At 35.5% G+C, this 72,089-nt stretch overlaps 2 protein-coding genes and 1 long non-coding RNA gene across 4 annotated transcripts; 2 read left to right on the top strand and 1 right to left on the bottom strand.

Moving 5' to 3' along the window:
* Positions 1-33,922: 33,922 nt before the first annotated feature.
* On the top strand, positions 33,923-36,733 carry LOC111906927 (heptahelical transmembrane protein 2). The gene is made up of 4 exons (XM_023902714.3): positions 33,923-34,293; positions 34,430-34,528; positions 34,613-34,694; positions 35,893-36,733. Exons 1-4 carry the CDS (start codon positions 34,052-34,054, stop codon positions 36,583-36,585), a joined length of 1,116 nt encoding a protein of 371 aa, XP_023758482.1. The 5' UTR covers positions 33,923-34,051; the 3' UTR covers positions 36,586-36,733.
* A 151-nt stretch (positions 36,734-36,884) lies between these two features.
* LOC111906925 (protein REDUCED CHLOROPLAST COVERAGE 2) lies at positions 36,885-46,102 on the bottom strand. Its single transcript, XM_023902713.3, has 20 exons — positions 45,539-46,102; positions 44,514-44,575; positions 44,304-44,396; positions 43,457-43,529; positions 43,051-43,377; positions 42,904-42,968; positions 42,663-42,794; positions 42,540-42,581; positions 41,920-42,447; positions 41,666-41,823; positions 41,141-41,582; positions 40,884-41,048; positions 40,295-40,789; positions 40,104-40,208; positions 39,862-39,995; positions 39,592-39,775; positions 39,362-39,493; positions 39,170-39,282; positions 39,008-39,092; positions 36,885-38,929 (listed from the first exon to the last, which is right to left on the bottom strand). The coding sequence occupies exons 1-20, from the start codon at positions 45,606-45,608 to the stop codon at positions 37,232-37,234; spliced, it is 5,103 nt and encodes a 1,700-aa protein (XP_023758481.1). The 5' UTR covers positions 45,609-46,102; the 3' UTR covers positions 36,885-37,231.
* Positions 46,103-46,524: 422 nt separating this feature from the next.
* Positions 46,525-47,998, top strand: LOC122195311 (uncharacterized). Of its 2 annotated transcripts, none has more exons than XR_006185590.2 (2): positions 46,525-47,550; positions 47,750-47,998. It is a non-coding gene; the product is annotated as an uncharacterized LOC122195311 (long non-coding RNA). The 2 variants fall into 2 exon arrangements; XR_006185589.2 differs by having other exon boundaries at positions 47,627-47,998.
* The last annotated feature ends 24,091 nt before the right edge of the window (positions 47,999-72,089 follow it).

The following is a 72,089-nucleotide window of genomic DNA, read 5'->3' as shown; positions in this document are numbered from 1 at the left end:
GAGAGTTCCTCTGCGGAGAGGCTAGTAGAGTTGTATATGAGAGAGGTGGTATCGCAGCATGGAGTACCGATCTCGATTGTATCAGATCGAGATGTGCGTTTCACTTTCAGGTTCTGGAAGAAATTCCATGAGGAGTTGGGTACGAGGCTGCATTTTAGTACCGCATACCACCCACAGACGGATGGACAGAGTGAGCGGACGATTCAGACGCTCGAGGACATGCTTCGGGCGTGTGTTTTGGATTTTGAAGGGAGTTGGGATACGTATTTAACTTTGGCTGAGTTTTCTTATAACAACAGCCACCATTCGAGCATTGGTATGCCTCCCTTCGAGTTATTATATGGAAGGAGGTGTCGGACTCCCATTTGTTGGGGTGAGGTAGGGCAATGTGTGTTGGGTAGCACCGAGATAGTGCTTCAGACGACTGAACCGATACAGCAGGTTAGGCAGAGGTTGCTGACGGCTCAAAGCCGCCAGAAGAGTTATGCTGATAGGCGACGTTTCGAGCTTGAGTTCCAAGTAGTAGATTACGTTCTCCTGAAGGTATCTCCTTGGAAAGGAGTGATCCGATTCAGGAAGAGGGGCAAGCTGGGGCCCCGATATATTGGTCCATTTAGGGTAATCGCGAGAATAGGCAGGGTAGCATACCGGTTGGAGCTACCTGCGGAGTTGGGCCAGATTCATGATACCTTCCATGTGTCTCAGTTGAGAAAATGTATAGCCGACGAGTCGGCAGTGGTGCCATTAGAGGATATTCAGGTGGATGTGAGCCTGAATTATTTCGAGAGACCAGTTGCGATAGTGGATCGGAGGATTAAGGGTTTGAGGAACAAGGAGGTACCACTAGTTCAGGTTCAGTGGCAGCATTGGAGAGGGTCCGAGCTGACTTGGGAGCCAGAGACAGAGATGCGGGAGCAGCATCCTGAATTGTTCGCGGCGTGAGACTTCAGGTATACCTTGTGAACCTTCTTCTTTGAGTAATTGTCATATTCAGCCCTTGATAAGAAGATGCCTGGTTGACAGGTACGCGGGGCGTACTGGGGTGTACGCTCAGCGTACTTGTCCACATTCTGATCATGAAGGATTGTCAGGTACACAGGGCATACCAATGTGTATGCGGGGCGTACCCGGCCCAGAAAAGGAACCCTAATCCTTTGAGCCTCCCTATTTAAAGAACCTTATGGCCCTTTGTTGGCCACCTTTCTCCAGAGCCTTATCTTCTCAAAACCCTAGATCTCGTTTACATAGCAAGGAAGTGCCTTGGAGAGCTTGTTGGTGTGTTCTTAGCCATTGGAGTAAAGTGAAAGCTTTGGAAGAGGAAGAGTTAGAGCTCAAGCTTGTAGATCCGAATTTAGCAGTGGGAAAAGCTCCAGTTTGAGGTATAAAGCTTCATGCTTTCCATCTTTTCTGTTTGTTTCATAAGAAGGATGTTTTAGGGTTTTATCCCCCAAGTTTATGGCTTTATGAGTTGTTGAGTTCTTGGAAGCCGAGATCTTTCCCATGCTAACTCATTTAGGGTTGATATGTGATAAAAATCCAATCTTGGTTGTCAAAAGTTGTTCATGCATGAGCTATGGACCTTTAAAGGTTGGAAATGGAGTGGGTTGGGTGTTGGTGACTTCCATAGCCATGCAAAGGCTTAAAGTCACCGACTTTACGGATTAAGTCGTATTAGAGAATTCAGATCTAGAATTTGGACGCAAGTTTTAACTGATTAAGACCCAAAAATCAAAGAAGACTGAAACTGGGAGTTACGCCGGGCGTCATCCCAGTACGCGGAGCGTAGGGGTTGCGTTCCCCCATTTCTGTGGGGTTGTCGGGTACGCCCAGCGTACATGTTTGCTATGCGCAGCATAACCCGGAGAGGGTTGACTTTTGTTGACTTTTAGGGTTTGGTCAATATTTGGGTTGTTGAGCCATGAGAGGGGTATAATGGTCTTTTACCCTTCTGAGAGTGCCAAGAGAGAGTTTAGTCTATCCTTTGAGAGTGGTATTGATTAGGGTGTTTATTCCATGTGATTAGGCGGAGGCTAGACCAGATTTTACCGAGTCAGAGATTTACCGAGACACCCGGGGTGAGTCTTCTCACTATACTTTGCCTTGAGTGGTAATTAGATCCATGTGATGTAGTTATTGTATGTTATCTATGTGATGTGTTACACTGCATTATTTCTATGTGATTTATGATGTGTGTATATCAGAGTTAGGACCGGAAGGTCCACAGAGCTAGGACCAGAGGGTCCACAGAGTTAGGGCCCAAGGGCCCACAAAGTTATAGCCTCGAATGGCTAATATGTGTTATATGTGGTATTTTGGGGAACTCACTAAGCATTTATGCTTACAGTGTTTTGTGTTATGTGTTCCAGGTACTAGTGACGATCGCGGGAAGGCGCTGGCATGATCCGTACACACACGCGGAGTTTTATATGTTCTTTTGATCTTGGGATATGTTTTATGAATTGAGATGTGATACATTGAGATTCTTATAATAATTATGAATGGAAATGTGTTTTGGAAATGTGAAAAACTGTTTAAATTTTTACAGTGTTACAGATATTCCTAACAATGATTCGAACCAAATTAATTTGCCTCTCTCTCCTTACAACAAGTACTACACAAAGTTCACCCCTCTCAACCCTGAAGAGGATCCACAATTGATCATCTGGATTGAACGTGAAAGATTAAAGACCTTTTACTCCAAGAATGCACTTCCCCAAAAATAAGTGTGGTCTAGAAAAAGGATAACCAAGATCTCATGGTTTGGAAGGAAGATCGTAACCAAGTTCGAACTTAATTATGTGCTGTTCCGATACCACATCTTCTAGAACAAACAAACTCAAAGCACTATCTCTAACGCTGACTTTCCTGCAATCAACCCAAATGACATCTTGACCATTGTTGCCTATCTCTAGAGTCATCAAGTTGACAATCTCATCATGGGAGCTTACCACGTTGCTTTAAGCTTCCTAAAAGACTATGTTGCTGAATTTTGTCGGTGCGACTATGAACTGGCACATTTGTTTGGAACCAAAAATTACTTGGCCAAAATTGACTTTGTTCTACCGGAAGCTGAGTTATTGGATGAAAGGACAATCGATGAGTCGTTACTAGGGTTTTTCTATAAGCAAAAGAAGACAAACAAGAAGGACTTCTTCCGAGTCCTTAACAAACATCTAGTTCCAACCAAATCTATTCAGAAATTCGTCAGTCGTGCATCCAAGTCCGATGCACCTAAACATGTCAAGGCAAAGTTTATGAGTCAATTGCAATGGTACATTGAGGTCAGAGATTGGTTGTACAGAGCATATGTTTTCATCAAGGAAGAAGCCAACTAAGTTGACATGATTGCTAAGTTCACTTAAGGGGGATTGTTGGAACCTGAAAGTGAACCTCTAGCAATCACACAAAGAAGATCTGAAGTCAGTCTCATGTCCGAAATGCATTGGAGGTACGAAATAGTGTTATGGTGTGAAGTGAAGATTGAAGTAAAAGGTGAAGATGTTCCGAAATGAAGAATGAGTCTGAAACAGTCTATCCGTCTACGTATTAATTGTTCTTGTCTTTTCTATGATGTAACGTTACTTAGGACTTACTCTTTTTGTTTATTTGGACAATCAGGAAATCAGAAGTACTGACATTGTCTGGTCCTTTGTATGTTTTCTAGGTTGTAATGTGTTCCTCCTTTTTCTATATATGGAGTGTTTAATGATATGAACAAACGACGCATTGTTTCTCAAAAGATAGTTATATTTGAATTTACTTTACTTGTATCTTTCTCTCAAATCAAAACTCTCTCAAACATTCTACTTGTTCATTTATTGTCTTTAGTTTGATTATACTCATTACTCTATATTTAATACTTGAAGTACTTTGTTGATTCTCATCTTCAGTCTCGACTGGTCTTACCAGACTTGACTGGAACAGTTAATCAGAAGCAGACATTGATCTTACGCATTAACTCAAGGTTTGAGTTTTCGAGCCTTGTCCCTGCACAATCAGATCCTTGTTCTCACACTGCCAAACCTAACCCCCAAGGTAAATGATAAGCAAAATGACCAAAATTCCCCAAAGTGTGCAGTTACTCGGGTACCCTCGCAAGTTTGTGCGACTAAGACCCTCACCCTCGCAAATGGTGTTGAAACACTATTGACTTTTTTTCTCCACTACTCCAGCCACTACTTAAGATTCCCTTGGTCCCCTCCACAACTCACATGATTCAAATTTGGCCAATCATTTTTAAGCTTCAAATGGATAGCCTATACCCAATAACAAGATTCCATAACATATCTTCATAAGCCCACTTCATCCAAGTCTTCAACATTTTTAACCTAATTCTTCTTTGATGGGTCTGGGAAGCCTAATAATACCTCGAAAGTCCACCAAGCCCATCTCCAAGCCAAAATGCAACCGCATCGAGACTCCAAAAGCCTGCAAAACACATCATGCAAAATAGAAAGTACCTTATACGATCCAAAATAAAAAGGAATAGAATGTACTATGCAATAATAATAAAAAGGGCTAAAAATGAAAAATAAACTACAAAAAAAAGGAAATAAAATAAACTATCAGTGACTCCCTGACTACGCATACGGATCATGTGCTTCCAGTAGTACGGACCCATACTACCTTCCACACCTACTCGTATTTGCCTCAAGGGGTCGTCACAGACCACCTGATCACAAGATCTGACATTTAGGATACGCATACATCTTATACATATTCTCTCAACAATGGCTCATCCTTCCCCGTGTTGGCCTACTACAATTCGTACTCACTCATTGAACTTCCACCAACCCTGCAGCCGCTCGTGCATGTTAATCATACATAACGTTGAATTCCATAGACAGTCAAAAACTTGATTCTACCCTAAGCCCACAAACAGAAGAGGAACATAAAATAAGGCTAAATCAAACATTCTTAAGCTATGAAATATTAGTTATATACAACTACGGTGCACACACTAAGCAACCACAGTAATGATGCAATTCCTGAAGATTCCTAGCCTACCAACTAGTATGCATTCTATCATATCATTTATAAAAAAAAATGTAGGTATCTTGGGGAATGCCTTCTATCCCCGGCTGGTCATACACATTACATCCTTCCTTGGTTATTTTTGAAAAATAATTTTGAAAACTTTTATAGATCCTTAGTTTGAGTCTGGATTCACATGAATGTTCATACAATTCCCTCAAACCAAGGCTCTGATACCAACTTGTAACATCCTAAAAATCATGATAAAAATTTTATTTTTCATTTAGAATAAACCATTATTTTCATAAAACCCAAGTCATAAAACGTAAGTGTTAAATACAAAACATCCCCAAAACCAGAGTGTCCAAAACATGGGGAAATTACAAATTGCAGGGAATGTGTACGATTAATCCTTCTCCTTTCCCCGATCATCTAAATTACCTAAAACAAATAAATCCACAACTGTAAGCCCAAGCTTAGGGAGTTTACCTAAAACACCCAACACATCAGAAATGCAATTACAATGCATGCATATAGGGTTTGTTAACCCATGGCCTCAACCCACCCAACCTAGATTTTTTGACATAAATTCTCAATCCAACCATCTTGGTTTGTTGACATACATTCACAACCCAACCATTCGGGTTTGTTGGTCCACCGCACGAAGCAGTACCTCAACCCAACCATCTAGGTTTGTTGGCTTCCCACCTCAACTCAACCCCCAAATATGTAGAAATATGCAATAAGAATTTATCATATAATTATCCTACATCAAGTACAAAGCACAATAATGGGCCGGCCTTGGTGCCGTCGACCTATAGGCATAGTGAGAAAACTCAACTCAAAACCAAGAAGATCGCCGAAAAGAGCACAACTCCGAATATCGACTTTACAGTTAACCAATATAACAAATGAAGGACTAAACCTCAAGCTACAACTCAAATACTACCCAAATTATCCCAAATAACCTAAAGTCAAACTTGGTCAAAGACAACGGTCAACAGTCAAAGTCAATGTTCATGACTGGACCGGACCGAGTACGCCCTGTGTGCTCCAAATCTATGCCCAACGTAGAAGGTGGCTTGGCTCTTACGGGATACTTCAGGGAAACACGATGCATACCCTTAGGTATGCCATGCGTACTCAATCCAAAAAAATCCTTTTATTAAGGACTTATCCCCTTAAGACCTTTCACCCAATACTCATATCTAACCCCAAAATAGCATCCTAATTCACAAAGTTTCCAACTTTATGATTTCGCATGGCTAGAAAGTGTTCAAATCCAAAACTCTAACGTATCACAATATTCTAATCCCCATAACTCATGCATGTATGGAAAGAAAGGATCAAGATTACATTTTTATGACTTCATGCACTCCAAAACGTCTAAAAAGGCTACTCGTAAGGTGTGGAGTAGCTCATACTCAACTAGACCAAGATTATGGGACTAAAATGCACAAAACCCCTAGAACTAACAAGATTTAGCAAAGTATTCATCAAGTTCTGAAATTTATACCTCTTGGAGGATGCTAAGGAGAAAAAAACTAATTTAATGCCTAAAATAATGAGGGATTTCAAGAATTGACTATCGATAATTGAAGTTATTTAATTTAAGTGACTAGTATAAACCAAAACAATAAATTCAACCAATTTGAATCAAACAAAACATGAACCATAAAACCACAAGTTGTTTTTAGCACCATCCCGAAAAATTAACTACATCATAGATAAAGTATGAACTAGAAATCGAAAATTAACGAAACATGGCTATAAACGTTCATAAGTGTAAATAGAAAAACTAATGTTGATTCGACTTACAAACCATAAAACAAATGATTCTTGAAGTTTGATAATCCTAAAAATTGCCATCCAAATGATTCTTGAAGTATGATAATTCCAAAAACCCCCTTCTTTTCTCTTTGAAAATTGAACATACTCGGAATAATGTCAATGCCACTTTTAAGAAATTGGAAAAACTACCCAAAAATATATATCGAGATTTATATGACCAATGTTAATTTGTCTTGAAAAACAAGATGAGTAATTCCAGAAGTATATTGCCTCATTTTGCAATCCAACATAAGTTTCTTGCTATTTTTAACATCACCTCTAGACATACCGTCCGGGTAAATTTAGCCTGAAAACCACGACCCATATGTTTCTTCATAGAACATTGCTACTTTTTTGTTGGGTATACCTTCTTCCTCCCTCTCACTTTTTCAACGTCACGTCATCATCATGTAATTTTTCCTTCACCCTCTTTACCAATCCTTATTTCTTTAATATATTTTTTTATAATTATATATATATATATATATATATATATATATATATATATATATATGATTTAATAATAAATTTAAACATTAAAAATGAAAAAAAAATGATGCAGCGAATTCATACGGTGTGGGGTGTTCACTGCACCACCTCTCACCTAAAGTGTGTGGTGTTCCCTCACCTTTCACTGTCACATTACATCCACGGCATGGTGCGATGGAGGTATACCCACTACCCTTAGTAGAAAATAGCAACAATACCAACATGTTTAATAAAATTCTAACTCACATTCCAGGCATATGACACATATCCCAGCATAGTGAAACAAAAAAATAACACAAAGGAATGAAATCCAATTAAAATGTGTAGCACATAGCATGTCAAGAAAGAATGTATAACAACATAAGCAATTTCAATTAACTATATAAAGTAATACAGCAATACAAATGGACGAGCTCACAATTTTCACTCAATCACTGGTGTTTAATAGGGAATGTGGATATGGTTGATTATTTGACCACATGTGTATTTGCCATAAGTTTGCCAAAGTTCTCAAACTTGACAACAGTTACATACAAAACACCAAACATAAAGGATTTAGTTGGTCGTAACGTAGGCATAGGCTAAGATAGGATTAATTCGGGATAGATAGGATGATAATGATCTTTCAAATTTAAAAGAACAAAAACAAAATTACAACTCAAACTAGAATAGAACTTAAACATTAACTTTATACACAAACGCTAACAAGATTAATAACTTACATTTTTATATTAAACGTACAAGTTAAAGACAAACATCACATAATCATTAATTTGTTTTATTATATTTGTAATAACCTTAGGCCAGAGGGAGTATCCCGACCACATAATGCGGTGGAGTGAGGTGACACTTTCATCGGTGTGGTGAGTGTGAAGGGTTGCACCTTGTGGTTTTCCACTTTTCCTTTTCCATTTTTTCTTTTCTAATTTTAGCACTTGTACAATACAATATCTTAATGTTTTGAGGAAGTAAGAAGTGATCATTTCCAGTGTTTTAACGAGTGAGGGGAAAGTTAGATGGCAAAAAAATAAAATTTAAAGGGTGAAATGTGGGTACAACTTCCATACTTACTGAATTTTCAGGACTTTTACCCGCAATTAATTGTTCTATTTCTGTTTTTTGACCAAACAACTAAACATTTTCTATTCTAAGCAAATATGGACAATTTACAAAGATAAACAAAAGATAAGATTAACATAAAAACCCACATAAAACTAAAAAAGTGAAAACAAAGTATATAAAAAAACACATAAATAGAAACTATATAAATGAAAATACTCTTAATATTAGAAGATAAGGCAAGACAAAGTGTTTGGGATTGGCTACTTTGATGAGGGTTATAAGAAAGGAAAGGATAAGGCTCAAAGAGCTTTCACAAAGGGTACTTGATGTCATCCACGTGTAGGCTAAGGATAAATTGGTGTTAATAAAAAGAGACACCTGAAAGATTTTAGATTGTCTTAATACCAAATTATTAACTTTGAAAGGGAACAACAGAAAATTTTAGAAAACTAACCTAAGGTCGACCAATCTCTCAAGAAAAAAAAGTGAAGACATTGTATAAAATATGTATATTCTGGATGAGGCTCAAAATCTCATAGGGTAAATCGTCCAAAATTCTAAATGTAAGTCGTTACTTGCTAGAATTAAAAGATCCTTAAATGAATATGCCTACTATTTGATCGACTAAAAGTTCTAAAGTATAGTGAAGAGAATTCAATTGATTTCAATATGTTAAACTCACGAATATACAACAACATATATACAGAAGAAGAGTTGTTGAATGAGAGATATTCCCTCCTATTCAAATGCTAAGACTGTTTTGACTAAAAGACTAAATCAACATACAATTATTATAGTTCTAAAATATACACGTGTTATTACCCCCCGGCAAGCTCAAGACCGGGACGAACTTGAAGCTTAGGTCTTAGAAATTGCATACGTGCTTTTCCCAGTGCTTTAGTGAAGACGCCCACTAGTTGATCGGCGGATGAAACTTGAGAAATTTTGAGTTGTCCAGTTTCCACTTGTTCACGAATAAAGTGGAAATCTAAAGCTATGTGTTTTGAAGGAGTGCTTATCACTGGATTCTTTGTCATGAAGATTGCTCCTACATTATCACATAGGAGTAATGGTGGAGGTGTGATAGGAACTTGAAGATCAGCAACCAATTGTTTGAAACAAAGAAGTTCAGCAGTTGTATACGCTAGTGACCGGTACTCCACTTCAATACTAGAACGTGCCACCACCATTTGCTTGTGTGAAGTCCAACTGATGAGATTAGTTCCATGAAAGATAGCATAGCCATATTGAGAACGACCATCATCGAGATCAGAATTCCACCCAAAGTCAGAAAAAGCATGTAATCCTTTGGCATTCGTAGCTTTGAAATGTAGGTAATAATGTTTGTTGCCATTTAGGTAACGGAGAATACTTTTGACAGCTTGCCAATGGCAAAATGTTTTAGAATGCATATATTGACAGACACGGTTTACGGATTAGGAAATGTCAGGTCTTGTGATGGTGGCATATTGCAAGGAACCCATAATCTGTTTGTAAAGCTTTGGATTCGAGAATGGATCACCCTCTTTGATGAGAAGAGTGTTTGGATCAGAAGGTGTGGTAACTGGAGACGACAATGACATGTTGCTTCTATTTAGAATGTCTGTAATATAGGACTCCTGAGATAACATCAGTCCGGACTTGGTTTTCTGAATTTGAAAGCTAAGAAAGTAATGTAAATCACCCATGTCTTTCAGGGAGAACATAGAGTGAAGATGACCAATAAAGTTTGAAAGAATAAAGTCATTTGTTCATGTTACTATCAGATCATCAACATATACTAGAACATAGATGGTGACTGTTGGTGTAGCATGAACAAAGAGAGAGGTGTCAGATTGACAAGCACGAAAACCATTGGTGACAAGATAGGCTTTTAATTTTGTGAACCAAGCTCTGGGTGCCTGTTTGAGGCCATATAATGCCTTATGCAACTTACAGACATGATTGGGATGCGTTGGATCTTCAAATCCTTTTGGTTGTTTCATATGCACCACTTCAGATAAATCAGCATTGAGGAATGCATTATTGATGTCCAATTGGAATATTCTCCACCCCTTAGAAAGAGCAATAGACAGTACTAACCAAATTGTTGTGGGTTTGATTACTAGAATAAAGGTGTCAAAGTAATCAATACCTGCCTCTTGACTAATCCCTGATCCACTAATCTCGCCTTATGTCTTTCGATTGTGACATCCAATCTTTTCATTAGCCTGTAAATCCACTTACAACCAACAATGTTAGAGTTAGTGGGGCATGGAACAAGTGACCAGGTGTTGTTGTTGAGTAGTGCATCATATTCAACCTTCATGACATCTTGCTAACACTTGGATTTGTTTGTTTGAGAGAAAGTACTCGGCTCAATATTAACAGGTTGTGATGTGCTGGAAAGAAGAGCTTTTCGTTTGAATGAGTTTGTGCGAGCCCTGGTTACCATGGGATGCTGAGTGGTGTCAAATGGACGAAAAATTGAGGTTGTTGCATCAGTACGAGCTCTGGAAGAAACAGGAGAATGTTGATAAGTGGAACTGTTGGAGGCGGAGATGACTTGTGTTAGGGTAGATGGCAAGTTAGGTTGTGGAGTGGGATTTGGACTGTTTAGAGTTGGATCGGGTCCAGTGGGTGAAAATGGCATGGTTGGGCCAGGTTCAATTGGGCCAACAGGTACAGAAGGCGTCGATGGGTTGATATTGGCTAAAACCTGGGGAAGATTTTCAGCTTGTTGAGAGTTATTGTGTGAGACTGGAGAGGCCGAATGAGTGTAAGGGAATTTGCCTTCGTCAAATGCAACATGTCTAGAAATATAGATTTTGGAAGTTTGTTGATGAAAACAAATGTAGCCCTTGTGTGAGGCACTGTATCCCAAGAAAATGCATGGTTTGACCTAAAGTCGATTTTGTGGGAGTTGTATGGACGAATATAGGGTAGCATAGACATCCAAATTTTTTAAGAAAATCATAGTCGGGAATTTTGTGGTAAAGTTTTTGGTATGGAGACTCAAATGTAAGGAGTGGTGTTATGGTTCTATTATGCAGATAAGTTGTGGTTTTCAAAGCATGTTCCCAAAATAAGTTTGGAGAGAAGATTGGGCTAATAATGTGAGTTCCTTTTCAACTATGATTCGATTGTGTCTTTCAATTGCCCCGTTTTGTTCTTGTATGTGAGGACAGGACACACATGTATGATACCATGAGTTTTAAGAAAGGTGGAAACGTTCCTATACTCACCTCCCCAAACGGTTTGCATGCTCTTAATATCACACTCAAATTGAGTTTTAATCATGGTAAGAAACTCAACAAATGTTTGATATACTTGTGATTTGTGTGATAAAAAATAGACCCATACAAATATCTAACTTTTCACTATGCGGGAACGTTACATAAATACGGGGAATTAAAACATTAGAAGGACCATGCGTTGAGATCGGCAATTATGGACATTATAGACGTGAATAAATAAAGAAATGGAATATGAATAATAATGCAAATGATCATAAATTAGTCTAAGTGGAGGGACTAACGTTGATAGTTATATTATTATTTTTTTTGTCTACTACACAATAATATACTTAGACAAATCATTATATTATTTGTTTGTCATTTAAAACAAGCTAATTGTATGTTTGTATTTAAACTTATGATGTGTGGCCTCTAAACCGGAACCAGACACTTTTTGGATCTCAGGAAAAAAAACATAGCATATTATACGTAAACGCTTAGAGAAAGCATAACATAAAACTTAGAAAAATATATCATATTATATTTATTTGATCTTTCTGGTAAAACATACATTGTATGTTGGGAACAATTTTTACGGGTGCTTATAAAATGGATCGGAGATTGTGAGGATTTGGCCATTTGGGCTTATGGAAAGGAAAACTAAAACTTATAGCCTAATGACAAACATTTAATCAAACACCTAAATCCATAATCAAAAATTATATCAATAAAAAAAAGTATTTCTGAAACATTCGGAGGATGCTTGGGATTTTATTTAAAATATATATATTGATTTATTCTTTTTTGAAAAGTCAATAAATTTTTTAAAATAATAATAATAATAAATAAAAAGGTATTTGATATGAGAATGATTTTTAAAATAACTTCCATTACCCTTAAAAATGATATTTCAATAAATTAGAATTTCTAATTTTCAAAACTTTTTATAACTTACCAAAAAACACATATACCTTTAAAACATATAGTATAAGTTAATTCAAACATTTTTTAAAAAATTTATTTTCTCATCACCATAAGTTAATAAAACATTTTTCCTAAAAGTTTTTTTTTTTGAGATATAAAATGAAATCCCAAACACATTTCAAATTCATAGAAAATTTAGCAATAAAACTTTTGGTGAAAACAATCCTCCTTAATAAATAAAAATAATTTTTAATGAAAAACAATCATCTTTTAGGGCGTGTTCGGTACGGAGCGTTTTGGAGCGTTTGAGAGCTTCTAGCTTCTAGCGTTTGACAAAACGTTTCGTTTAAAACAAAAAATCCCGTTTGGCACTACAAGTTTCTAATGTTTAGTTTAATCAAAACGCTCCAAATCCAAATGCTACTTTATGTAGCGTTTAACAAAACGCTACAAGCTACCCGCTACCTGCTACAAGTTACCAGCTACCAGCTAGTTTTGTCGAACACGCCCTTAATGTATTATACAACATGACTTTTTCTTATTATTTTCATTTTATTTTTTCCACGTGTCATTTTATGGTTTTTTTCATTGTATTAAATTCTACATAATATTTAAATATAATAATAAATGCATATTAATTTCATTAATCGATTTTCCTTCTAATTTTAAAATTATTAAATTAAAGTCTCATTAGCTTTCTTTATTAATTTATCCAAATTATTTGTTTAAATTTAAAAGAATATAATCACTTTAATTTATATAATTCAATATTTTCTTATTTTTTTATAAATTCAAACTTCAAATGTATAGAATTTCATATTTAATTTTTCTTTTAAATAAACACATTAATACATGGGCCTCACACCTAATTGTTATAATTAAATAATAATATCATGGGTACAATACTTGATTATAAGTAGATTATAAGAATTATGTTTTATAACCAATAATTAAACCATTCAAGATGGTGTAACGATGATCACTTTCATTTAAACACTTTAAAAAATAATTGCCCCAAATTTAATACCCACATATACTTTAAAATAAATAAATAACACAATTAAACCAGAATATCTCAATGCTTTAATTTTTCATGGAACTTACTATTTTGGACTGAAATATAATTAATTACTACCGTGGCCAAAGATTATTGGGTTTTTACATGAATGATTTGTACTAAAAAAAAACTTCTAACATGAACTCAGTCGGGAGACCATATTTTATATAAAGTTTATAAATATACATGAAATATACATGAATCGATACCATGACATGAGGCTAAATCCCTCATCAAACAAACAAATCCTATAAGCATAAGCAATCCATTGAGTAATGCTCACCGTGACAAAGACAACTAACACAAAATTTTGAAGCAATTCACTTTGTCTTAAAAATTAAGCATTCACTAGCCTCTCCTTGTAAAATATTACAACTTTCTTTCTGTTTTAATCCTTTAAAGAGTAAATTTGCAAATTTGTCTTTGTGGTTTAATATTTGTATGGATAGAGTCTAAAACCTTTCCAATTTGTTTCAAACGTCCAAAATTAATATCTTTTATGGTATAGGTCTTTGCCAAATTTAAAATGACTAATTTTCCCTACTAATATATATGTTAGATCAATTTTCTATTTATTTTAATGTTTTAATAGTTTAAAATTAAAAAAGGGTTTTTAATTATTTATTAAAAAATATAAATTGGAAAAAAATAGAATTGTAAAATTTGATTAGTGGAGAGACTAACGGTAACAAAATGGTAAACTAATTAGATTAGTTGAACTAATCGCATACCTTAGATAAATTGAACTAAAAAATGACTCTAACATGAACTCAATACGTAAACCACATTTTATATAAAGTTCATAAACATTTATGAAATATGCAAGATTCAATAACATGAGTGAGGCTAAATTCCCACATCAAATAGACAAATTCCATAAGAATAAGCAATCCATTGAGTAATGTTCACCTCGACGAAGACAACTCACACAAAAGTAATTTCCTTTTGTCTTAAAATTAAGCAATTATTAGTCCTTCCGTGTGAAAGATTACAACATTCTTCCGGTTTTAATTATTTTAAGAGTAAATATGACTTCTAAACATGAAGCGTAAAATCATGCAATTAACTATAAATCAGACCAATTTACATGATCATGAAAAATATATATTTAAGTACTTTAGTAAAGGGAAATTAACAATGTAGCACAAAAAAGTTTTAGTTTCACGGATTGGTCACTCAAGTTATTTTTTACGCAATTAGTCGTTTAACTTTCAAATTACCTTTCAGTTACGCATTTATCCTCAATTTTAAAGGTCTATCCAGTTATGACGTTTCGTTGGCAAGGCTGACTTGGAAGCTTCATCCCTCGTGTATGACAAGACATCAGGGGCTTATTAATTAAAACCCTTAATCGACACTTAAGCAATCCATTGAGTAATGCTCACCTCGACGAAGACAACTCACACAAAATTTTGAAGTAATTTCCTTTGTCTTAAAATTAAGCAATTACTAGTCCTTCCGTGTGAAATATTACAACGTTCTTTCGGTTTTAATTATTTAAAGAGTAAATATGACTTCTAAACATGAAGCGTAAAATTATATAATTAACTATAAATCAGACCAATTTACATGATCATGAAAAGTATAAATTTAAGCACTTTAGTAAAGGGAAATTAACACTGTAGCACAACAAAGATTTGGTTTCGTCCCAGATTTGTCACTCAAGTTATTTTTTACGCAATTAGTCCCTCAAATTTCAAATTACTTATCAGTTACGCATTTATCCTTAATTTTAAAGGTATATCCGATTACGGCGCTTCGTTGGAAATGCTGACTTGGAAGCTTCATCCCTCGTGTATGACACGGCATCAGGGGCTTATTAATTGAAACCCTTAATCTACACATCCTTCGCCTTTAGAATGTGATGAAAGTTAGCTTGGATTTTGGCAACTGTCATGTACGATTTTAATTTAAGATGTTTAGGTTGTCTGAAATCTTGATCAGTGATGTTTAGTGACTTGAAATGTTTGAACTGTGATGTTTTGAGCTGAAATTTGTTAAATGTCTTTGATGTTTGATTTTTAATGTTCGATTTGAGATGTTTGATTATTATTTTCTTTTTGACTTTGATAGATGACTCAAAGGAAGAAATGTAGATGTTTGGCTAGAACCAGGATACTACAAGGAGAAGTTGTATGAGATGAAGCAAGAATTGGAGTCCTTGGAGGGTTTTCTTGTCCAGCCCATGAACAGCAAAAGAGTTGCTCAACTGGAAAGGTTTGTGGCTAAGCATCAAGCTACGATTGCAAGGTTGAAGAGGTGCTTGATGTGGATTGTGTTGCTTTGTATCTGCTTGTTTGTAGGTTGGTTTGGTGTGTCATAAAATTATGGAAGTGATGACATAACTTTTAAGTCTTTTGTATGGTGGATGTAAAAATTCCAACCAAGATGCATGTCTTTTGTATGGTTGATGTATAATTTCAACCAATATGCATGTCTTTGTTAGATTATGGTAGTGGGGTCAATGTAAGCTTTTGAATTATTCATTCCAAGTTCATTGTAGTGTTTTGGTCCTAGAAATCAGCTTGTAAAATACTTTTTTATGTAAGTTAATGGAATATGTAGTAGGAAAGTGTAATTATAAATTTCTTGCCCTTATTATAATGACTAGCGTTGTATTATTTTTCCTTATTTTATTTGTGAAAGTGTGTATCAGTACATGGAATATGCAGGAGTGGACCACTATGTTTCCTTTTAATATGCAGAAATTGAGTAACTTTTAAACAATTGGGACAACATTGTTTTGGTGCATGTACATCATGCACAAATATTGTTCATGTACCATATTACTCATTCGTGAGCATGCATGCAATAATTTAGCCAATCAACTATCTAACTTGATAAATTCATTGGATCTACATTAAAACAACTTTCATAGAAACAAATTATAACACTTGAATCCTGGTGAGTTTCTCTTTTGCCCTTGTATTATTTAAATTGTCTATTTTAGTCCTTGAGTTGTATGTGGGGCGTACCACAAGATACACTTAGCGTAAAAGCTGTAATGCGAGTACACGGGGCATGCCAAGTAGTGCGCTTATAGAACTCATGCAAAGGCTTGATCGGGGATCCATAGGTGTACGATGGCGTACAGAAGTGTATGCGGGGCGTACGTAATGACTTTTAAAAACCCTAATTTCCAGGGTTGACCACTATATAATCATCCTTGTGGACATGAAACCCTCATTTACTCAGCCTCCTTTGTCCTTCTGGCCCTATACTCGAAACCCTAACTCCATAGTTGAGTTTTCTTGAGCATAGAAGGTCTTTTGGATGTATTTTTGTTGTTTTGAAGAAAGAAGATCATCTTGAAGCTTCATTGGAAGGGTGGGAGCTTGTAGATCTGGGATATCATCATCATTTGGCACTCATTTGAGGTATAAAGCTCTGAACTTGTTATGTTATAGCTTAGATCTAGTTCTAGCTTGGTTTTGATTAACTTTTGGTCCCATGAGTGAGTTTTGGTGGCTTGATGCAATACCAGAAGTTATGAGTTTCCCCTCTTACTGTTTTTGAGGTTTTTAAGTCTTGAAATTAGCATAATTTGGGTTGTATCTCACCCACGCATGAGTTTGAGTTCATTTCATGGAAGTAGAATGTTATATATTTCGATTTTGGGCTCATTTGGGGCATGCAAAGTCACCAAGTCAATGACTTTATGGTTCTAGATACTCTTTAGGACTTAGATTTGTGTTTTGGACTGTTGAACTTAAGCATTAAGAGCTTAATGGAAAAGTTGGTTTAATGAAGGAGTACTATGGGTAAACAAGTCAGTACGCGCAGTGTACAAGACTTGAAGTGTGTACGCTTAGCATACAGCTGAGTACGCCCTGTGTACTTGGTTTGTTTGGGTTTCGCATCTTTTGGTCCTTGGTTGGGCCACTTCTTTGGACCTTTTTACTTTGGGCCTTATTGGGCCATCTGAAATCAAGCTTGTAGACTAAGGAAATTATTAGGCTTTAGGGTAAGGCCCATATGGGGGTTTGGGCCCAATTTGGAAAATTGGGCCATATGTGGGCCTTGGAGAAACAATTGGTTTTGGGCCTTTTGGTTTGTGGATTTGGGCCTTGGTCTTCGATCAAATTAGGTCAGGGTTAAAATGGTCATTTTACTCCAAGTATGGATTATTGGATATAGAATGGAACCTAAGTGTTAATTGGGTGTTATTTTGTACTAATAGCCCGGGGAGTCATCAGGGCAGCAGCTAGGGATTTCGTTCAGTGAGATTCAGTATTCGAGGTGAGTTTTCTCACTGGGTTTATTGGGTCTAAGGCACCAATCCTGGCCCTTATTGATTATGCTAGGATGTTAGGTGTCTGCATAACCCTTGCATGTATTGTGTGCTACTATGTATAACAGGCGGGGCTCGATGTCAAGCGAGGCCCGATGAATGGAACATATGCTAGTGTTTATGATCATTATATGTGTTAGCATGACTATATGATATATATTGTATATGTGTAGCAGGCAAGGCCCAGTGACACGCGATGACTAGAATAACAGATCTGTAAACCAAGTGGGGCTCAATGTCAGGCAAGGCCCGCTGTCGGGCGAGGCCCGATGACTAGAACATGTGCTAGTGTTATGATCATTATATGTGTTTTCATGACTATGTGATATATATTGTATATGGGTATAGGGCGAGGCACAGTGACAAGCGAGGCCTGAGAATAACATATATGTAAACCAGGCAGGGCCCAATGTTGGGCAGAGGCCCAGTATATGATTTATTATGTATGGTATGGGGTAGTTTGGGGAAGTCACTAAGATTTGTGCTTACGGTTTTCATTTTATGTTTCAGGTACTTCCAGTTCCAAGGGGAAGAGATAGGGATGATTGCATTGCATACACCATAAGGATTCGGCACTTGATATTCACTCGAATTTTATGATATTTGATACACTTGTTTTATTTGGGATGTATGCATGATGTTATAATACTGTTTTACTTAAATTAAAAATGAAATTTTTGGATCATGTTTTTGGGATTTTACACAAATTGAAATATTCCAATTTATGCAACGTACTTTCTTATATGATAAACACCATTTCCCTACAATAAAACAACTTTCATACAAACATTCCAATTTAAACAACCAAGTTTCTTATATTTAGACAAATAAGTTTCTTAAATGAAAAACAACCAAGTTTCCTAAAAGACAACCAACTATTACAACATTACCAAACACTATGATACTCTACAATAACAGGTTTTTCCCTTGAATTCCCAGGATCACCAACATTACCAACTCTTTTACCCAACTTCAGCTTCAAGATTCTCTCTAACTTTCTTTTCCTCATCCTCTTCAACAAGACTGAAATGTGTGGTACTATTGGGACCTTTAGAACTTGTCCATTTTCAACATCCTCTTCAATTGACTCTTTAACTTGTACTTCCTCTATTGCCTCTTCAACTTACACTTCCTCTATTGCCTCTTCAACTGGAACATCATCAAACAATTCCTCTAAATCCACCTTAGCCTGAATCTGTGTTGCCTATATTTGAGTAACTTCCACCTCTAATGGGGTGATTTGTATTTCTTCTTTGTGTTATCCTTCAACCTGTATAGCATGGAAAAATATTGGTATGTGATGAATGAAATTCAAAAAAAACAATTAAAGAGGTTTTAGTGTATTGCATCTACTTCCTGGTTCGCATTAAAATTTTGTTTCCTTTTCTTCTTAACATTTAGTTTTTTGGGTCTTCCAACTGAACAAGTTGCTTTATTGTGACCTGGTTGCTTGCAAACACTGCACTTAACTGATGGGTTTTAGCTATAAGAACATCCTATGTGCTCATACAAACCCTAATGCTTGGATCTAGGTTTCTCTATTGTACATGCAAGTTATCCAAGACTATAAACCCTAGATCTAGCATATGATAATCAATATAACATATAAATTAGGGTTTATATCATACCTTGATTGTTATGTAGCAATAACAATCTCAAATCCTCCTTGTAATGACTTTAGAAAGCTTAGAGTCACAAATGTCACTCCTCTAATGGTTCACAAACACCAAAGGCGAGAGAATGAATAGAAGAAGAGAAGAAACACCCAAAAACGTGTAGAAACCCTAAGGATTCAGTTGCCCACGTTTTTGGTGCCCAAGGGGTCCTTAAATAGTGAGGCTATTAGGGTTGTCTAACAAGGAAACCCTAATTTGGATGCTTAAGCCCTAAGCAACCCATGGACTCCTTCCTTAACAAGCCTTGGACGATTTCTAATGGGTTTCCCCATAGAATTCGTCCAACCTTATATTATAAGGTAATCCATGGCCCAATTGCAATTATCTTATAATTACAATTCCAGTCCCCTAAGTTTAATTAATCTCTTTTAGCCACAAACTTAATTCTTATTAATTCTTGACTAATATTAATTAAACAAAATGATTTCTCCTTTAATATATTATTCTCATAATATATTAATAAATCATATTTAATCCTTTCTCTCCATAATTCATCCTATCATGTTGCTTTGGTGAAGGCAACCCAAAAGGACCATGCACCATCGGGTCAAGTACATACCAAAATACTTATGGACTTAGACACTAATCCAACATTAACCCCCTTTCCACTTTTGGAAACCTTCTTTGTGCCATTATTATTAGTTGAATTCTTTCTCTTCTTTGTCTATGTTCTACCATTGTTTTCTATGGCATCTCTTTTTCTTTTCACAGTTGGTCTTCCAGGCATTCTTCTATTCACAAGGGGTAAAGGTGGTGTGTATTCAGTTTCTAGGCACATGATACATCCATTCATCCCTGCAATTCTATACATATATGATTTCATGTAGGTATTGCTACGAAACATCTTGTCCACATATTCCTCTACATTCCTATTAAGATACATTACACTAGAAACAGAATAGACACAATTATATCCATTGAGTTGTCATAACCTACATGGGCAAGTTCTATTCTCTAGATCAACCATATATGCATCTCCAATTCCTCTTACCTCAAACTAATTCAAGCCACTTGTTAGTATAGTGTAATGCCTCTGCTGAATCTTTAATTAATTGAGTAGCTCTCTTATTTCTGGGCATACTTGATTTCCCCATGCTTGTCCTTTTAACTTTAACTTGTATAATCTTTCCATCATATACAATCTTAATTCCGGTAACATTGTGATAATATGCTTTTTCTATCATCAACTATGAGGGCATTAAAACTTTCAAACATACCATTTTCTACAGCAGCACAACATAATCTAGTTTGGTGAAATGCTAATGACCAAGTCTTTGGGTCTTTCTCCATCATGTACTTATGAGCATCTAGATTTAACATCTCAGGCTCTTATTGGATTAGGTGACTAAGTCAATAACTAAATTGGAATATACTTGAATTAAAAGCAAAGTCCTTTTGGGTTGACCTCAAACCTAGTAATTGACTAGGATGAATTTTAGAGAGAGAGAAACTGATTTATTCATTTATTATATGATTAATAAATAACAATAAATGATTTATTAATATATTATGAGAATAATATATTAATTAGAAATAGTATTATTTAATTAAGAATTAAGAAAAAATTAATTAGAATTAATTTGGGATTAATTAGATTAATTAAAAGTGCAAAGGCCTAAGTTGTAATTGTTTAATAGTTGAGCAAAAGGGATTCTAGAACCTTCCCAAGGTGGTGGATGCTTTTGGGATGTATTTTAGGGTTTCTAGAATATCCTTTAAAGATAATTACCTAATTTGAAATAATAGTATTATATTCAAAATAGAGTTTCTAGGGTTTCCTAGTGCAACTATATATAGGTCCTTACACCCTTCGTATTCCGGCCACTCATTCCTTTAGAAGGATAGCAGAAAATCATCCCCTATCTTTTCTCTCTTCAAGTTTCCTTAGTTGCTAGGGTTTGGGTGTAAACCATCAAAGGCACGAGATTTCTGATGTTTGCTTCCAAGAGCTTTTGAAAAAGGATTTCACTGATTATTTACAAGAATAATCAAAAGGTATGTAAACCCTAACTTATTTTTCATTTTCGAAAATACTAGGGTTTCCATAGGGTTGCTTGATGTTCATAGATTATAGCATTTAATAGTGAAAACATAGATCCAATTAGGTTGCATGTGAACTTAAGAGTTAAGTTATTTTCCGCCACATGATTTTTGTAACCTATAAAACCTGTCAGTGGTATCAGAGCCCAATGTTTTTGGTGGTTTTCGATGCCAACAAAATTAATAACCCTAAATGTTCTACACTAAAACCGTGTATAGTGGTAAAGGGATCGTATCCACGGAGATTGGTTCAATTTAAATCTCTATGTAAATCACTTGTTCAAGTACTTGTAAAACAAGAGTAAAAGTAAAATGAGGGGGGGTTAAATCTTTTTGATTGTTTGTGAAAATTAAAACTAAGCTAGAATGTAAATATGACAAGTAAAAAAAATAGATGATTTCATTAAGTTCACTAAAGTAAAGTTGGTTGATTTTGGAATACATCACATGGATGACATAGTTGACTTATCATTAGACTAAATGGAACAACACTTGTGAATTAATTTAACTTGGCTATAGCAATTCATAAGCACAAATTACCTCAACTTTTCTTTGTTATTAAAATGGTTAGAGGAGCTCTTAACACATTTTCTTAATTAAAGTCACAAAATCAATTCAGCATATAATCTTGTGAAAATCAATTAGCTTTAAGTTTTAAGAGTTACCAAGTCCAAAAGATAATCAAATGCTTGCATTATCATTATGGAGGAAACATTTTCATGGTTTAAATGAAATGAAAACAAACATAGGAACCATTTGTTGCTTACTAATTTGAAGGTCCATTACTTAAACAAGAAACTAGTCAACAAAATAAGTATTCATTCATCCAAGCACATGATCAAAGATAAACAAACACAATAAGATATTTGGCTAGAAAACATTTCCATAAATTTCAAACACAAGATAGCATTAAGTCTTCAAAACAATCAATCATCCATAGGTTAAACCCTAATCAACCAAACAGAGTCTAGGCAAGCATGGCTAAAATGAAAGAAATACAAAGTAGTTTAGAGGTGCCAAACATATTTCAAGATGCAAGGATGAAAGAAAAATACTCCAATCTTCAAATTCTTCAAAACCCTTCTGAGAGCAAAAAGGGGTCGTTCTTCAATGTGTTTTTTTCTTGCACCCTTCAAAATCTCCAGTAAAAAGTGTTAAAATTCCGGATCCAAAAGTTGGCCAAAAGCACCCCATCAACTTTCCCGAAATAGAGGTTCATAGCAAAAACTCGGATTCTTCACAACACGATCCACGCAGACCGTTTGTAGATCCACGCGGCCCGCGTGGGTCTCGCTGAATGGGCTTCTTAGCCCATTTAATTAGCATACTAGCTCACTCTTCTCATCAATGATTCAGCCCATTTGTGCAAGTTCTTTAGAGCCCAATTATGCCTTCCAAAGTCGTCAAAGATGCTCCAATGCTCCTTTAATCTTCTATAGCTCGAATTCTCTTCACCTCATCATCATTCTCGTCCAAAAATTAAGTCTGACTCACTTTCTTGTTCATGTTGACACAAAGCCAAATCGCACCACTTCAATTCCACAAGCAAACAGCAAACCTCCAAAGGTCTCGCACTCCTTCCATACCTCCATGTCGAATAGTCTTCAGTAAATTCTACAATTAAGCTCAAAAGACTAGAAAGCACCCGATGAAGGAGAAAAATAACAAAAAGAGAAAATATGCATGAAGATTAACTAAAATGAGATGGCATTAACTAAAGTAATAAAATGAAGCTATCAGTTTTCAATTGAATATGTATAATAGTTGAATAGATCTAATTAGGGTTTATAGAATTTAAACCCTAAAGGATGGTATTGTCGACTTGGGCAAGGGTTCTTGAAAGCCCAGCATCGTCCCTAAGTTTCGAAATTTTGGTAAGGTTGTTAAGGTTTCTTTATTTGATAATTATTGTTTTAATTGGATAAAGCAGAATAATTAAAATTGGATAAACCTTGTACCCTTAATTTTTGAAAATCAAGTAGGGTAAGTATTAGGATTAAATTCAAATTATTTAATTAATAGTTTAACAGTAAATAATTATTTAACCCTTCTATGATTTAAATTAATTTAATAATTAATTAAAATATAAAGATTAAATCATAATTGGTTTATTTTTAAATTAAATTAATTTTTATATTAATTTCAAATTTTTAAAATTAAACCTAGTATTTAAGAAAAGTTTTAAAATACACCATATATGTATACTATTAAGAGTTCAATATATTATATGTATAAGAAAAGTCAGTCAAATCGCTAGTACACTTCATTCACGAAACCATACTATAAATAGGGTATAAGGAATCTGCCTATAAAATGGTCGTTGAATGGTGTCCACTCTCACCAACCGCTCTCATGTGTGGTAGAGGGTCGTTAGCCGAACGGATTTGATAAGACATAATCTCATTAATAAGTATAATGATATAAAGTAACTAAACTATTTTTTAAATCTCATGCATAGTTACTTTAGGAAAAATATGAAAAGTATGCTAATCCATGAAATTGCACATTATGCTTTATATGTAGTTAGTGGAGCGTGTATGATTAACTGGCACACTAATAGTGACTATAAAGAATAGTAATGGGCATCTCGGAAATTTTCATTGTTAATGGAGCGTGTGTGGTTAATCGACACATTAATTAGAGATGATAAATGACATCGAGGTTGTCACGCATATTTGCATGGTTATTCGCATCTTATTTGTGATCCTCAGCATCCCAGTCACAAATAGAATAGCATAACTTGAGATAAACATGTCATTGGTAAGATTCAATGAATCCCAAAAAATCTAGGAAATTCATTCTGATTGAAATTGGTAAATTACCTTTACCTATGGTATACATGCTTCTACAACTTAATAATAAGGGTGTCCGATATGATGTTGGTACCTCACGTGCGGTAGAGGTATATTGTTAATTATTTCACTCTCCTACAATTTTTGTTTAACTTTATGTTATACCCGCTATTGCATCGTTTGTAATTAAATAATATGGAATTGCACAGTCACTTGTCATAGATGGTGTTGGTACTACACAAAACAATGACTTATGGGACCATACGTATGGGTTGGGTACACCTATATAGCCACTAAATGACGAACCTGAGCAGATGTCTGCATATAATGACTCGTCAGATATAAAAATGATTCCTCGGGAAGAGTACAAAAACGACCTTAACACCTCTTAGGCATTCTCATCGAGAAAAACATGTATCAACACGGTATAAGTCCTCATGGATATAGATGAGAAAGAAAGGTAGTGCACGCCAACATCCATCACCATTGGACGGTTTTTTAGACCCTACAATTCATACTCTATTGTAACATCCCAAAAATACAGGCCAAAATTTTCATTTTTAAATACGTCATTATAAAACCAACAGTGTAATAAAACATTTGTAATATCATGTCATGTCAAAACCAAAGTAGAAATAATCAAACATGTTATCGTGAAACAATATCAGAGTGTAATCCCAAAGATCTCATGTGCGGAAAACCATAGTGTGATGTGCTGCGATCAAGCCGGCTCCTTTCCTTTAAACACGAAGTACCTGAAACCAAAACTGAAAACCGTAAGCACGAAGCTTAGTGAGTTCCCCCATCATACCACATACCATATAATCACATAACATACATATATTGTCAGGCATATCTGGGTGCCCGACCTACCCCTTCGGTCCTCTCGACCGGATACTGGCTAGCATATCTGGGTGCTGGCCTCCCCTTCGGTCCTCTCGACCGGATACTGGCTAGCATATCTGGGTGCTGGCCTCCCCTTCGGTCCTCTCGACCGGATACTGTCTAGCATATCTGGGTGCTAGCCTCCCCTTCGGTCCTCTCGAACGGATACTGGGGACTATTTCACCCCCTACTACTACCACATAACACATATCACATAATCTATCTAGCATCGTTGGGCATGACTACCCCTTTGGCCCTATCGACCGGTAATCTGGGGACTATCTCCCCTACTGTCACTAGCACATAGCATCATATCATACTAGCACATAACATATCAGGTAGTAGCAAACCTAGATGAATATCACAGAGACAATCATCTAATCATACAACTCCTACTGATGGGCCGACATTGTGGCCGTAGACCCACCACTACTGGAAGGTAACTCACCTCACTTTGCTTAAGTCCCGAAGACACAATCCCACACTTGCTGAAGTCCTGCAGACTCGACCCCAGCTGCTAGCTGACAGATTCCCAAACTGTCAACACCAAAATAACACCCAATTAATAATTGGGTCCCAATACATAACCATAAGTACATTCTTTGGGTAATTACTACATTACCCCTAGCTTGGCTTATTCAAGCCCAAGGCCCAATCCGTAGGCCCAAAGTCAACTAGGAATCAAAGCCCAACACATGGCCCAATTTTCCAAATTGGGCCATAGGCCTATACATGGTCTCATTCTAAGGCCCAACATCATATAATCATTAAGGCCCAAACTATGGCCCAATTTTCCAAATTGGGCCCAAGTCCCTTACATGGGCCTTACTCTAGGCCCATTAAATTACTCTAGACCATTTGCTTGATCTTGGATAGCCCATTTAATAATCCAATCATCAAGGCCCGATAGAAAGGCCCAACAATAAACCCAAGTGAAATTAGGGTTTCACATAAAATGATGACTAGGGTTAAGTTTCCTACTTAACCCATTAAGGACTTAATCCATTAAGTCCAATATTGCTTAGATTAATTTCCGCCAATGATTATTATTTAATACTCCAAGTTATTAATAAGTCATGTGTGTCTCGATTAATTACCCAAAATTAGGGTTTTGATGGCATTAGGGTTTTTCCAAACCCTAATTAGGGTTTCCAACCCAAATACTAGCCCATTTATTAATTTGTTGGGCTTTTAGATCAATTAGGGCTTTATTGGGCCTATTAAGCCCATTAGGATTTTATTGGGTCCATTAGAGTCCATTAGGGTCTCCTTAAGCCCATTGATCACATATTTGGGCTTTTTATGTCCATTAAGCCTCATTGGGCCCATTAGGGTTTTAGTCCCTTGTCCAAACATCCCCAAATTAGCAATCCCAACACAACTAAGCACACCGCCACCCGACACGACGGCCGGTGGCGGCAGGAGGCGGCAGCCACCACCATACGGTGGTGGTTTGACTTTTCCTTTTAATTATTTTGTGTGATGGTTACAGTTTACAATGCTAACTCTCAAAATAAACACACACAGCCACCCTATGGGGGCCGGTGGTGGCTCTTCCCACAATTTCCGGCCAAAAAGTTACACACTACAATCGGAACACACACACCCACACGATCTTGCTTGCAAAGTGAATCCAACACCCACCTGTGGTGGGGGCGACGGCAGCAGCACCCTAACGGTAGTAGTAGCGTGACAGCGACGGTGGTAGGAAGCATATCGCGATAACAGCCACACCACATGAATCTGAAACATCAACTTCCTTGAACCCACGTGAGACACAAATTCGGCCACCTCTCGGGTGGCAAACGGTGACTGGAGCAGGAACGCGTTGCACAGGCGGCGGCGGCGGACCTATGACAACGTAACAGAAGAAGAACGAGGAAGGAAAGGGAGTCACGACTCCGACTGGTGAACGGAAACAGCAACAACTCACGTCCCCCAACTGCCCACGGCCCCGACGACCAAGGAGCAGTCTTCGTCGGCAAAGGAAGGAATGCATCGGCGGCGTTTTCTGGTGGTTCTTGGCGGAGGAATGGATATGGCGTTCTCGCCAACGGAATGTAACAACGGCGATTCACAGCCTCAACGTCAGCGATGCAGCAGCGGAGATGGTGGCGACTGGAGGTGAAGGAGCGGGAGTGGCGGCCGGTGGTTAGGGGATATAAGGTGGAGAGATGGCGGTTGTTGAGAGCCGCTAGAGTTAGGGTTAATACCGGGGGTGACGGGTTTATATATCCCGATTCCCCAAACTTGTCTCCATAATGGCAAGTTCAGCCCCTCCTTTCCATTTCCTTTAAAAATGTGATCCAATATTTACACTTTCAACCCAATCCATGGAGATCCCTTACAATTTATGTCCCATAAATTATCAAACAGCCCCCAATATCTTAATTATGACATAATCAGCCCTTCCACCTCATTTCCTTTTAAATTAAATTCAATTAATTACCACGGAGCCCCTGTCTTCATAAATATTTATAAAATGAGTCCCAAACTCATGCTTTTAACCCCCGACTTCTAAAAATGTGGCAATTAACTCCCCGAACCCAGCACCCTACATATATAATTATTTATTTTAGGCTACCATTCGCCCATTAATTTATTTATTTAACTAATAAATAAACGGGTGTTACATCTATATAAACAACGGGATGCTCCGTTGTTCTTAGGGCACCATTTTCTCACTGTTATATTGACGATTGAGTTTTGGACATGCTTATATAGGGATAATCACTTGGGTTGGTTGGAATGTGATGTAAGTTATATACGTATGTGATCATTACGTAGCACATATTTAGTAACAATACTAACTTTATTGTATATGTGTGTTGATTGGAAACAAATCATGATCTGGATCTCATTGTAGCATAGACCATATGATGTTCGCTGAACATTTATGCTGCCAGCTTTCAGTACAAATGCATATAACTGGAGCAACATGGTTGATGGATCCATTTATCCAGCTTGGTCTGAGTGTGATGAGGTATACTTGTGTTTAAATTACATCACCTAATTAATAGTCATTTATAAGAAAATGTTATTTGATGATTAGATGATTCTAACCTTTTGTACAGTTTTACATCGTTATCATTATATCGAGTGTCCATTGGTTTTGGGGTGTTTTGGATTTCAAGATATTCAAAATGACTATATACAATAGTCATTGGATGAACGACTATTTTTTAGAAGATGAATCTTGGTTTATAACTATGTGAGCCCGTATCTACAAACTCCTAGTGGGTATCAAGTCTTGGAGTACGAAACCCAATGCTTTAAAACCCGATTTGGATCGACCGATCGAACCGGTTGGATCGGTAACCGGGGAAGGGAGAGGTCAATTAGTACCATTTTATGTCTATTTATGAACTAGAACGAACCGGCTGGTTTTACAAAAAAACCGGTTGAACCGGTTAAAGTGGAATAAAAGCACATGAAAATTAAGCATTTTACATAATAAACTTTGATGATCTTTTTCACATCTATTTAGATTTCTCTGAATAAAAACACATGATAAATGTTATGAAGTTTTTTTATGCGTTTGTATAAATCTAAAACTATACTTTGTTTCGGTATTATAGTTTTTTTATATATACGTGAATTGATATAAAACTGATGGTTACGTGTTTTTTAATGTATTTGAATTGATCTATAACTTGTTTTTATGTGTTTTTTAATATTTGAACTTGTGGACGTCAAATTCATGATTTATGTATGTATGTGTAGGAAAGTATGAAAAAATGATGAAAATTACAGAAATCGGTTTACCCGGCGGTCAAACCGTTTAAACCGGGAACCAATCACCATACCGATACAACTAAAAAATCAGTTTTAAGAACATTGACCAAACCCGCTGATGTAATCCACATTGGCAGTTTCAAAATCACATTTGTAAACAACATAGAAGTACCACAACAATCTGACAGTAAACAGGATTGTGGGGTTTCAGAGACATTATTTTACAAATTTTATAAAATAGTGATTATTTTTTCTTAATTATTCATTTATAAGAGTTATTACTCCATTCCTTTTATATATTGATCATTTCTTTTAGGGGAAATGACTTAAAAAGGTAACAAAGTTTTCAAAATGTTCAAAAAATACAATTGTTTTTTTAGTACAAAAAATATCATTAAAGTATATTTTTTATAGACGGAATACCAATGAAGTATACATGTGTTCAAATAAAACCTTGTTGTAACATTCATAAAATTCAAGCCAATTTAAAACTTTTTCAGACATTCAAAAACTAGTATTTATTACAAAATGTTTTCAAAATAGTTTCATATCAGAGTATCCCAGAAATCAAATCATAAAAATGTGAGGAGGTGCACGATCACGCCTTCGTCTTCCCGCGATCATCCGAAGTACTTGAAACAAAATCCAAAACTTTAAGCTCGAATCTTAGTGAGTTCCCCCAAAATACCCGCACAACAAATAACACACATATAATAACAGCATACTATAGGCACAATCAACCATAGGGTTGGAATGCCCCAGTCCCTCAACCATCGGGTTGGAATGCCAACATACTATGGGTCCAATCATCATCGGGATTGTATACCCTCGGCCCACAACCATCGGGTTGGAATGCTCAAACACTATGAGTCTAATCATCCTTGGGATGGAATGCACTTGGCCCACGACCATAGGGTTGGAATGCCCTGGTCTATTGGCTCCCGCACAAAGCAGATAAGCCTCAACCATCAATCAATCATGTGCATATCATCAGATAATCACATAACAGTCTACAGATAGATAAACTGGTCTACAGATCACTACGCATAGCAACATCCTATCTACCAGGATACCGATCTAACTAATCATAACCACATAGAATATCCTATCTACGAGGATACCGATCTAACAGATCACACTAACAACAAAGTTGGATACAATCCAAAAGGGTCGACCTTGGTGCCTTTGACCCTTGAGTATAGTGAGGAAAATTCACCACACAATGTCGATCGGAACTGAAATATCAAACTCCCGAAACACGGCTCCAAACACCAACACCTACAACCACCAATGATCCACTTCCATTAATACCCAAATTACCAAATTACCCTCATAATTCAAACTGGTCAACTCTTGGTCAAAGTCAAAGTCAATGGTCAAGGTCAACAGTCCATGTTGACCCAACTCGTCGGGTACAACCACTGACTCGTCGAGTTCTTTCAGAACTCAAGGGATCGTGAAAACCCCCAGTTGACTTGTCGAGTTTCCAGACAACTCGTCGAGTCCATGCAGTGTCCAAAATGTCGGGAAAACCCTAACCAACTCGTCGAGTCACCTCATAAACTCGTCAAGTTCATGTAGAATTCAAAAAGCGGGAAAAACCGTCTTACATCGTCGAGTTGGCTATCCAACTCGTCGAGTTCCTTCATCCATTTCTCATTCAGAGTTTTTAAGATACCCTAAAGCTCCAAATTGTAGATTTAGCCTCCTTGGGCATAGTAACCACGTAAAGTTGCAAACTTTACGTGCATGCAAGGCCTTAAATGCCAAAACCAAACTAAGGAAGAGGTTTAAGTCAAAGAGAAGGGCCAAAGTTTAATAAATTCGATAACTTTATGACTATGAGGGCTTAGAGGATTCCAGATTTGAAGATACAACTTTAGATCATGCTCAATACCCGAAATGACCCACAAATATGCTAAAAATGGCCTTAACCCCTTGAATGAGGAGATCTAACACTAGAATGATCGAGGTAACAACTTGTTACCTTTAAATGGAAGCCAAGACGAAGTAGGTACTGGATCTATAAGCTTCTCCTTGATCTAAGCTCTTGAGTCTTCAAGTTTCTTCCACAAAAACCACCTTCCAAGCTTTTACACATAGAAAATTAGGAGTAATACACGATTAGGGTTTTCTGAGGTCAAAGGGGGAGATAAGAGAGGCAGAGGGTGGCTAATGACCCTTTAAATAGGGTGCAAAACCTTGGAAATTAGGGTTTCATATTACAACTCCAACTCGTCGAGTTGGGTCCTCCAACTCGTAGAGTAGGTCCTAAAGTTCACACGACTTTAATCTTCTCTACACGACGAGTTGGGGCATCCAACTCGTCGAGTAGGTCTAAAAACATAAATATAAAACTTTAAAATTTATATTTGGGAGTCAGGGTGTTACACTTGTGGTAACCGGTTACCTTAGGTAATGGAAAAATGACCTGAAAAGGTAGTAATAAAGTTCCAAAATGTTCAAAAATATCATTGTTTTTTTAGTACAAAAAATATCATTGAAGTATAACATTTTTACACAAAATACCGACGAAGTACACATTTTAGTACAAAAAAATACCAGTAAGGTTTCCAAAATGTTCAAAAAAATATCATTGTTGTTTGTTTAGAGCACCTTTTGTTAATTTCGTTATTTTCGGATTATGTAGAACGCGGTCATCTGAGATCATTCACCGTCGCACTCTCTTTCGTTCCCTCACTGGATCAGTTTGTATCTAAATACAATCACAAAAAACACATAACTAAGAATCCATCAATTTGGATGCAAGTCGTTTAAGCACTCCATCACATATTCTTCTTTGTTGACTACAAATCGTCATCAAATCAGCCACATGATATTGAGTGTACCTAATCATTCATCTTTCACTAGTCACGAAGAATTAAACGCAACTCTTACTCTCTACATCCATATTTATGAATTCTCAGGACATAACATCTCACTCGTTTCTCCTTGGTGTCTCTCTTGTGTCGCAACACTAATGAACGACTAACATTGATGTATAATACGTGTATCTATGTAACGTATATATGTTTTAGATTTGAGGCATATCGTACGATCTGCAAGCAAGAACGTTTAACTAAGGTTATTACCCACTTACTTCTCATGTTACTATAAGAACGATCGAGTGAGGGAATGAAAGAGACTGCATAACTGTTGTGAACTGATATGACGGTGCATAATCTCCTGCGATTGTGTTCTACATAATCCGATAACAACGAAGTTAACAAAAAGTGTGGTATTTTTTGAAAATTTTGGAAACTTTGTTACACTTTTAAGTCATTTTTTCGTTTACCTGAAGTAACCGGGGTTACCACTAGGGATGAGATTTAGAACCGGAAAACCGGAACCGGAACCGGAACCGGACCCGTTAGAACCGGAATATATAGAACTGGGTCCGGTTCCGGGTTTAAAAATTGGCTTTATCCGGGTTCCGGGTAATCCGGGTTTGGGTCCATTGGGTCCGGGTAAACCGGTTTTTGGAACCGGAACCACTTTTAGGGCCGGAACCACTTTTTGTGAAACGTTTACAAGATGCATATCTTATTCGTTTCAACTCCAATTGACATGCGGTTTTTTCCAACATGTAGTTTAGAGTTTGTACATGATTCTAGACTATAAATTTTTTATTTTTAGTTTTATATTCATTGACTTACAGTCCTCAAAAGTTGAGATACCAAAGCTGAAAGTTTTTAGTTTTTTAGTTTTTTTGTATTCGGTGAAAGTTTTAAAGCATGTATATCTAATTCGTTTGAAGTCGGATTGACATGTGGTTTTTTCCAACTTTTAGTTTACAGTTTGTACATGAGTTTAGACTATAATTTTGTCATTTTTGATTTAACATTCAATGATTTACAGTCCTCCGAAGTCGGGATATCAAAATTGAAAATTTTCAACTTTTCAGCTATTTGTTTTTGTACTTTGTATTATGTGAAAATATTAACACAAGTATATCTCATTCGTTTAAATTCGGATTGACATGCGGGTTTTTCCAGAGTGTATTTTAGAGTTTGTACATGATTTTAGACTCTAATTTTGTTAATTGTGGTTTCGTATTCAATAAGTTACAGCCCCCCAAAGTGGGGATATCAATATGAAAATTTTCAAAGTTCAACCCACTAAGTTGTAAGTAATTACCAAAAAATTCCGGTTTTTTCGGTTTTTTCGGGTTTTCCGGGTCTAAACCCACTTTATCCGGTTCCAACCTACCCACTTTGATGTTTCCGGGTTTTCCGGTTCTAGACCCACTTTACCCGGAACTATACCCGGAACCGAACCGGAACCGGTTCCTATATACCGGTCCGGTTTCCGGTTCTATAAAATCCCGTTAACCGGTTCCGGGTTTTTCGGGTCCGGGTCCATCGGGTCCGGGTTTGGACCCACTTTCATCCCTAGTTACCACAATGTTTTTATTTGAACATATGAATACTTCGTTTGTATTATGTGTATAAATAGTAATTTTAATGGTTTTTTTATATGGTATTTTTGAACATTTAATAACCGGATAACCTAAGTTACTTACAATAGCCGATTCAATGGTATTTTATGTACTAAAAAAACAAGAATTTTTTTTTTTTATATTTTCGAAACCATTTTAAGTTTCTTTCCCTTTCTTTTATTTGACAATGTACTGACGTGTCATACTCCATTAGATGACTCATCGATTTCTCATTTCACACCTTCCCTAACATACATTAACGGAAATAAACCGTACGGGCAAATTAGTGAAGATGAAGAATATAATCACCTGTAACTCGACCCACCGGATCCTCTTCCCGCGTAACATTGACCTACTTGTCAAGGGTAAGAAAATTATTAATCAATCTAGAAAGCATTTTGTCTATTGACACGTGTAAATCGAAAGATTACATGTGCACATAGGATCAGAAATCTGGATTATAAAAAAATTAATAAATCTCGTAAAAATTAAATGGCAGGTTATAAATTCTCGAAGCTCTCAATGTTTCAATGTATATGTTTCAGTTATACGGATTCACCGAGGGAGAGAAAGTGATCGGATGGGAGGATTGCTGGCGAATAAAGGCCGGGGAGAGTGATAATTTTATCTTTCCCGGCGACGAATGAAGAGGCGAGGAGGGAAGAGTAAGGGTGGACGAGTCGGAAACAGAGCTATCTCGTCGGAGTGTACGGACAAGATGTCGACGAAGGGAAGATCTGGCAGGCGATTGGTGAAGTACGATGAATTGCCGGAGTATTTGAAAGATAACGAGTTCATATTGGATTATTATAGATGCGAATGGCCGTTGAAGGATGTCATCGGAAGCGTAGTATGTTGGCACAATGAAACCCTAAATATCTGGACGTAAGTAATCGATCCAGTGATTCTGATTCCTTTATCATTTGATTATATACAAATCATGAATTCGACAGCATTTAGCCGTTTTGATCGTGTACGTATTTATATATACTGATCGTTTCTTCGTGATGAATTTTTCAAGGCATTTGGTAGGTTTCTTCATATTTTTGTCATTGACGATTTGGAGCTTATTGACCAAGGACAAGGTGGAATCATTGATCGCGAGCTTCTTCTTCTCCAGGTCCGTTCATGGCGTCAATGAGGTCATCGTGATTATTCATTTAAATATTCAATTGATAACTTTCATGTGAAATTTAATAAGCAGTACTCACGGAATCCGAGAACCGACCATGACGACTGCGATGATGACGAAAGCCAATACCACCGTCGCTTCTATGTTAATGCCGGTGAGTTTCCTTTTTACTCCGATCATTTCATGAATATTACTCTATAAATATAATCCACTACCAAACCGCATTCCTCTAAGAACACACAATATTATTATACAATTAGAGCTAATTAGACTATTAGAGTGGTGTCTGTCTAAGATGCAAGTTTTAATTCGTCTATGGAAGATAATTTTTAGACATAAATTGGCTGTAATAGTAATCAATTTTCATGTTTCAGTTGATGCAACTTCTCATGTTCATCATTAAATGATATAACTAAGCATGAATAAGTAATGACTTTTCATGTTTATCATTTAATGTGTTGATGTTAATTATAACAGGAAATATATCACCTAAATATTGTTACAAAATGTTGAACGCAATATAATATTTATCTGATTTGTGAAAGAGAAATGAACCTAAACGTCATAATTACAAAATATACAATTCCTATACTAAACCTGTCTAGGCAAATGCATACGTTTTTCAACAATTTCTTTTAATAATTGCAAGATTAGGATAAATATCGAAATATAGGCAATGGTTTTTGATTTATATGGTCTTAAAGCAATTCCTCCGTATTTTAAAATTAAAAAATATGAAGATAATTTACATGAGGCATAGCATATTAGTTAGTAGTTATTCCTCGTTTTGACAAAGTCGATTTTGTGGACAAAAGAAAAGATTGTGGTGGACATATGAATATATTATCCCATACGTGTCGAGGAATTACAAAAATTCGGGTTAAAAAGGGTCTTTTGGTGGTCCATGCTCCATAACACGTGACGTGATGCGGCTGCCGAAAGAGACATATGCCTGAGTCCTGACAACTCTTTTTATAATCACCCTTACATTTTGTAATTTTTTTTTTTTTCAATGGGTACTTTGTGTTTGCTAAAAAATGCCACGCTCATAAATAGATATCACTATCGCCAAAAAGTTATGTTACATATATTTGTGTTTGGCTTTTGGGTTTTGGTGATATTACTTTTATAGTAGATCAATTTATATATTGAGAATTTGATATACCTAACACAATGGATGGCTAAGTAAGATGGTAAGAGGCAACAACACAATTAATGAATCATTAAACCAAACACATGCCTTTCAACTAAATATACTAGTCACTTTTTTGTACTTCATTTATTTAAGATGCAAAATAGAAAACTTATTACTAGATAATTAGAAAATAATTGATGATGATAATGTTGTGCAGGAATCATCACTCCTAGGAGAAATTCTAAAACCATCAATCATATTAATCAACAACCCAGAAAACCCAATCCCTAAGTGGCCATGGTTCATCTTCCTAACCGGAGCCATGTCCTGTCTGATCTGCAGCTCCATCTCTCACCTCTTTGCGTGCCACTCAAAAACCTTCAACCTCTTCTTCTGGCGCCTTGACTACGCTGGAATCTCCCTCATGATAGTCTCCTCCTTCTTCGCCCCAATCTACTATGCCTTCACCTGCCACCCATTCTCCCGCCTCTTCTACCTCTCCTCCATCACCACCCTCGGCCTCCTTGCCATCTTCACCCTCCTCTCCCCTGCCCTCTCCGCCCCCCGCTACCGCTCCTTCCGTGCTACCCTCTTCCTCGTCATGGGCTTCTCCGGCGTCATTCCCGCCTCCCATGCCGTGTACCTCCATTGGGATGACCGCAAAATAGTGGTGGCTCTTGTTTATGAGGTTGTGATGGCAGTTTGTTACTCTGTGGGCGCGATGTTTTATGTAAAGAGGATACCGGAGAGATGGAAGCCAGGTATGTTTGATATTGCGGGCCATAGTCATCAGATTTTTCATGTTTTTGTTGTGGCGGGTGCCTTGGCGCATGCTGCCGCAACGCTTGTGATCATGAACTTGCAGCAGGTTTCGCCAGCACTATGTGTTGGCGGAGCAACATGGATGTAGGGTTAGGGTTGTTGTGACTTTGTTTTTCCAAATTATGGGAAATATGTATGTGTGAGATATTTAATATTAGAAATCAGGGTTTATGGTGAATTATTGTTTGGATTATTTGTACCACTTTGATAAATGAAACAAACGTTTGAGTTAAAAATAGTACCGTTTTACCCTTGCATTCCATATTCATTTTCAAAACATTCATCAATTTTAATTTTCCTACTTTGAGAGGAAAAAAAGCAAAGATCTTGATACACTAAGCCAGGTTAGGTCAAAAGAAACAACCATACATATATTAGCTGTCTAAATAAAGTCAAAAAAGGAAAACAACTCCTTTTAATATATTTGTTCAACAATTAATCAAGAAACTCTGAACCATTTATTAATTTCATCGCAAGTCTTTAAACGCAGAAAATAATGCCTGAAAAAGAAAGTTACAGCACTCACCAGATTCTCATGAGGAACTTGAAAAATCCAGCAAAACTTGAAATGCAGAAAAGGGATAAATTCAGCATTTTTCGCTCAACGCCATACAGTGAGGGAAGGGGTAAATTCGGTTTTCCACATGAGCGAAATCGTTTTGCATTAGCATATTCCCATGGAGACAAGCAGCAATCTTACCACTTGAAAATTCAACATGACAAAACTACCCTTCTTAACTTGTAACCTCAATCGTCTCAACCTCACCATTCTTGATTGGCTTCTCATCAACAATCTCTGGTGATTGGGCATCTACTATTTCAGCAGCCTTTTCTTCCATTACAGATTGAGTTTCTTCCACCACAACTGTTACAGACTGAATTTCTTCACCAATTTTCTCAACATTTTCCAAAACTTCCTCTTTGTTCTCCCCCACATGTTCAGTTGGGGTCTCAACAGTAACACAGACTTCTTGTGTTGTAACAACTGAAGGAGAATCTACCGAGCTAACCGGTGACTCAACCGAGTCAACCGGAGATACAGGGTACCCATTTTGACTAGGAAACCCATTCACAGCATACCCGTTGGGAGAAATCGGATACCCACCAGACGTAACCAGATACCCATTCGGAGCAACCGGATACCCATTCGGAACCCAGGGTTGACCCGGAACAAACTCAGCCGCATGTGGGTTCATAACAGTTGGAGGAATTAAATGAGCTCCATCTACAACAAGCTCAAAAGCAGGGGGCTTATTACGTTGAGCCCGGTTGACCGACCGGTTATACCCGCCCGCCAGACGCGGGCCATACGGAACCCTAGCTGTTGCTGATTGATGAGGGTTCCTACGGACAGGTGTCACTGTCACCATTGTAGGTATGTTGACAGGTGGCGGTAGTATCCCTCCATGATCTTTCAAAACCGACCCGAAAACCGGGATATTAGACGGGCTAAACGGAGGTGCTGCTGCAGAAAGTTTCTTACTCGCCGCCTCTTTTGCCCTTTCCCTTTCTGTTTCCGTCTCCATGCCCGGACTTTGACTCTGACTTTCACTTTGACTTTGACTTTGACTACCTTCCTCATTCGGTGTTTTGTCATCATCTTCATCTGCCACCTCAGCAATTGGCTCTGTTTCTATTTCCACCTTTGAAATTTCAGATGATTCTACCGATTCTACCCCTGGATCTGTGTTATCGACGGTTTCTGGTTCTATGACTGTGTCAACTTCTGGGGTTTCCTTTACTTCTTCAACATCTTTTTTATGTTGTTCATCTTCTTTCTTAGGTTCTTCTACTGCTGTTGAAATCTCATCTGTGGGATTTTCTTTTGGCAATTGTTCAGCTACAGCCTTCACGATGGTGCCAGGGGCTGCTAATGCAACTTCTTTGTAAGAAAAAAGTTTTCCGGCTTCTTTGACACTGATTGAGCTTATGACCGGTGAACGTTTCACAGTCTGATCATTTGAAGCTGGACTGGATGGGTTTGACTTAGTCGTGGGTTTCTCAGTCTTAACAGATTTCTTGGTGACAGCTGGCTCGCTAGTTTTTGGGGATGTGAAGTTAGTGGGTTTTGATCGATACTTTGATGACTGAGAAACACCACCGTTTATGAAATTTGTGTTAATTTTTGCCAGATTTGGTCTTCTGGAGGTTGAAGATTTACGACCTGATTTAGAAAAAGCTTCCTGCCATCCTTCATCTGAGTTATCAGTTTCTACCAAATAACCGTTTTGTTCCTTTTGAATTTCCTCTTTTTGAACTAAATCAGTTTTCTTATTTTTTAAATCTTCATTTCGGATCTCAGACTTGTTCTCCTTATCGCTAGAATTCTTTCTGATATGATGACTTGGAGTTGGAGTTGGAGATAAAATTTCTTCCTTTTGAATTTCATCGAGTAATGGTTCCTCATTCTGTCCTCCTGGTTTTCCTTTAATCTAAACAAATTTTAAAAGCAATATCAGACATACATATTAAAAATTTTAATTACAAATATCTTGGTAACATTGACTTACGAGCTTAGCACGAGCTTGTTTCTTTTGGGCTTCTCTTGCTTTCATATCTGCATCTGGTGCTATATAATCCAACAAATCTGATACACTGACCCAATAAAAAATCATCAGTAACATGGAATGAACTATTCCATTCCTTTCCTGATTCCAATAGCCTATACCTACCTCAGATGGCCTTTGCTGGATATAGAGGCATCAGGCTTTGGGGTACCATTGCGTGCAGCTTCTTGCTGTTCGAGGGCTTTGGACTCAAAGTATTCAAGCCACGCTGCTGCGTCCTACAATATCTTATACACTTAGTAAAACTAAAATTCTTAATGTGAAAATCATAAATTAAAAACAATTGTGTAAAGGTACCTGAGTACGAAGATCTTCAGGTCCAAGTTTAGCCTGCAGAATCTGTAAAGTGGTTTGCTCATGTTGAACACTCAATGAATACGCTTCCATCAAGGAAAGAGCAATTGCTATAGCATGGTAGCTAGCAGCAGTCTGACACAAGTGTTAAATCCAACATGTGAATCACAAAATGACAAAATATAATCATCTTGAATATATAGAAGAGTGAAAGTGAGAGAAAGATTACTTACTTGTATGTGATCGGCTCCAAGGAGTCTTTTATTACACTTGAGAGCCTCATGAAGGTACCTAAGAGCAACATGAACATTCCCTAAACCTTCTTCCATCATTGCTACATTAATGTAAGTGGCGGCAGTATTTGGGTGAGATGGCCCGCATGTTAGATGCAATAGATACAATGCCCGGTTCACATACCTACAAACATAAGCCAAATACATTCTTCTCATTTTTTTTCTATGATACATTTTTATTGTGTTTTTAAGGATAAACAAAAAACATACTTGAGGGCCAACTCAGTGTGTTGGAGCCTGTAGTAAAAAACAGCCAAGTCCCCATAACTCTTCATTGTATCTGGATGATCAAGCCCAAGTTCCCTCTCATTTATATCCAAAGCTTTTTGTTGGTAGATAGTAGCCTAATAGATAGATAGATAGTAGTCAAATGAAAATTAGTCAAAAACCCTTCTTTAGTTGACTTATTATTGTATTCACGAAAGCCAACACAAGAAAAAATGCTCATGTACCTGATTAAAATCACCAGTATGATAAAGCACCACAGCCAAAAGACTATATGCACCCGCTGTCATTCGATGGTAAGGCCCGCATACAGATACAAGTTTAGACAGTGCCTAAACAATAAAACATAGTAATCATGTTAGATTTTAGTTGATTTATTATTGAATTAATGAAATGACAACACAAAAGATTTAGTTACCTTTGTTCCAAAGTTGACAGCATCTTCAAGTTTGCCTTTATCCAATGATGTTTTAGATGACTCCAAAAGTGTACGCCCATCAGCAGATGAACATGCAACATGTTTATACACAGGAACCATGCTTACAATATCAGACTTCTTGAAAGGGTAAGCTGAATCCATATCATAGTCTCTAGGAACAAGCTCAAGTCCAACTTTATGAGAAAGCCCTCGAAGAATGGCAAATTTACGAAGAGTGCCACGATAGTCGCTTTTCTGTTCACACGCATATCTCTTTGAAAGAAACGATTCAACCCAATACCACTTTAAATTTTCTAAGTCACTTGTGTCAGGTGTCCCTAGTAATACATTTAAGCAGGATGCTATCGATGAAGCTAAATCAGTTACATCATCAACTGCTGATATAACTGCTTGCAAGATGTGTTTGTAAGCTCGAACTATCATTTCATGGATACATAGTGATTGCACATGAGGAAGCTTGTCTGCAAGTTCAACCTGATAAAAGAAAGCAAAGTACAGATTGCTATATAAAGATGTCGAGGGTAAAATTGGTATTGAAAAAAAGAAGAAATGAACTTAAGACTCTTACCACTCGCCCTAAAGAGCACATACGCAAACCCCTTGTGTGCATGAAATCCGTGAGTGTCCTTCCATCAACAGGTGAAAGTTCAAGAGAGCCAAAATCAGCCACCAACTTAGGAAGGGCGGTTTCGTCATAGAATTTATGCGCCATGTCAACCAACTCATCAGGTGACTGCCAACATAAACCAAAATACCGAATCAAATACAAATCAAGAAACCAATATTTTTTCCAATATTACCCTTCAATATCAGATTATGCTCAACCTTGAGGTGAAGACCAGTGGCTGATTCTTTAAGACGCAAATAAGCTGCTTCCGGAAGCAACTTTCGCCACATCATCTCCTGTTCTTCATCCAACTTTACTGTCTCTTTGTTATCTGATTTATTAACCGTGTCAACCTCCTCTGTTTTTCCGTTTTTATCCTCGGACTTTTTCTTGATTCCTTTCAACAATCCCTTTCCTAAGCCCTTCACATCCGGTTCCACCTTAGCTTCTTCAACTTTCTTGGAATCAGATTTCTCCTGGTTTTGTAAATGTTGCACCCAACACGCTCCAAGTTCCCACCTGATAGATTTTCTATCTTTACATTCTTCTTCCTTCATTTTCTCCAGACTTTTCTCCAACACTTTCTTCACCAAAACATTACCACACTGCAAATCTTCAACCCGTGCTGCACCAGGTGACTTGTGCAATAACATTCTTAAACTGTGTTTAACAAAAAAAAAAACATTACATTTATTTAGGACAAAGTGGTAAAAGATTTGTTGCATATCAGATTTTTTACAAACCTATTGACATTCAAAGCATTGGCACCCCCTTCAGGTTGATCCTCAATTTCAATATCTTGAGGAATCGGTTTCCCATCCCAGTTCACCTTGGCTTCAACTTTCACAATGGCAGTATAACCACAATGTCTAACAACCACTACACCTAAAGTAGATGTATCCTGCATTGTCACAATAGTTGAATGTTTTCATTATATAGATATATGCGTGTGTATGTATATATATACAGCATGATAGATTGATAGTATGATACTTACATGAACAGTGGCACTCTCATCTGCAGTTATGCCTTTAAGCAAGTTTCGTTTAGCAAGTTCCTCCTGTGACAATCCTAGAATACGACTCCCATCATATTTAGCATCCAACTTTACACTTGCATCAGACACATCTCTTGTGATCCTAATAACCAAATCCCCAATTCTCTCCTCATGCAAAATGGAATCAATTGGACCATTTGAGGAGGACAGCTTGTTACTATCAGCAAGATGCTTAATGGTTGCAACAGCTTTTAGAACTGATACGTCGACAAATAGGCTGTGCAGCAGAAAAGTTTTCCTATCTCTAATTTGCCTTTCTTCTGGTGTTTTACAAGGCATTGCTGCTAATATTGAGAATTCCTTTGCCCATTGTCTATGGTCATGTTTACCGTCTCTTCCTTGTCCACCACCATTTCCTCCCCAGTTTTCGTCTTCTACTGGAAGTGGGGGGAAAACAGATGGGTTGTCTGCCACAACTGGTGGTACAACCCATGTGTTGGCTTGAAATCCATAAGGGAGGTTCCCAAACTGTAACAAATATAAAGCATTTACTTGTTAAGTAGTTATATCGTGAAATTATGATGTTAAAGTGATTATTAGTAAGTTTAAGTTCAACTTACTTTATTGTGTTCGATGAAAGCTTTCATAAGAGCTTTGTATGCCTGTAGTATAACACTTTAGATGTTAGATCTGTGAATAATAGTGATCACATTCGTCTATATTACAATTAAGCTTGTACTTACACTGTCAAAGATCCGGCTTATCTGCTGCAATAGACCAACCAAAGAATGACTTGAAATAATACGTTTTCCAGCCGGATAGAAACCTTTCCTCGAGGCAACAACTGTCATAGGCTTCCCACCGGAAACACGTACCTGCATACAACTCATATCAGTCGCTACAGTAATCTAGCAACACTACGAAAATGTCTGAAATGAGTTGTTCATAGTTCATACGTTTCATAGAAAGTAAAGAAATGCTCACATCGATTTGGAAGAAATCGTCGTCGGTTTTATCTTCGAGGAAGGGACGAGCGGATCTCCTGATGTCTGTAAATGTAAAAACAGCACGCAAGCTATAAAAACCTGGACAGCAAAACGAAATTTAGGTTTGGAATCGATAGGGACATACATTGGATGGGAGCAGTGAGATGAGAGAACGAGAAGAAGTCGTAGAACTGTCCAAGCTTCGGTGGTGGATAGATCTCCGCCGCAGCGTCACCTTTCTCCGACGGATCTGAACTGATCGAGACATCTGTCTTCGGCGATTTATCCTCTCCGTTCGACTTCTTATCCAGACCGGTCTCGCCATCGCTCGATCCTGATTCTTTCGAACGAGGAGGAGCAGCAGTGGATGTGTTCTTGGGAGAGTTAGATGAACCACCGAAGGCGGTGGTGCAAGCCACGATATCCAGGAGTCGTCTGACGTGTGCGACGGCGGATTCTTCCGTGTAATCCTCTATTAAAATGAAACTTTAAATTAGCCCCTTGGAGTTACGGTTATTGTCAAAACACTCCTAAAGAATATCAGTGTTTACCTTCAACTACCGTTAAGTGACATGGCTTTAGAGCAACGACTTCGACCGTATCTTTTAACCGTGGACCTCGTACCTGTCGATAACGGTTCGTTGGATTTAGAAAAAATGTAACATTGTTTTTAAATTTATTAGAAATCGACAATTCATACAACTTGAAAGTATCAATATTATTGATTACACAAACGTAATGGTTCAAACTGAATCTTTATTTAATTGTCGTTTTTTTGTCTGACTTAATAGTACACGATATTATTGTTAATACAAATGCGTTGATCCATGCTTACTAAATTCGGTCACTATTTAATTATCATGTTTTTCTATTTTGAGTATGAAGCATGAAAGAAGCCGGAATGTATTCATCTTCTTTTTTTTTTCTCAATAATTATGATCCTCCATGTCAACTTTATTATAGCGAAAATAATTTAACTTACAGCTAATTTTTAAAAGTGACGAAAATAATGCAAGTTTATATTTTACTTGTATATCAAAATTGTGAAAGGTTATAAAATGCAACAAATATTTTACACCTAATTTTTAAAGAAAGAGAAGATATATATAAACAATAATTATAAAACAAAACTGTAAGACGTTGGATATGCATGTTATAAATCTAATTTATAATATTTTTCATAACACTTTATCGTTTACGTTGCCCCAAACTTGATTATATACACAAAAGAATCTTGACTTCTATTAAAAAACAATAAAAGTATTTTCGAAGTTCTTTTACCAATGCCCAGTTATACGATAAAACACACTGTAACTTGTGTATAAAGCAAAAATTTATGCATAATCAATTATTTTGACTTTGATGAGAAACAAGAAATATTTACTAATTAACATTTACCTCATGCGTTAAAGAGTAGTTGGTCACGTGACATGTCTCAACATGTACTGCTAGCAACTTTCGAACATCTAATATTCTGTCAGTAGATATTCCCTAATATCATCAAAATACAAAAAGTCAGTCAAAACCGATATAAAGATAGTAAAGACTATCTATGTTTGTTAATCGCAGCCAAGTAAAAGAACCGATTACTTTTTGTATTGGGCTTACCTTAAGTGTCACTGTGGAGTCATCAGGCGTTTCTATTGCTATTTCTACCACCGTTGGTAATGCTGTCAAACAAAGAATGTTACTCGGTATTTCAAACTATGACAAATAATAGTAACAAGAATATTTTTTAGACAAGTTAAGATTAATATATAAAAACATTCATCGCACCCCACCCACAATCATTGAGACTAGAAGTATCCATATAATACCAATAAAGCAAAAGCAACCAAAAACTTATAATGATGATAATAATAATTTAAATCAAATTAGTCAACACCATGTAATTTGTTTAAAATGAGCAAATTGTCACTCTTTTTTTACGACAAACATTCCTCCCCTCTAAGTTCGATCAAGTTTCAACCTACCTTCATCTCTGTGGGCTCCATATGCAATACAAATACCACTTATGATTCAAGAAAATTAATAAAAAAAATCCTAAATAGTAAAAAAAAAAAAAAAAAAAAAAAAAAAAAAATCATTCATTAATGAATGTGAATATTAATTGATGAATGGTAATTTTATTTTTTCCAAAAAAATATACTAAAATTTATCATTTGTATATACTCTAAACATATACATACATGCTGAAATACAAATACGAAATTTAGAAAAAAACAAAATCTTTGAATTTTTTTTCTTTTTAATATTATGTATTAAGGAATGGTTTAATATTTTTATTAAGATTATCATTGTTATGCTTTAAAAAACATTATACATATCGATGTTACCTGCCAAATTTAATTTTAATATTATCCATTAATGAATGGTTTTAATTTTTACTTTTTTAAGGTGTTAGTTTTTTAGAAAAATATATATATTAAAAAATTATCATTTTTATGCTGTAACTGTAAAATCGATATTTATAATGATAATATAATAAATCAAAAAGTGCAGGAGACAGATTAAATCTGATTGCAAGCAAATTGAAATAATAGCATAACCAATGATTAGATTATGTCTTCTGAAATTGTATCTTTGAAAGCATTTGTTGTGGTTTAAAAATGGCGGAAACACAAATAAGGTACCTTTCTCTTCCTTCTTCTTCTTTTCTCCCTTAGCCTTGTGAGGTTTTCCTTTACTAGCTTTCGGCGCCATAATCAAATCCAATCAACAACCAACAACGAACAGAGAAGAAGAAGAAGAAGAAAACAGCCAATTCAATCAACAAAACGACAATGCTAAACTAATTAATCAAAATTTAATATTCTTCAGGCTAACGTAACAACAACAATCACGATGTGAATTTCCCTCAAGAGTCCTTATAGATTCATACTCAAATTGAAACGCACAAAAGTAAAACTATGGATAGGAATTTTGGATTTTCTGGATAATGGAAACTTCTGGAATTGGAAGTGATGGTAAATTAGAAATTAAAAAGCAGGATGCATTTGGTGAGGAGTGAAGAGCATGTATTGAATGGAGAATTGAGAGGAATTGAAAGTAGAAGTAGAACTGTAGAAGTAGAAGTAGAAGTAGAAGTAGGAAATAGTAGCTAAGGAGATGGGCCAATGAGAGGATTGATAAATTATGGTGGAGTGGTAGAGAGAGGGGGAAGAAGAGAAGGGAAAGAGATGATAGGATAAGGTGACACGCACACACACACAAACACACACAGAGAGAAGAGAGAGAAGATTTTGCAAGTACGTACAAGTAACAAGATGGATTGATTTGAAGAATGTAATGGCTGGGTGGATGGCTATTTTCAGGCCTCTCGTCTTCTCTCTCTCTCTCTGTTCACATGAACCACAAAACTACTTTCTAGAAGAATTTTGGGGATGTGTTTGTTAGTTTCCAAAATATTATTGTAATTTTAACAAAAGTCAGTCACTAATATATAGATATAACGAAATTATATTTTTTTAATTATTATAAAATAGTCATTTATTTTTCAAAAACAGATTTTGTGAGATAATTTAGTTATTATTTGTTTATGGTAATTTTGGTTTTTCCTTCGTAAACATTTTTTACAAATTGAAGATTATTAATGGCAATCGGAGATTCGGAGGCTGTATTCTTATCATCTAACACTTTCTGGTTCTATTACTGTATCGAATCCTTTCATCAACATTTTTTTTCTATGTTCGTCATCTTCTTGCTTTGGTTCTTCTTCTGTTGAAATCTCACCTGTTGAATTTTCTTTTTGCACATATTTTGCATCCAATTAACTTTGTGCTTGCATCACACACATCTCTTGTGATCCTAATAACCAAATCTCTGATGCTCTCCTCAGGCAAAATCGAATCAATCGGGCCATTTGAGGAGATTGTCTGCCACAACTATATGTTCGCTTGAAATCCGTAAGGTAGATTCCCGACCTGTAACAAATATAAACCGTTTACTTGTGAAGAAGTTATGATGCTAAGTCAGTGATTGGTAAGTTTACCTTCATTATTGTGATCGATGAAAGCTTTCATAAGAGCTTTGTGTGCCTGTTGTATAACATTTTAGATGTTAGATCTGTGAATAATAGCCACATATGTCTAGATTACAAATTTACAATCTAGCAACACTATGAACATGTCTAAAAAAATAGCTGATGCTCACATCGATTTAGCAGAAATCGTCGTCGGTTTTATCTTCGAGAAACGGATGACCGGGTCTCCTGATGTCTGTAAATATAAATGTAAAAACAACACGCGAGCTATAAAACCTGGACAATAAAATGAAATTTAGGTTTGAACTCGTTAGGGACATACATTGGATTGAGACGAGAGAATGAGAAGATGTCGTAGAACTGTCCAAGCTTCGGCGGTGGATAGATCTCCACCGCCGCGTCACCTTTCTCCGACGGATCTGAACTGATCGAGACATCTGTCTTCGGCGATTTATCCTCTCCGTTCGACTTCTAATCCTGACCGGTCTCGCCATTGCTAGATCCTGATTCTTTCGAACGTGTAGGAGCAGCCGTGGAGGCGTTTAAGGGAGAGTTGAGAGTTAGATGAACCACCGAAGGCGGTGGTGCAAGCCACAATATCCACTAGTCGTCTGACGTGTGCAACGGCGGTTTCTTCCGTTCCGTATAGTAGTATGCAAAAAGGTATGTTAAATGAAACTTTCATTTAGCCCATTGAAGTTATTTATTGTTGTCAAAAATACCCCAAAAAGAATATCAGTGTTTTACCCTTAACGGCTGTTAAGTGACATGGCATCGGAGCAACGATTCCAACCGTATTTTTAGCCTTGGACCTCCTATATGTGAGTATGGATGGTTGGTATGGAAGCTTTTGTGCGTGTAGGAACCGAAGTGGACAACCATTTCCACGCGTGATCACCACGCCCAAAGGGCGTAAATGTTTTCTGTAGTGGTCCCTCTACAGTTGTAGACTGTTGTATTTAAACTGTCAAAAAAATTGACGGTTTAGGTGTTTTAAAAAAACTTGTTTATTTATGGAAGAAATACGAAACAAAGTAGACTGTTGTATTTAAACTATCAAAAAATGGACCGTTTAGGTGTTTTAAAAAAATTTGTTTTTTTAATATTTAAATCATCCATTTTACCTATATAAATACTATTATTTTCATATATAGTTTCACACCACAAAGATACTTTTAAAAGATGAATAATTTTTTATCTTCTTCTCCATCATCGAATGATGATGATGATGATGATGATGATTTATTTATTTGCACATTCACAAAAATGGCAAGCAAAATGTTGCTTCAAGAAGCCAAAAGCTTAAATGTCGAAAAGAGGAGCGAAACTTTGATCAACATGTATCGTCTCGCGGTAAACAAATTTTTGGTACGTGATTACTTTGTCCCCTATTGTTTATGCGACCAATTTGAAAAACATTTTTGTATTAGTGGAAAATTATTCTAACGTATAGCTAGAGATTTGGCAGATAATTATGAGTTTTTTTTTTCAATTGATATGAGATACTAGAAATGATGTCAAATAGTTTTATGTCGCACGTCAAGCTAAACACGGTTTCCCATAAATGTTTGGTAGCATTGATTGTACCCATTGGGAGTGAGTGGACAAATTATCCCAATGAATGGCGATGTGATCATGGAGTGCTGACTATAATAATAGAAGTAGTAGTTTCACATTATATATGTTTTTGGATTGCATTCTTCGGTATGGTTAGGTCAAACAACGACATGCATGTGTTTGAACTCATACAGGATTTGTGCATTAGGTTCAAGTCATTCATTCTAAGATTATTCAACTTTCATAGCATGTAATTTAAAGTATTCATTTGATGGTTAACTCACATCAATATGGGTCCCACAAAGCACAAAGCAAGCAGCATTCGAGTAGAGGAGCCGATTGGCACTAAGACACAATAAAATCAGACAGATCCTCATATGAATTTCTCGATCTTTATCTACCAACATCTTGGATACACCTTCGTCCTGTCATCCCACTCTCGAGAGTAGCTAATCATTCATCATGTTGAGCTGCTATGAACTGCACCCGCTCATAAAACTTCCACTAACCCTGCAGCCACTCGTGCATACTAATCATACATAATGTTGGATCCCATAAACAGTCAAATACTTGACTCTAATCTAGGCCCTTAATCATACAAGAACAGGAAGTAAAGCTAAATCAAACATTCTCAAGCTATAGAATCTTTGTTATGTACAACTATGATGCACACACCAAGTGACCACAGTAATGATGTCAATTTCATATAAGAAAGAAACCTAGGCTATCAGGCATCATACAATCAGGCAATTCCATCATGCAATTCTTGAAGATTTTTAGCCTATCACTAGCATATTGTTCTAACATATCACAATATCACATAACAGTGTGGTAATTTGGGGTCTACTTACTGGCTCCGGCTGATCGTACACATCGCATCCTTTCTTGATTATTTTGAAAATCATTTTTTAAACCTTTTTTATTTCCTTAGTTTGAGACTAGATTCACACGAATGTTCCTCCAATTCACTCAAACCAAGGCTCTAATACCAACTTGTAACATCCTAAAATGTTCAACAAATTTAAACTTTTCAAAACACCCATTTACTAATAACGGTGTTTACAAAATCATTGTTTCCAAAACATTATTTAAAATCAGAGTCTCCCAAGATCCAAACAGTAGTAAAACCAGATGTGTACAGTCGCGCCTTTGCCTCGCCACAATCATCTGAAGTACCTGAAACTATAAGCATAAACCTTAGTAAGCCCCCCCCCCCCCCCCCCAAATATATATATATATATATATATATATATATATATATATATATATATATATATATATACACAACCACACAAACAGATAACATATACTAACAAACATGCTCAAATACTCATGACTGGCCTAACCAGCCTCGCGCTGGAATACCAGGCCTATCTACGATGGGCCCAGTCATCCTCGGGATGAAATAACCTCGTATCATAAGCATGTTGGTCCAGTTAACCATCGGGTTGGAATACCAAATATGTCAGGTCCAATCAACCATCGGGTTAGAATATCTTAGGCTTATTGACTGATGCACAAAGCAGCCCGGTCTCACCATATACCATACAACCATGTCGGGTCCAATCAACCATCGGGTTGTAATACCCCAGGCCCAATCAACCATCAGGTTGGAATGCCAATATACAATGGGTCTAATCATCCTCGGGTTAGAATACCCTCGGGCCCAATCAACCATCGGGTTGGAATGCCCCCGGTATGTTGGCTCACACATATAGCAGTAAAACCTCAACCACCAACCAACATATAACCAGTCAACAAACAATCGGGCAGATTTACATATCACTAATCATAGCATCATCTTATATACCAAGACACCGATGATCTAACAGATCACTACAGAATACCAACATGTGATAAACAAGTATAACAATCCACTGGGCGGGCCTTGGTGCCTTCAACCCAAAAGTGTAGTAAGGAAAACCCACCTCAGACAGCTGAAATCCACGGATAAAACTCTGACTACAGATCCACTAAAATCCCTATACTGTCAAATACCCAAAATGATCACAAATTAATAATTGAGTCCTGACTCACACTAAGATTCCAAAATTAGGGTAAAATACCTTTGTACCCTTCCTCTAACTTGGCCCAAGGTCAAGGCCCACTCTAAATGTCTAAAAATCCCAGAATCCAATATGCATCTAAGGCCCAAATATGGCCCAATTTTCCAAATTGGGTCATCCCTTTCATTGGCCTTTACCCAAGAAGTCCAACAAAATCTTAATAGCCCAACCCATGAATTATGATGGCCCAAGACAACCAAGCCCACTCAAGCCCAAAAACAAGGCCCAAACAAGAGAAACCCATCCTACTGAGTCGCGGGGCGTACTCAATCTTTGCGCTCAGCAAACTGCAAAAACGGCTTCTACGCGCAACGTACAATCTTATACACCCATCGTACTCACCAACATGGCAAACTTTTCCATTTCAGCTCTTAACCCAATAAGACTTCGATCCAAACTCATATCTGACTTCTCTAAAGTGGTTAATCACATAAAGTTGCCAACTTTATGTGCATGCATGGCTTAATGGGGCTCTAGAGCTCAAAAGAGCTTAATAAACGACTTAATACATGCATGAGACCAAAACCACCATAAAGTTTGCACTTTTATGCCCAAGGAACCCTTAATATGTCCGGATCTAAAAGGCTAAGCTCCAAAAACGACCTTAACTCCCAATCCCCAACCAAAATGACCAAAACATGCCAAGGAGTAGACCTATGAAATGAAATAGCAAGGTTTGAACTTTATACCTCATAAGCCACCAAAAGAAGATGATAGAGTAGGATCTCAAAGCCCTCCTCCAAAGAATGAGTCTTCAAGTTCCTTCTTCTCTTACACAAACCACCACAAACATTCTTTCAAGCTACAAAACTCACTCAAGGCACTCTAGGGTTTCAATATAGGCTAAAGGGGATGGAGGTTGACCTAAAATGTCCAGAGGAAGGATATAATGTTGCTTATATATGGGTAAAACCCCAAAATTAGGGTTTGATGTTGAAGGGAGTACACCCCGCGTACCCCTTAGTACGCTTGGTGTACTCAAGGAGAACCTGCGACCAAGCCACTCAGTACGCCTCGCATACACGACTAGTACGCCTCGCGTACTAGATGATCCTCCACAACACTTGCTTCATTTAGCCATAACTCCCTCATTCTAAATTCGTTTTCGACGTTCTTTATATTCACAGAAAGGTGACGAGAAGCTCTACACTTCTATCAACCATCCTTTGCCTAAAAACTTCCCGAACAAAAACCCAAAATTCATAAAGGACCAAGCTACCAATTTACGATTATACCCTTGGGCTCCGAAACGCAATCGAACACTCAGAACACTTAGTATATAACACCCTCATCCAAAAAGGGCCAATTCCTTTCTTCCCCAAGGCCCTAAGCCTTAGGATAACCGATGATCGGTCCATGACCCCAAATAATGAAATGATTCAAAACCGAGTGTTACAAGGCAGTAAGCCAACAAACTCTGAGTATTCCAGCCTGATGGCTAATTGGACCCATTGTATGTTGGCATTCCAGTTTGAGGACTGATTTGGGTGGCATTCCAACCTGGAGGTTGTGGGCCGTTATGCATGCTTGTTTGTTTATTATATGGGGTGTTTTTGGGGAAACTCCCTAATCTTTATGCTTACCCATTTGTTTATTATTTCACATATCATCGGTGACAATGGGAAGGCGAAGGCGGGACAGTACACACTCATTAACAACATTGAGGATTTCGCGTATAATATAATACTCTGATTTTCAAATAATGTAATTAGGAATAAATGGTTTTTTTAGGATGAATCCACAATTAGGAAGTTTTACCTTAATAAAAAAAATGGTTATGAAAATGGGATGTTACAGGACTTTTGGAAATACAAAATAGAGAAACACATCACAATCTCTGTCAAGAATTGACTGGGTACATATGACAAAAGCAACAAGAACAAAATGATGACAACGAGGACGACAGACAGTAGTTTTAATTTTTTTTTTAGTGTAATTATGTAATTTTTGTAACGTCCCGATTTTCAGAATAAATTTTTCATTTTAATCCATAGCAAACACCCAATTTCATAAATATATATTCATATGTTCATAAACCATAATCCAAATCAGAGTCATAAAGAAAGGTGCCACGGAATCTCTAATCGTAAAAATGTTGATATATGTGTACAATCATGTATTAGTCTTCTCACAATCATCTAAAGTACCTGAAAATGTTTAATCCACAACTATAGGCATAAAACTTAGTGAGTTCCCCAAAGTATCACATACGTCACAACACAACAAAACATATATAACAGTTATGGGTCAAATACATCAATTTAGGTTATCAGCAACCCCAAGCTATCAGCAGCTCACATACAACAAATTGTGTTATCAACAAACTCAAGCTATCAGCAACTCACATACGACATATTAGGTTATCAACAACCCTGAGCTGTCGGCAGCTCACATACAACATCTGATATAAGTAACATAGAAAGAAAACTCACATTAACTAAAAGACAGAAGCTCGATATAAACCTCGGCAACGGAAACATCAAACAGAAGCTACTTAAAGCCAAACCTAAACTAGTCATTAGTTAAACACTCAATTCTACCAAGGCTTAACCAAAAGTTAAATTGTTCAAAAAGTCAACGGCCAACTAACATTAACCACCGCACCACGACCAAGCTCATTGGCCGTGTCGTGGTCTCGACATCAGATCACAATTTCTTCATTGTCACCGCGTCGCGGCCAGACCTATGTCACATCGTGGTCCGGCGAATGAATCACTTAATCCATTAAGTGCTTAATCTGACAAGTCTAAGTCTCATAATTTTCAAAAAGCCTTAATGCACTCCCATGGCTCATAAAATATCGTAACTTATGGATATGCATGTCCAATGCATGTCTCACACTATTCTATGTAAAAAATGACCAAAATAAGATACTAACTCCAAGCATGGTACCGAAAGACCATGAAAGGCCAGATCCATGGACCAAAAGACTATGTGACAAGGTGGAATGATAAAGTTGCAAACTTTATCACATACAACAACACAACTTCATCCAAAGGACCAAAAACAAGCTTAGAATCTAAATCTAGCAACTTATAAGCATAAAGATGGAAACTTGCATCATACCCAAGGTCCAGAAGGTAGATGAAAGTTGAGATCTTCTTATGCAAATCTCCAAAACTCAATCTTGTAAGAACTTCCTTTTAAAGTCACCAAAATCCTACAAAATGGATGAAAGAAGAAAGGGGAAGCTTAAAGTGGTGAAAATGAAGTTAGGGTTGTTCCCAAAAGGCTCTAGATATGACGGAGGCTGAGAAAAATGACCTAAAACACGAAACCAGTCCCTTAAATATGGAGAAAACCCTAAATTTATGGACTTAGGTTTCATAATCACCATGTTGTCGCTACTATAATCTCAAACAAGAACTGAGATGAACCCGAAGACAGAACCCTCCAGTTTAGGCGGATTTCTTCCCTTTTCTAGTTGTTCCCCTGATTCCGGTAGCTTTCTCACCATGCCATGGTGAAGGACTTTCGTTCAATCCATTCCAACTTTAAACAACCATAACTTCTTCATTCCAAATTCATTTTCAATGATCTTTATATGTACGCAAAGGTATTAACAAACAACAGAACTCTATCCAATTACGTTTGACTTAATGTACACCGTACTTAATTCATTAATACACACAAATAATCCACTTATCACTTTTTTCCATCCTACCTTTGGCTCCAAAACACAATTCAAGGGCTTAAATCACTTAACCAACATTGTCACCATCAAATAAGGTCTAAATTTATTCTCTTGAAACCCAAGAGCTTTACTCTATCGAATTATGGTTCGTTATCCCAAAATTAGAAACATCCCGAAACTGGATGTTACATTTTTTAAAAAATGTTATCGTATTTTTTAATTTAATTATGTAATATTTTTTAATAGTAGATTGTTTTGTTTAAACAGATTTTAATTTAATTTGTATAATTAATTAATTATTTTAAATGTAATTTGTATAAAATTAATTAAATATGTTGGAGTAAAATAAATAAAAATTTTAAAAATATATTGATAATATGGAGTGGTGATCATTTCCAAAGGTTTGTGGTGTGATTGTATAGGTGTTGTGAGTGAATGTCACTTTTTGAATAAACAATGTATGAACATACCCCTTAGCTTAATGATTGCGGTGAATAAAATTTCATAAATATTAGTGCTTATTTAGTTAAAAATAAACTATCTGTTTAAATATATTATAAAAGTTTATTTTATTATATAATAAATAAAGTGTTTATTTAAAAATATCATAATTGTTTTTTTAATTATATAATAAATAAACTGCTTATTTAAAACTATTTATTATATTATATAATTTTTTTTGAACGACAATAAATTTTATTAAAAAAGGCCAACGAGAAGTTTAGTATAAACTATTTATTTAAAATTCGAGAATACATAAGTACACAATACTACAATAGTATTGGTTACACAAACGTGATGGTCCAAACTTACCAAATTCAATCTTAATTCAATTGTTGCTTTTTCATTCAATACTATTGCTTATACATATGCAATTGTCCAAAGTCCAACAGACTTCCTAAATTTGGTCTCTGTATAATTATTGGTTTTTCCTATGTCAAGTTAAGAACCATGAAAGAAATGGGATGTATGAGATATTTCTTATTTCTAGTAATAATTATTACTATTGATTTTAATGATAAATAGCTTAAGATTTGTTTGATAATTGTTGATTGAGTCAAAGTTTGATTTAATCAGATATAATCATGAATCTCACCGACTAAGGCATATTAGAAAAGCCAAAATCGAATAAGTTGTTTCTAAGTATGATATCAAACAGTTTGAATCTGACGGGGTTATATATAACCTTTTACCAGACCCAGTAAAAAACATAAAAAAAAAAAAAACAATTATTGTTTATGTTAGATTCACTTATAAAATAGTTTTAGGGGGTGTTTGGCTTGTCTTTTTGAAAGACAAAAGTCTTTTTTAGAAAAGATAAAGGATAAAAGATGTTTGGTAAAAACATTTTAAAAGTGACTTTTGGATTTTAGAAAGAAGGAAAAGTGATTTTTTGGAAAAGTTAGAAAAAACTGACTTTTTGTAAATTTTTCAAAAAAAACTTTTGCTTCTCAAAAAGACAAGTCAAACACCCCCTTAGTTTTGTTTACAAGTGTATTAGTTAAAGTTAATTTTCAAATCTTAGAAAAGGAATATTATTTGTGAATCAACTACTGTACAGGTGGTCAAAGAATGTAACAAACATATCATACTCATAAAACATGTGATGATTTCGTTTTCTTTATTGATTTTGATTTGTACTTTATTCTATTTCGATGGGATTTCCAAAGTGTATTGTTGTTGTTTCGATTTTGACACGTAAAATAAATTATTATGTATTGCATTCGTTTATTGATTTTTGAAAGAATAAAGTTTTCCTGTGCACGACGTTTGCAAAATAACTTATCAAGTAATATTAATAAGTTATGTTTGGCATATTAGCTGAAAAGCTAGTTGATATAAGATTATTTTTGGTAAACTGTCTTAGAAATAAAAAATTACATAAAATGACATTTAAAATAACGTGTTTCTATAATTAATTAAGGGTGTATTTGAAAAAAAAAAATCTCCTAAAAGCTAGTCTAGTTTTTTTTTTTTAAACTAGCTTATAAACTACTTTTTTGGTCTGTTAAACACGACACCATTAAAATAATTCGAAAAATAAATTAGTTTATCAGCTAGCTGTGGTACGTCAAACACAACCTTAACATAAAGAAAGAGAAAATTATATAAATATAATGCATGTTTTAAAAGAAAGGATAAATGTAGAATCCATTCAAAATTAAAATCGTGATAGTTTTTTTTAAAAAAACTTTGTTTGATTAGTAACAACCTATTTTAAGTTAATTTATAAATTATAGCTTTTCTTGAACAAAATTGATTGTACGACGCAAAGGTGTTATTTAACTATTGCTAAGAACATTACAAATATATTTATATTTCTTTTATCAATTATATTATTGTAATGTCAATATAATGCAGTAATTTATGTGTAACCGACCATCTTAATTGTTATGGGAAATAAATACTAGAGTATTTAGACATATACATATGTGTTAAAGATTAGCTGCTCACGTGACATGTCTCGACATGTACTACTAGCAACTTTTGAATATCTATAGTATGTCGGTATATATATTCCTTTATATCAACAAAATACAAAAAGTCAAACCAATAATAAAAGTGGAAACAACTATCTATGTTGAGTCAAAGTTCACTAGGTGGTGTTTTTTTCATAGTTTTTCTTTGAAACGTTGTTAACATCACGATTCTATATAAATTCGTTTTTGGGTTTATAAGATTAGGATCGGAATCTTAAAGGGGTGTTTGGGGTATCTTTTCAGAAAGCAAAAGAACTTTTGGGAAAAGTTCCAAAAAGCCAGGTTTCCTGACTTTTCCAAAAAGTCAGTTTTCCTTCTTTAAAAAATCAGTTTTCCAAAACTGACTTTTCCAAAAAATCAGTTTTCCAAAAAGTCAGTTTTCCTTCTTTAAAAAATCCAAAAGGAGCTTTTCCCAAACATTTTTTGTCTGTTATCTTTTTTCAAAAGTTCTTTTGCCCTCTCAAAAGATATCCCAAACACCCCCTAAGATTTCATAAAAAAACATAATCTTGGGTTTATAAGATTGGGATCGGAATCTTAAGATCTCATAAAAAAGCATAATCTTAAAACTTATAAGTTCAAAACATTAAAAATATCTTCAATATTCAGTTTTCTATTTAAAACCTATAAAAACTTTTACACGTTAGTCGCAACAAAAAAGGTAAACGGTAAAGCGGTAAAGAGTAAAAGTCGTAAATTGGTAAATTCGTTTTTTTATAATTGTTTATAATTTTGTTATAATACTTTTTATTTTTTGATTTTTTAATTTTTTAAATTTTTTTATTTTTTTTTCAAAAAATAAATCAGGAGAAGGTGGGATCGGATCGAATCCCAATTCTGTGATCTTATCTACAGTCCTACGATCTTACTTGCGTACCTACCCCAGATACGGTTTGTATATGATCCGACTTGTTTTTCATACATAAAATCGTAGGATCCTACAATCATACGATCAAGATCATGATTTTGACAACCTTGTTTCTTGGTTTCTTTTATCTACGAGCTTACAACCGATTTATTTGAAAGTTGCATTGAGTTACCTGAGAAAGTTTGATGCGCGATGGATGTTGTTTTATGTTCGGTGCGAACCATTGCCTTTAGGTTCTCTTCGGATGGTTTTCTCCTATGCTTAAGTCGTGAGTTTCTTTTTCAGGATGATTAGATCAAACTTCAGAGTTGGTATCTAGATCGCTTGATGCAAAGTAGAAGTGGATAAATGATGTTGCACAAGTTTGTTGTTGTTGGCGTTATTTTTAGCTGCTTTTTCGTAACTGTCTTGATGTCTTCTCGATTTCTTGATTGAATTCCAAAGGTATACCTATACGATTAGATCTTAGCATACAAAAGTTAGAATAGTCGAATCTTTGACAACGACATCAATTTGTTAGTTGTCGATACCAACAAATGTAAGGGGTCTGGATGATTCGCTCACATTCTCACAATTGCTTGTATTAGTTGTAAGTGAAGTCATCTCCACATAGATTCATATTTAAACAATAATATATCCAAGTCAAATCAAAATAGGGTGTTTGTATTTCAGTATAAATAAAAGCTTGATATAAAAAAAAAAAAAAAAAAAAAAAAAAAAAAAAAAAAAACATGTAGTAATAAGGATTGAAATAATCAAAAGAAAGGAATCTGACTATAAGTATATAACACTTTGTATGATCCCTAACTTGAATGAAGGTGTTTGATTCACAGTTTAAATCGATGATCAGCATTAAGAAGTTCTAGTACCATAATACATGAAAATTATTTAGCAAGTCTTTTTAACTAAACCTAATCTAACTAGTCAATTTCAAGCAAGTCTTGAATTATGATTGAAATATTGCATTAAGAAAACAAGTTTCCCGACACCGTTTTCCCTTTCTCACAAGTTCGAGAAAGTTCTAAATGTGTAAGACATGTTATGATGATAATGTAAAGTTTGTTGCTTGGTAAAAATCTGAAAATAATTACATAGTCTAAAAATCCTGCTAATAATCACTCAAATATAACCTAAGCTAAATGTCAAATTCAAGTAAAGCGCATAAATAAGTTTCAATAAAAATGATCAAACATGCATTACTAAACCGAAATCCAAAACCAACAATCATCCATGATATATCACACAAACCAAATGTAAAAACAACTTAAAGGTAGAAACTAAGAGTCTTAGCCACACATCATGGTTAAAACGACGGTCAGAATACTAAGAAATAGTCTAAACGTACTTGAAATTGCTGGGGTTTTGTTCAAGCTTGGATTTCAAAAATCATAAAATGAAGAGATTTTTCAACGAAATACTACTATAAAATTATATAAAATAATTGAACAAAGAAAAAGCACCAAAGAACCATTTTACATGAACATGCAAGATTAAATTAAACAACCATATGTCGATTTAAGGATTACAACATTTGAAGCATATGAATCCTCTCAAAAGATTTGAACGTTGGTGAAGATGGCAAGAAGGTAACTGAGACTTTCTCAATATAAATAATTCACCTATAAACTCAACACTTTATGAATGATAGTTCACTCTTTCAAGGCACAAAAAATCTTACGCTTGAAAATCAAATATGAATTTGATCTTTGAAGCGAGTAAAATTGTGTGCATGTTTTCTTCATAACGATTTAAAGAGAAGAGAGTGTATGTATGTGTGTAAATTCGGCCAAGCCTAATCAGTGAAGGGAAAATAAAATCATTTTATCATTAACCTTCATCTAAAAGTCATCCAACTTAATTATGAACGTTGAACCATTCAATAACACATGTATTAGAATACTTAACAAACAAACAAAACTCAGAGGACCTTCCTTGGAGGTGGTTGAACGAAATTAAAAGGGGAAAAGTGTCCTCCACTCCAAGTGGGTCCTACTCTCTCTCTCTCACACACACACATATTTAATAAACTATTTTTAAACTTTATGAAATATAAACTTCTTTTTTAGAAATAACTATTATAAATAATATTTATATCTATTATTTCATTTAACCTTTAAATTAAATAAAAGTTACACTAATTATTTAAATCATTTAAACTTTTAAATAATATAAATACCAATTTTGAATTCAATGGTGGAGCTTGAACTTTTGATTTTTTTTTTTTTTTTTTGAGGGGAGTGGGGAGTATAATATGTATAAAAAAGGAGAACAGGGGGCCAAAACAAGATTTTATATTTCTAGGCATTATATATATATATATATATATATATATATATATATATATATATATATATATATATATATATATATATATCCGGTAAAAAAATTCGTAGGAAGGTAAGAAGTTTTTTTCTATATATTTTTTTGACGAACAAAACAAATGAATCACTAGATCGGTCAAAGATAACATGATTCACAAAAAAATTCCCCAAAAAACATCTGGATAATTCATTTATAAAATAATTTTGTTGTTATTCACTAAAATTGTCATAAAAGTGAATTTTTTTCTTAACTTACTTAAAAATGAATCATGAATTTGTTTTTTTTTTTTAATTTTTTCTTGTGAATCATCGTATTTTTGAATCATTTAATGATTCATTTTGTTTTTTCACTAAAATAATATGTAGAAAAAAACTTCTTACCTTCCTACCAAAATTTTCCTTCTTGTTTGATCTTGACTCTCTCTCTATCTCTCTCTCTCTCTCTCTCTCTCTCTCTCTCTATATATATATATATATATATATATATATATATATATATATATATATATATATATATATATATATAGACTACTTATAACCAAAAGCACAAGGGGGGGGGGGGGGCACAACCCCTTCTAGCCCTAAAGAAGTTATGGCATTTTTATATGAATCAAATTCACCAAATAAAATGATCATTTGGTGTTTACTTGTTGTTGGTATGACCATATAAGATCATATTTTATCTGTGATAGCATTTTATGAACATTCTTGAGCATATAGAACCAACAATCTCCCACTTGCACAAGATTGAATCATAAAATAATATAGACAATGATGAATGTCTAGCAACATTTCACTACCCCCAATAACACATGACAAAGTGTCATTTAACAACATCCAATTCCTAAAATATCATAGATTCAATTGATGTAACAAAGTGAAGTATTAGTTATCCCTTTGTTTCAGACATCATGTTGAACATGAGACATGGATCTCAATCTTTATCGTTTGGCATTCATCTTTAGTCAGATACATTAGATGTCTCACATAAGAGAAACAAATCTTATTTTGACTACATATGCCTCTTATACAAATCATATTGTACTAAATGATGACAATCTAGAACTTGTTGTAAAATGATACAGTGACACAAGTTTCCATATGAATAGAGATGATTCAAAGTCACAGTCTGGATGGGTATTTATACTTAATGGTGGGACGGTGCCTTGGAAAATTTCTAAATAGGAGACGGTGGCAGACTCTACCTGCGAGTTTAAATATATTGTTGCAAGTGAGTCATATAAGGAAGATACATGGATCAGAAAGACAGGAACTTTGGGTTATAGTTCAAAAGTAGTTTCATAAACTAGAAAAATATGGCAACGGAAGACTTAAAATTTTAAACATAACATAACATTTTATACCCACCAAGGATCTCCTTGCAAATTGTAGAAATATTTAAACACCAACCAAAGAATAGGTGAAAAAAGGACAACCTTTGTAGTTCTTTGAGTCCTCTTGGGAGGCTTGGAAGTTGATGAAGAATGTGGAACCTTTGAGACACCAAAAATGACTCAACTTGATGTAAATGCTAGTCCAAAACTATTAAACCCTTAAGCTTTAAGTTCATAACCAATATGAACTTAAAGAAGGCATGAAAATGCAAGTAATCTTCAATAAGAGATGAAGAAATAGATAGAGAGTAACCTCTTCTAAGGAGGTTACGGTTTTGGGAAGCAAGAATGAAGCCCCCAATTCAAGAGTGGAAGCCTCATATTTATATTGTCTTAAAGTGAAGTCTTTAACCATTAAGTCCTTCCACTTTAGACAAGCATGTACCTAAAGCTTACATGTCTCTCATGCTTCTTATTACTTTTGATTAAACAAACAAGAAAGTCATACTCTCGTCTTTTGACTCTTATTTTATAAAAATAATAAAAGGAATAAGTCAAAAGCTTTATATTTTATAAATTAAGTTTATAAAATATAAAGTTTAACTTTTTGGTAAAAGACAAAAGAATTTATCTAGTCTAAAATGTTGTGCATGACTTATTAATTCATATCATATGAATTATATGTAATGTTAATTGCTAATGGAAATTATTATTTCCTATAAGTAAATAATTTCCAATTTAATTATAAGAGTTTTATTGAATATTTATTAAAAATAATTTCTAATAAATAATCAATTATATCAAGTTGTTGTTAGTGAGACCCATTAGTATCATATGTTAATTAGTAATACCACTTTAATATGACTCTTGAGCATACTAGACCTTTCAATCTCCTATTTGTGTAATACTCATATTAGACTGATATAGACAGTGGTGAACATCTAGCAACATTTCACTGCCCCCAACAACATACAACTTTGTGCCATTCTATCAACGCCCAATTCCCAAAAAGCTCAAAGCTACAATTGGTGTATAAGGTAAGTTTACCAGTTATCCCTTTGCTACAGACATCATGTTAAACATGAGATACGGATCACGATCAGTCTCATTAGTTGTTCAACTTTTTGTAAGGCGCCTTAGATGTCTAACTCTCGACACATAAGAGGTGTTGGGTTTTGAGCATTCTAACACTCCTATGGTGTACATGCAGCCCTATAAACCTTGGATCTATGTTTTCTCTATAATACATGCAAATAAGAACTTTCCAAGGCTTTAATCCTAACCAGCATAATATGAAGTTCTTATACTATAAAGTACTAGTTAGATGACATACCTTTTGATGTAGCTTGATGTCTTCAAGCTTTAAGAGCTTAGCCCCAATAGTGTGGAAGCCTCAAATGGAATCACAAATCACCAAAACACCTTGGAAGACTTTAGATAATATAGATACTTGGTTCTCTCTAGTGAAATTGGCTAGCCCTTCTTAGTGTACCCCACTAGTGCCAATTTCACCAACCAATGACATCTTTATATAGTGTGGAGGATTAGGGTTAAACCTTAATACCCATGACCTCTCATTTCCTAGGATCCATGGGTCAAACACTCCATGGACTATCCATGAAAGCTTATCTCAACCTAAATGAACTTGGCCTATTCCATATATATATAAGAGTCCATATTTAATTAGTTCCTTTTGATCACTTAATTAATTATAAATTAATTCTTGATCAATACTAATTAAATAATATGATTCCATATTAATATATTAGAACTTATAATATATTAATATTAATCATAAACATACTATTCTCAAAAGATTATCCATATAATTTGTGTCGGTGAAGTGCAACCCAAATGGACCATGCCGGGTCGGGTCAAGTACATACCAAATATAGTTATGGACTTAGACATTAATCCAACAGTCTCCCACTTGGATAAGTCTAAAACTATTATTGCGTATGACTTCAAACCTAACTGGCAATCGTAGCTCTTAAAGCCGCTGTCGAACTCTGATCTTGTCAACGAACTTGTCCATTAGATAAGGGATCATATATTCCTCCATTCTAGATATCATATGGACTGAGACATGGATTATAATCATCCTCTCTATCCATTTGTTGTTTCCCGATTTCCGATTTATGACGACTGACTAATTGAACAAATCAAATCAGTCCTGGCCCGGCCGAGCACTTCCATTTGTCATCATCAAATCATCGAGGGGCCCACATATATCGCTTTTATCCCGAAGGTAAAAGGAATGGATAAACTTCGACTCATATGGCTTGTTCTACTACTTGTTGAATCATACACAAAGGCACGTTTTATAGCAACGAGTTACCAAATGCGTTTTCGTGCAATCAATGTACTATCAACTCATAGTAACAACTCATATCTCTAGGTTTGAAGAATATAAGATATTATCGTCTCATGATCACTCGTGATAAAATCCATGAAGTGATTCCAATGAGCGCGGGTTGAATCCAATACTCAGAACTTATGAGCACTCATGAGTGTTGTAGCCCTTTGTCCAACACCTTAGACCTCTACAAGCCAACCCATGACAGTCTTAATTCATATCTACTTCCAACATATGACCGACTGTGGATGGTTTGAATAACTTAGTCATTCCGGAAGAATAACCCAGTTTATTCGGGAAGTCAAAACATGCAAAGTGAAACACAATAATAATTGAAATCAATATGGTATCAAAACCTATGAACATAAATAAAACACCTTTTATTTATCACCATCTGATTACACATTATTCATTGTATATTGTTTCAGCTATCAACTTTATTCTTGAATTTAAAACAATAGTTGTCCCATGCTCCAAGCATGTACACTATGTTTTCTAAACACTAGTCATGACATACACCAAGTATGCATACTATGTTTGTCTATGATCTTTACTTTGTGAACTAGATCCATTGAACATAACTTCAATGATTCTCTTTTCACACTCCCAAATCCTTACTGCAAATACAAGAATTCCAAATTCATGTCATTTATTGAAATCTGTTAGATTCTAAACTTATATGCATTGATCCTCTTGTAATGATTATGCACAAAGTCAGAAAGACTTGACAACAATCATTACAGAGTATTCCAAAGGAGATCAGCTCCTTGGAAACATCCTTCTTGCATTAAGTTTCCTAATCTTAAACAGATTGAAAATTCTAACTTTGAAACATTTCCAGATTCCATTTTGACTATCACTTCTGAACAAGAGTTGCCTCCTTACAGACTATGTCAATATGGTCCTTCCAGAATTATCACTATACTTCCAACTGTCCTTGAGCACCCAATCTTTGGTAAACCTTAGATTGTCCTCGACAATTGTTTAATCCTTTTAGTCATATCCAGTTCTAAACCTTTTCCCTTCTTAATGCCCCAGGCATTTGGAAAATTTTAGAAAGGATGAATATAGCACATGTAATCGATCCTATATCCGAAGCATATGGGACACGATTCATGATGTCTCACATAAAGACTAAACCAGTCTTTTGCTATAATATTTCCATTTCAATTTGCCAAGTTCTCATAATTCAGATTATGAAAAGGGATGTCGTAATCATAATAGAATTTTAGAACGCAAATAATGGACCCATATACAGAATTTCCTTATGTTGAGCCATTCCAACATGAAATTCACATATATATCCTTGACTAAATGATTAAAAACTCACGATCTAAGCTTATAGATTTGAGATGAAGTATAATTTCCTCTCCCTTAATTATAGCAAAACAACTTTTCCCATTTGAAACCTTTTGTTTTCTATAATTAACATTGCTAACTTGCAATACTTATCATAATTATCATGCTCCCACTAACATGATGATTATTAGCATAACACTTATGCTCCCACTAGCTTTGACATGTACTCAGAAATCAGCTAGACTTCTAAAAATCAATACTTCATTGACTTTCTTACCAAAGTTCAGATTTGTGATACTAGATTGTTTTGATAAAACTTTATCAAAATCATACACCTTCCCTTAGATAGCACACTTGTGTGCCTAAACAATTATGAAGAGGGATGCCGTAATCATAATGGTTAGACCTTTTTGCCACTTCTCACAAGTCCAGGTTAGTGTGCCGGTAAACCACACACGCTCCACTAACGACTTTGAGAATGCAAATATCACAATTGCTATCTAGCTAAAATCTACTTAGTGAAAGTGTTTCCTCACCATCATTTTCATGAATCGGAGAGAAACCTTATGACACTTAGATTTAATGGTGTATGTGTTCTTATCCATGTGAATTGTCAAAACCATAGAAACAAGACAAGGATAATGACAAATCCACACTAATATGGATTGAACTCAATCTTAATTTCTTGCCACCTGGCAGTTCAAGGGCCTGCCATTGCTTCCAAGTTGTTGTGCAACAAATTGAGAACTCTAAGAACTCATATGCAAAGCCAACTTTAACTGAAATGGGCACAGAATATGTCAACATGAGAGGTTATAAACCTCAAGTCGTGTGCTAGTGAAGAACTTCAGGTTTTATTCTTGATTAGTTCTTGAGACTTTCAAGACCTTTAAGACTCCCACTGTCCTCTTGACCTATAAGACTCCCTTGTCAAACATCCAAGAGATAGTGTGGATTCTAACCAAGACAAACACTTCACACAATTGGCCTAAGTTGGTCTTTGTTTTATCCAAAACATCACAACTTACCAATTTCAAATGTACAAGAGTAGAAAACTTTTACTCTTACATTTAACAAGTGTTTTAAACCTTCTTTGAGACATATCACTCAAGTTACAATCTTGGAGTGTGACTCTAAGACTTGTATTTGAACGAAGTATGACTCATCTTCTTGATTTAACCATTTCAACAATTCAAGTTCCTCTTCTTAGTCATAAGAATACACTAAGATTTCCTTAGAGAACTAACTTTGATATGGTTTCTTAATCATTAAGATGATCACAAAAACTGATACTAAAGTACTCTCCTATCTTTTCAGATTTGAGAAACTTTTATCCTTCTACCTAAGTTGATTCTTCTTATTCGCTCTACCTTACATTGAAACTTTTCCAATGTCTCAGAATTATACTTTAGCCTATAAGTATAACCATATTTACTAAGCTTTAGTAAATTATGACGAATAATCTTATCGATCTTTTGTGGTGGACTTAATTAGTGCACAAGCATGTGTACTCGATACCTTAGTCCGTTACTTGACTCACACATCCATGTGAACAAGTAGTTAGTCTTAATTTTCCAATACTTGAAAGTTCTCATTCATCATGCTATACAACTTGCATGATTCCAAGTTCCGGTCCAATTGAAACTTGGGTGATGAGAATCTTTCCTTATTTGGTAAATTTAGACATTACCACAAATGAAAGAATCAATTTCATATTTCCACTCTTGCTATTAATGGAATCATATAAGCAACAATTTTTCCTCAAATGCCATTGTAAGGATATTTTAAAATAAATAAAATATAAAATTTTCTTTTATTTTAAAACTTTGCGGAAAAACTTATCCTTACAATCCATATGAAAACTTGTTGTTATCTATTCCTAAGCAATATCTCATAACTCCTAAGAAGTAGCTCAAGAATCCGATCTTCAAACTATGCGATAGAAATCCATCTACGCGATCAGATTCAGCATATTCTTTCTTTAAGTTTCTTTACTTTTCTTTGATTCTTAAAACATCAACATGTGACCCAGTCACATCATGTATCAAGAATCTCAGATTAGAAACTTAGCAGAGTTAGATAGTGGACTTTACCTGAAGTAGAGTCAAACTTATTGACTTCAACATCCTTAGGTAAATTTGGCAGATTCATAACCAATGTCCCTTCCTTTGGCAATATAAACATATGGACCCTTTGATAATGGTACACGAGACTATCGCAGACTTAGCTTTTCTTTTTACCATTTGGTCAACCCAGTTGACTATGGCCGATCCCTTTCCACTGGGAAGAGAGAGCTTTACTAGATACCCAATGTTTTCATTGTCAATGTCCATAAAGTTTTAGGAAGTTGATCTTATCAAATAGATAAGATCATTAAGGGTCTTTTCATAGTCTGTTTCATAGGTGTCCCAAAGGAACTCACTATGTGACTTAGAAAGTGATTGAACCACCAACTTTCTCAAGACTTTGACACCCAACTCTCCCGGCTTGTCAATATGTGACTACACCTCCAACATGTGACCACACCTAGACCTTGCCTTGCCAGTAGGGCTTGAGTGACCTTAAACTTTACAAGAACTTGTGGGTTAGGGTGAATAATTGGAGGAGGTGAAAGAAGTATGATTTCCATGGGACATCATCTTCATTTAGGAAAGCTTGTTTCAAGAGATTTGGGAAGATCATAAATGTCTAAACCAAACATCTTTTGGGAGATATTCAAGATAGTTGATTTTAAAGTCCTTAATATGACACCCAATATGAAATATTAAGGCTAGGACCCAACAAACTATTTTATAACTTAGAAGAGGTATGCCGTAATCCAAGCTATAAAATATTCGAAGGTAGGTGAATGATGATTCACCAATTTCCACCAAGATAAACGAAATGTATTATTAGGTTTTAATTGGTTTTGAAACTCCTAGATCTTTTGAGATTCATTGAATTGTTCAATGGCATGTTTCAATCTCGAGTGTGCCCTTCAGGTTTTGTGACTGGGATGCCAAGGATCACAAAACAAGGTGTGAAGTAACCATGCAAATTACTTGGTACCCTTAAGTGTTTACCCCTCAATCGATGTGCCGGTTAACCACACACACTCCATCGATACTATGATAAACATTAAGTTACCCTTTGCCTACCTTGTTAAATACGAGTTAGTGTGCCGGTTAACCACACACGCTCCACTAACCGACTTAAACAAAATGCAAAGTGTAATTTCATGGATTAGCACCTTATTCACATTTTCCTAAGTAACTAAGATTGGGTATTATTAAGAGTTTAGTTACTTAGTATTTATCATTAATACTTTTAATGAAGGGAGAATTATAGTCCTGTCAAACCCGTTCGGCTAACGACCCTCCACCAGTCAAGCAAGCGGTGGGTGAGAGTGAACACCCATTAAGTTGCCATTTTATAGGCAACAACCTTATACCCACCTTATAGACCGGCTTCGTGAATGAGGCGTACTAGCGGTAAGACTGACTTTACTCTTATACATATATATATTATTAACTTATAATATTATAAAGTATAAGGGTTGAATTTTAACTTTTAAAATTCTAAGGGCTAACATGGAATTAAAGTATTCATAAGAGAAAACTTTACAAATTCCAAACCTTGAGGGTAAGTTTTGAAACTATTCAAAACTAATTAATTCCATGACTTATGTGTTTAAAGTAGTTTTAATCCAAAAACTCTTCAAGTTCCATAACTTGAGGACAAGTTATGGAAGACTTTAAACTAATAAAAGAATTAACTTTTCTTTATTTTATAACTTATGGAATTAATTAAGGTTACATTTTTTTTAATTTATTATTTAATAAAGAGACTCTTGGTCCCCCATAACTTGAGGACAAATTATGGAGTCATAACACCATTTAATTAGAAATAGACTCTTCATTTTGTAACCTTTGCCAACTTTTTATGAGTTTTATGAAACTTAAATGTGACTTTTCATATAACTTGAGGACAAGTTACAAAAACACATTTTAGAATCAACTCTTAGATTAATTTGGATTGAAAACAACAATTTCACATAACTTCTATTAATCTAAGCAACTCATATAAACAAGATAATTCAAATCAAACTTTTCCATGTAATTAGAGTAACACTTTAAACTAATACAAAACACGAATCTATTGACAATTATCTTTAAAATTGGATTAGCATGAACATTACCACATTAAAAATAGGTTTATAAGTCCAAAACATCTTTGGGTAATGTTCCTAGTCCAATTCCAGCCAAAAAAGTCGAATTTATGCTGTCTGGGGGTCCAACTCGTCGAGTGCATGAACCAACTCGGCGAGTTGGATGCTTTTTGCCTTGGACTCAGCGAGTCCATTCATGGACTCAACGAGTCTGCTGGGCAGACATCATCAAAACTCGATTTTCCAGCTTCTTTTGCAAGTATAACAAGAAAACAAACCTGGCTCTGATACCACTGTTGGGGTTTGAGCATTCTAACACTCCTATGGTGTACATGCAGCCCTATAAACCTTGGATCTATGTTTTCTCTATAATACATGCAAATAAGAACTTTCCAAGGCTTTAATCCTAACCAGCATAATATGGAGTTCTTATACTACAAAGTACTAGTTAGATGACATACCTTTTGATGTAGCTTGATGTCTTCAAGCTTTAAGAGCTTAGCCCCAATAGTATGGAAGCCTCAAATGGAATCACAAATCACTAAAACACCTTGGAAGACTTTAGAGAATATAGATACTTGGTTCTCTCTAGTGAAATTGGCTAGCCCTTCTTAGTGTACCCCACTAGTGCGAATTTCACCAACCAAGGACATCTTTATATAGTGTGGAGGATTAGGGTTAAACCCTAATACCCATGACCTTTCATTCCCTAGGATCCATGGGTCAAACACTCCATGGACTATCCATGAAAGCTTATCCCAACCTAAATGAACTTGGCCTATTCCATATATATATAAGAGTCCATATTTAATTAGTTCCTTTTGATCACTTAATTAATTATAAATTAATTCTTGATCAATACTAATTAAATAATATGATTCCATATTAATATATTAGAACTTATAATATATTAATATTAATCATAAACATACTATTCTCAAAAGATTATCCATATAAATTGTGTCGGTGAAGTGCAACCCAAATGGACCATGCCGGGTCGGGTCAAGTACATACCAAATATAGTTATGAACTTAGACATTAATCCAACAAGAGGAACAAATCCCATCTTGACTACATAAACCTCTTGCATAGTTCACACCATACCTGAAAATGGCTTTTATAACTGCCCTGTTAAGGAACATCATTTGACCATATCAAAGCATAGTACTCCCTACACTTAAGTCCCACTATGTATCTTAAGTGTTAAGGATACAAGGATAGTACCTTTTTAATGAATTATCATTCATCATAGCGATCCATGAGATGATCTTGATGCGGGTCATTTCAATACTAGTTCTCTGACAAGTATCTATGAAACCTGGTTACAACCGCTTGCCTACTTTCATCTAGTGAGAGTCAACCAATCAAATTCATATTAGTCTTACTTTATAACTGCTCCCGCAATTATAACTGACTATGAACTTTTAGAATAATAACATTATTCATGGATTAAACATGTTAATATAGAACACAACAATTATTAATGTGATGACTATATCCCAATATATTATAACATTGTCTAATAGTTGTTATAATGTTCCAATATCCAAATACTAAATCCAAATCAAAAACCGATTTCTAGAGTAATAAAGTCTTATAGCTGAAGTGTGATCATTCATAATTAGCTCAAAAGAATGACTTTATCAATGGATCTGACAAAATTTAATTTGTGTGAATTCTATGAATACTATCATATCCATACTTAATTTTACTCTAAGTATAGTTAAATATTTTGGAGAATATGATTGTTGTTATTCCGTGACATAGAGTCTCTTAGCTAGATTAAGTATACTCTCGAAGTCACAAAAATTTCTATGTGATCCTTGAATGGCAAAAATCAACATAGTTTTTCAATGATCACATTCATCCAATCATATTTGAATTCAACTTCTAAAGTAGTGTATTCTATTTTGTAGTAGATTGTGTCATTATATTTTGCTTGGACCTCATTCCAACAAAACTTACCCTTCATTCCATAATGATGTCAAAATCCAAGTATAATTCATAATTATTTAAATATGTTTAGAAATTAACATCTTATGTAGCTCTTTCCATAAAGATCCTTTTAAACTGATTGTCTCATATACACTCTCTTAGTTTTTCTGAAGTACGCTTAGAATGCTTTCTTAGTTATCCAGTGACCTAACCATATATTCAATTAGTATCCTATAACATGCTTACAACATGATCAAATACCATGTCCTATGTATAATATGGCATAAATGATGAATTAATTTGCCAAACAAATAATTTATAAATCATTTCATCTAGTTCAAGCCTATGAGTTATGTACTTTTGAGGCTAGCTCAAAATGGTGCCATATGACAATGCCAAGAATTCTCCAAAAGAATCTTGTGTCTTGATCCCTTTCAAGATATTGCCAATATATGTATAAGGACATGAAACTTTTAACATTCATTTTATCTATCCATTATAGATTTTACATTCCAAGAATGTATCTTCTCCTTCCTAAGTCTTTCATTTTAGAAACACTTTCCAAGTCAAGGTGAAAACAACCTTGCTTAGTTAGAATGTGATTTCAAATGATTAAGTATGTCTCACTCGTACAATATTAGGAATTTCAATATGCTCCCACAAGTGGATCTCAAGCTCTACACATTTTGTTTAGGATAACATGGATTAAGAAAACCTCCAAGTTAATCTATATAGATATCTTTTAGTAGATGTCTATTAAAAATGGTCTTTCTTGAAATCTATTTATCATATCTCATATTAAGAATATGATTTTATAGTAAACAATATCCTTATTGATCTAGTCATAGCTACTTGTGAAAAAGGTTTAATCACAGTCAATGTCATGAATATGATGAGGACCATAGTCAATGACATGAGTATGATAAAATCCTTTTATAACAAGTCTTGCTTTAAATGTGTATGGTTATCTGTGTAATTTATTCTTTCTAGAAGAATTATTTTGTAACACCCGTCTCTCGAGGTATTAGTTAAATTATGTAAATTAATATTAGCTTTGGGCTAACACTTGGACAATGGACCATTTGGGGTGGACCGTAGCAAAATGGGCCAAGAAGTTGGGCTGCCCATAAGTCGTACGTTGGGCGTAACCTGGCGTATGCGGGGCGAAGTGGCACATTAGATTCTAGGGAATCAGGGGCGTACAC

This window comes from Lactuca sativa, chromosome 8 (genome assembly GCF_002870075.4).
Source record: "Lactuca sativa cultivar Salinas chromosome 8, Lsat_Salinas_v11, whole genome shotgun sequence".
Lineage (NCBI taxonomy): Eukaryota > Viridiplantae > Streptophyta > Magnoliopsida > Asterales > Asteraceae > Lactuca > Lactuca sativa.
This window is presented reverse-complemented; position numbering and strand designations above follow the sequence as displayed.

Excerpts from the sequence above, each read along its gene's own strand:
- LOC111906925 (XM_023902713.3), bottom strand. The coding sequence starts at position 45,608 with ATGGCGCCGAAAGCTAGTAAAGGAAAACCTCACAAGGCTAAGGGAGAA. Across the intron at positions 44,576-45,538 it reads GAAGAAGAAGGAAGAGAAAG|CATTACCAACGGTGGTAGAA; the intron begins GTACCTTATTTG and ends TTTGTTTGACAG. Across the intron at positions 41,583-41,665 it reads AATGCTTTGAATGTCAATAG|TTTAAGAATGTTATTGCACA; the intron begins GTTTGTAAAAAA and ends TGTTAAACACAG.
- LOC111906927 (XM_023902714.3), top strand. The coding sequence starts at position 34,052 with ATGAAGAGGCGAGGAGGGAAGAGTAAGGGTGGACGAGTCGGAAACAGA. Across the intron at positions 34,294-34,429 it reads GAAACCCTAAATATCTGGAC|GCATTTGGTAGGTTTCTTCA; the intron begins GTAAGTAATCGA and ends GAATTTTTCAAG. Across the intron at positions 34,529-34,612 it reads GCGAGCTTCTTCTTCTCCAG|TACTCACGGAATCCGAGAAC; the intron begins GTCCGTTCATGG and ends TTTAATAAGCAG.